General features: G+C 42.7%; 1 protein-coding gene and 1 long non-coding RNA gene across 13 annotated transcripts; one reads left to right on the top strand and one right to left on the bottom strand.

Moving 5' to 3' along the window:
- Window positions 1-3695: 3695 nt before the first annotated feature.
- Window positions 3696-42706, bottom strand: smarcc1a (SWI/SNF related, matrix associated, actin dependent regulator of chromatin, subfamily c, member 1a). 2 transcript variants are annotated; one of them, XM_049584793.1, is made up of 29 exons: window positions 42466-42706; window positions 38397-38516; window positions 38212-38297; window positions 38017-38098; window positions 37622-37714; window positions 37466-37535; window positions 37241-37310; window positions 36746-36821; window positions 35371-35496; window positions 28690-28808; window positions 25667-25797; window positions 20584-20643; window positions 20373-20410; window positions 18693-18814; window positions 17833-17904; window positions 17596-17709; window positions 17041-17194; window positions 16841-16951; window positions 16558-16617; window positions 15892-16150; window positions 15066-15227; window positions 12837-12892; window positions 11959-12112; window positions 8581-8759; window positions 8291-8425; window positions 6150-6489; window positions 5636-5761; window positions 5472-5516; window positions 3696-4452 (listed from the first exon to the last, which is right to left on the bottom strand). In XM_049584793.1, exons 1-29 carry the CDS (start codon window positions 42649-42651, stop codon window positions 4361-4363), a joined length of 3438 nt encoding a protein of 1145 aa, XP_049440750.1. In that variant the 5' UTR covers window positions 42652-42706; the 3' UTR covers window positions 3696-4360. The 2 variants fall into 2 exon arrangements, with proteins under 2 accessions (XP_049440750.1, XP_049440751.1); XM_049584794.1 differs by lacking the exon at window positions 5472-5516 and having other exon boundaries at window positions 42466-42705.
- Window positions 25804-28679, top strand: LOC125893862 (uncharacterized). Of its 11 annotated transcripts, XR_007449928.1 has the most exons (6): window positions 25804-26054; window positions 26116-26673; window positions 26767-27045; window positions 27107-27354; window positions 27417-27478; window positions 27758-28679. It is a non-coding gene; the product is annotated as an uncharacterized LOC125893862 (long non-coding RNA). The 11 variants fall into 11 exon arrangements; XR_007449922.1 differs by lacking the exon at window positions 27417-27478 and having other exon boundaries at window positions 27851-28679; XR_007449924.1 differs by having other exon boundaries at window positions 27107-27478; window positions 27913-28679.
- Window positions 42707-61898: the final 19192 nt, after the last annotated feature.

The raw sequence follows: 61898 nt of genomic DNA, 5'->3' as shown, positions 1-61898 counted from the left end.
TACAGTACCCAGCGGGGCAGCCCTCCCCCTCTCTGCTCCAACACTGACTGACAGCTGACTCCACTCATAACACTGGCGATCTGAAAAAAAGCACTTTTAATGCGGGAACTTATACGGGACGCTTTTGCCCCCGTTACCGTTTTAGCTCGTTTCACGGCTCCCGGTTGCATCCGCCTCCCTCAGTACTGAACCAATTTTAGAATGAGTTGTACCCATGAATCATACGCACACATACACATGGGGAAATAGGGCCCAGGTTGAAAAATACCGAAGTTTTCCTTTAACCTGAGAGACAGTGGAGTACAAAGGCTCTGGAGAAGAGGCCGAGTTAGTGACATGCAGTAACAGGACATGAGAGAGAGAGAAAGAGAGAGAGAGAAGGAGAGAAGGAGAGAAGGTGCCCGGTGTATTATAGGGGGGTCCTCCGGCAGACTAGGCCTAAGTCAGCCTAACTAGGGGCTGGTACAGGGCAAGCCTGAGCCAGCCCTAACTATAAGCTTTATCAAAGAGGAAAGTCTTAAGTCTAGTCTTAAATGTGGAGACGGTGTCTGCCTCCCGGACCGTAACAGGAAGATGATTCCACAGGAGAGGAGCCTGATAGCTGAAGGCTCTGGCTCCTGATCTACTTTTGGAGACTTTAGGGACCACGAGTAACCCTGCGTTCTCAGAGCGCAGTGTTCTGGTGGGATAATATGGCACTATGAGCTCTCTAAGATATGACGGAGCTTGACCATTTAGAGCTTTATAAGTTAACAGTAGGATTTTAAATTCAATTCTGGATTTTACAGGGAACCAGTGCAGAGAAGCTAAAACAGGAGAAATATGATCGCGTTTCTTAGTTCCTGTTAGTACACGTGCTGCTGCATTCTGAATTAGCTGGAGAGTTTTTAAGGACTTACTAAAGCTACCTGATAATAGAGAGTTACAGTAATCCAGCCTAGAGGTAACAAACAAACTCCTTCCAGGGTTCCATCATTCCATGACTCCTCCCCTGACAGGCAGATGGTTCTGACTCCTCCCGTGTTGTGTACAGAGGTTAAAGCAAGAAAAAATTTGTGCCTGAAATGTGGAGCACGTAAGATTTGTGTGCCTGAAATCTGAAATCTTTTCCGGAGCGGGGGGCTTGGTGTTGCGGTCACAAAATGAAGAAATAGAAATGTATGTGTTGCAAAGAAACGTGTTTAGTATTAAAACGAACAAAAAGATTATAGCTTTGGTCGTTAGTTTACAGATTAAACTTTTATAGTATAATGAGTTTATAAATAAAGATTAAACTTTCAGTGGTTACCAAACTGTTTGACTTATAGCTCCTACATCTCTTTTTTGCCTTGGTGCTATTTATTTTTAGAAGCTAAATCATTTAGGCTGTTTGCAAAATTGCATCGCGCTTGATGTGAATTAAACAGGCAGTTGCGTCAAAATTTCACCTCTGGGCAAGCATGTCATCATTGACATGGATCATATAACGTTGTGGTGGTGACTTTAAAACTTCAGCACAGAGGATTTTTAGTGCAACTTTCTCTCCAGCTCCGCCTGTGCTCTGTGTCTCAATGTGACATGATGTGAAAACATGCACAGGCGTCAGTGTTGATTGGCTATCACTTGTGCCGTGTAACCAATCAGAGGGGGCTGTAGGCGGGACATTGTTACAAAGCTCAGTGCATTGGGGACTGCAGGCAGGGAGGGAGTCGGCTGTATCAGAGCCAAAGGAGCGAGTTTTAAAACACATTTATTTGATCAGTGAGATGAAAAAATGTCCGATGCCGATTATGGTAAACAGTAGGTTGTGTTTACTCACACACTGTGTGCCTAAATCATTTTCCCGGTTCACACATATATATATTTTTAGGGGCAAATGCGAGTGAAATGCTCGCACTGCAGAGCACTTCTGCCCGTGCCGGACAGAAACTAAGCCACGCCAGGAATCAGGCGCTGTGCCGGAGAACTTTAATCCCTGTGTGTAAATTACATCATCGTCAGCGCAGCGAGAAGCTGTGGTCAAAGTCAGATTTCATAGTTTAGTAAAAAAAAAAAAAAAGCCATCACAGTGTCATAATGTTGACAGTCAACACGTGGCTGAAAGGCTCAGCAGGTGGCCCTTGACACAGAAAAAATGACGTTGATCGAGTCATTTAATTGAAGCGTCCACAGGCAGTCTCAAGTCAAATCTGCAGTTAATGATGGGTTTTCAATAAGAAACCAGAAACAGATGTTTTCTATATGAAAACTGAGTATCGGCCATTTATTTTAACCCTGAGCACGTGTCACACTGAGCATTTCGTACAGAGCGAGTCCCACACAGTTCTCCATTCAGAGCACCGTGTGGCACCGCATGTGAACTAAACGTAAATGCAGAGGAAACCAAAGAACTACTGATTCACAGTCGACCAGACTTTAAATCATCATTTTTCTCTGTGTTCAGGTAAATTAAATAAAACGCATCATGTTGTCAATAAAAACAAATCACGCCGTCAGGTTCATATAAAACATTTTATTCGACAGTGTCCAGGTCCAGGTACCAACAGACCAAATACAAAATGAAAACAGATGCTACAAACTTCCATCTACACAAAACTCGTCCTTAAAAATACATGAACACAAAACATATCATTAAAGATGGTAAATATGTGGGGGTGGGGGGACGGCGCCCATCCTGATGGGTGGAGGAATGGCGCCGTGAATGACAACAGTCAGTGATGTCGCAGTCACGTGGGCGGGAACAAAAAGAGGAAATGTTAAGGAGAGGTAGTGAAGGGGTGAGCAGAGAGGTAGCAGAGAGAAGGAGGAAGAGTTCTAGAAGAGGAGGTAGCTAACAGGTGAGCAGGTGAACAGGTGAGCAGGTGAAACAGGAAGAGGTAGCAGAGATACTAACAGTGCTAGCGAAGGAGGAAGAGGAGGAGTTTCACGTTACGACCACGTAATCATTAACCTGTGTCGACTGAACGTTGCTGCCGACATGCATCTTTAACTTAAGGGGAAATTTATAATTCATATCACATTGATGGAAACAAACTTAGATTTTAAGAATGAACTTTTAATTTGTTCAACAAAAATCTGTTTCATTATCTGAAAATCAGCTGATGAATCCTCTGACCAATCAGAATTCGGATCATTGTTACAGTGACATGTGCTTCTTACAGACTCTTGAAGGTCACCGTGACGTCTGTAAACGTCTCGTTAAGTTTCTCGTCGTATCGTAGACGACCAGCACAGTGCGTTCGCTGTCCACTTTTAGCTCCAGTTTTTTCCACTACATCACCAGACGTGGAACTCTAAGACTAAACGCTGAGTCACTACTGCTTCTCGTTGCTGAAACACAGGAATGAGGATATTGCTTAGTTTTCCCGTGGCGGTGTGTGTACGAGAGGCGGGGTTAGCGAGGTAGGCAGCACTAGGTGAGAAGAGGGAGGGGTTAGTCGCTACGGTATCAGCACCTAAAAACATCTAGAAGCCCACGGCGCCGACGAAGAGCAAAGAGCGTCACTCATGTGGTCACGTTTCAGGTGTGTGAAGGTCAGCAGGAGATTATACCTGTGTGTGTGTGTGTGTCCAGTGTTTCGTGGGGGGTCTCTGTGTGTGTGTGTGCGTGCGCAGCCTCCAGTGTGAGCCTCAGCTTAGTCTACATGTCTGAGTGTGAGAGTGTGAGAGTGTGTGTGTTGATTAAGCTGATTAATAAAAATGATCCTCGACAAACAAAGTCGACAGCTGTTGAGGAAAAATCGAACTCTGTATTTCTGACACTTTTTTTTTTTTTTAAAGATTTGAATCTTCAGCAGGAAACGACGCAGCTGACAGTCGAGAGCCAATCAGATCCTTCCATCTGTGTTAACATCGACCCACCTTCTATCACCTGTCTGCACCTGACCAAAGATGACATCAGAAGCAGACGAGTGAACGCCATCACACACACACACACACACACACACACATACACACAGACAGTACAGTGTATCATTTTAAGAGGAGCGAGAGGTAGATACTCGACAAGACAGAAGAGGGGCGGGGCTCACATCATCACCTGTGTGTGTGTGTGTGTGTGTGTGTGTCTGCGTTATGGAGAGTTGGCGTGGGGGCGGGGCTTACAGTGTCATTGGAAAGAGGAAAAAGATGAGACAGTCCAGTCGTTTTCTCCTCAGCTTCTTTGTGACCAGACAGTGTTTATTAATACATGACCTCAGTCACTGTGACGACCGTTGCCGCTGCGCCCTGAGAGGAAGTCTGCATGTGTGTACTGGGTTACCCCTGAGTGTGTGTTTGTGTGTGATGAAGATGATGATGAAGGAAACAAATGGAGCGGAGGCCATCAGAGAGACAGAATTAGTTTAGTGTGTGTGTGTGTGTGTGTGTGTGTGTGTGTGTTTCAGTTGTCGGCCCCTCGTCCACTCGCTGGCACCGGAGGACCAACAGGAACAGGAGGTACAGCGTCGGGCTGTGCAGGTGGCGGTCCGGGGTCTGAGAGATGACAGATGGAGATTTTTAGAGACAATTAAACAACTCAGACTTTTTTTATGTTGAACAATAATAATAATAATAAAAAAAAAAATCAGATCTTGTAGAAATAAAATCATTTTTATTGTAAATTGAAAATGTAAAAACTTCCTGTTTTGTTTGATCTGTCAACGATGATGTCACATTTGGTGACATGGTTCCAGTTCAAATAGTGACACAACATTAAATTCACTGGTCACATGTGAAGGTTAACGTCTCGCCATATGATTGTAAACAAAGTGATGCCATGTTGAATTAACATGTTTCTACATGACATCATGAGCTACATCAACAGCTGAGGGGGCGTGGCTTATTTTATCTTTACTTCTTCAGGATTTATAACAACTCGACTATCAAGACTAATGCAGCTTTTAATGTCCTGACGAGCTCTGATTGGTCAGCAGGGTCAGGGTTTTCTTTCACTTGATTACTGAACCCTGAAACGCAACCTGAACCCTAACCCTGCTGATACCCTGACCCTGCTGATACCCTGACCCTGCTGATACCCTGACCCTGCTGATACCCTGACCCGGCTGATACCCTGACCCTGCTGATACCCTAACCCGGCTGATACCCTGACCCTGCTGATACCCTAACCCGGCTGATACCCTGACCCTGCTGATACCCTAACCCTGCTGATACCCTGACCCTGCTGATACCCTAACCCGGCTGATACCCTGACCCGGCTGATACCCTAACCCGGCTGATACCCTGACCCTGCTGATACCCTAACCCGGCTGATACCCTGACCCGGCTGATACCCTGACCCTGCTGATACCCTAACCCGGCTGATACCCTGACCCTGCTGATACCCTGACCCTGCTGATACCCTAACCCGGCTGATACCCTGACCCGGCTGATACACTGACCCAGATAGAGGAGATGTCAGCTCTCTTTTCCTCTCGTATCTTTACAGTTTCAGAAGAACAGCGGAGGTGGAGCCACAAACACAACAAAGCATTTATGAAAAAAAAAAAAAAAACCTTTGTTGAATGGACATCTGAGCTCAGCTGCTGATTGGTTGTGGACTCAACATGGTGGAGAAACAAGCAAACCACAGACTAGTTGTGTGAATTGAACCTTTAAATCTAATATAAACAAACACAAAGTTAACATGTTAACCAAACACAATGAGATCTGTACTCACACATGCCGTTAGGAGCTCCAGGGTGGCGTGGGGGCATCATGGGTGGCATGCCGCCAGGAGGGGGGCCAGCGGAGGGCGGCCCAGCCATCATCCGTCCCGGCATCGGCTGACCCGGTCCCATCGGTCCTGTGAAGAGCAGGATGTCATCAGGAGTCAAATGGAACCAAATAAAAATAAAAACAAAGATACTTGATAAATAATAACGTTTTCTCTGCATTGTCATGGAAACCTCCGATTGTTGAACATACATCATGAGATCATGAACTGTTTCACCGCTACATTAAGGACAAGTTAAAGGTGATGTGTTTTCAGGTTAGCTGTGATTGGTTGTTCTGTCCCATCATGATCTGAAGGTTCTGCGAGGCTGCAGCAATCTGAATGTGTCTATCCACAACGTCCTGTCTGTGTTACTGAACTCTGAATGCTCCAGGAGTCTGACCGTAAACCTGCTGTGTCTGCATCGCGTTAACCAAGGATCAGGATGGACTGCCTCCACCTGCTGTCTGTGTCTCACCTGTCTGTCCTGGGTGGTGGGGGGCCATGGGGTGGTGACCCATGGGGGGGTATCCGGGATGCATGGCGGCACCGGGTGGAGGCCCTCCATGGTGGGGCAGTGGTGCTCCATGATGTGGTTGGGGCCCTCCAGGGTGCATGCCTGATGGAGGGGGCCCAGAGTGGGGTCCAGATCCAGGAGCCTGTCCCTGTCCTTGAGCCTGGGCAGCGGCTGCAGCAGCGGCGGCGGCAGCGGCGGCTTGCTGCTCCATCTGCTGCCTTGCCTTCATCTCGGCGTATTTGAGCTGCTCCATGTGGAACGCCTGGCGCTCGGTCAGCAGCTGCTGCCGCTGAAGCTCCAACTGCACAAAGGAGAAATGCCATCAAAAATGATTCCATGAAGATGTTTGATAAAATAAATGACATGAAAACCGTCAGCGTCTGGCCGACTTATATAGAATCACATCCGATTTTGTCCTTCAACAGGAGGACGGAGGAAGCCTCAGGAAGAGGACTAACGGACAGATAGACAGGAAACAGAATAACCAACACGATAATAAAGCCAGCATGGTAGGAACACGATTAGATCATGACTTTTCCTGGGCCGCGCCCATCTTTGCAAACACTGTGACTTCCTGTTGGTCGAACGCAGAGCGTTGTAGTGATGCTTTATTAAGTTGTTTAAAAATATCCAGTGAGTTTGGTGATGTCATTGATTTATATGAAAGGCAAATGCACCTGTTTGGAACAGGTGGCGCCCCCTACTGACTGCTGTCAAGATAATTTAACACACGTGGGTTAACATTATTAATGTTAAACATATCCTCAATATTTGGAGTTATGGTGGGGTCAGGGGCGGGGTTAAACATATGGAGCGTGGTTAGGGGTGGACAAACAGTTTCTGATTGACAGTCTGGTCTGTGTCAGGCCGCGCCCAGTTTATGCAGTTGTTTTAAAGGAAACTTTATGTTCTTGATACCTCTTTGACAATTTCCTTTCAGCTTTGTGACGATTGACTCAACAGTTATGGAGTTAGGTCTGTTTATGTGCTAAGCCACGCCCACTCTAAAGTTCATTGGTCGATATCGTGGTACGAATCTGACCTCTGTTTTAGGAGAAGTCAAAAATGTGATTTTCAGAGAGAAAAAAAGAACTATTTTTTCGCATCATATATTAATTTCACGCTTGTTGCAGGCGTGACGTTTGTGACTTAATCCTGGAGAAATTACAGTGGACATCTTTATTACCAAAACAGAAACATCATAATATTTTGTTTATTACGGCCTGATAAAGACATAAATCGTTAATTAACTTTATTTAAATCAAACACGTTATTTAAAACACACATAACCTGTCTTTGTATGAGACGTACTCTGGCTCCCATGTGACCACCTTAGGTCACAGCGATCGACCTCTATCTGAACCCGATCCGCCATTAACGATTATGTCAGATCCTGTCTGCACCGATAAATCAACCTCCAACAGAACAAAGTTTGACCTGCCATCATCTTCAATGATCTCAGGAACTGTCTCCATGACCAGAGTCACCTGAACCCAGAGGACACGGTGCGTTCACGGACCTACAACTGACATGTCTTTAGAAAGTTTCAGTAAACCCGTCTTTTCATGCTTTATTTACAGCTGTGAGACTGTCCCTACAGTGTCTCTGGTGTGTCCACCATGAAGACAAAGTCCTACAGTGTCTCTGGTGTGTCCAGGATTTGACCAGCAGCAGGACACAGAGCTCAGAGTGAAAGTTTCAGTATTTGGATTTTTGTAGTGAATTAAAAAGCTTCTGAAAGATAATTCATCTTGCCTTCATCAGTCAGCTGTTCCATGTCCACCGCTGCGACATAAATAAATACAAACGTTAGCTAAGAACGGGAGCGCTATGTCGCTAGCGTTTTTTTCGGACACCCCTGTTGTCTTATTAGTGCAGTTTTAGTTTTTTGTCACGACTCCTCTGGTCACCCAAAAACACAAGACCTAAATTGTTAACAAACTGCATGTGCCGCTCTGCTCTTAATCAAGAGGAAGTCCCGCCCCCACCTCCTGAAATGTGAGTGAGTGGGCGGGACTTCCTCTTGATTATTAATAAACTAATGCAGCTGTGTTGGGTCAACGCAGGACCAGAACTTTAACCACAGCTGGTTGTTGACTTACAGCCTCTTTCTCTCGGTCCATGATCGTCTCCAGCTCCTCGAAGTGTCGCAGCTTGATCTCCAACTTCTTCATCTGGGTCTCCACCAGCAGAGCCACCAACGACTTGATCTTCCTCTCCTCCACCGCCGCCAGGTGCTGAGTGGACGCAGACAACCCATAAACATGTGATCCATGTCCAACTTTTAACCCTACCCCCCCCCCCCCCAGGTGACAGTTTCTGCTGTGGTGATACCGTACAGACGGATCAGGTGAGCATTGGGCAGATGTCACAGTGTGTGTCGTACTCTCACCTTGGCCTTGGTGGCGGCAGATGCCAGCGCAGCAGCTGCTGCAGTAGCAATGTTTCCTTCTCCAATGTCATGCTCCAGTTTCTTCCTCTTGTCATCTCCCTCCTCTGTAGCTGCCTTGTCCTCTTTCTCCTTCTCCTGCTCCGAGGACGACGTCTCCATCGCTTCCTCCTTGTCTTTGTCTGATGGGAACCAAGACAGAAATTTAACAGCTCTGGACACAAACGTGGCTCTGCGCTCATGCGTGGTTTTAAACCTTTGAACTCTGCAACAGAAAAGTTTTATATCTCTAAAATCTGCACGACCTGAGCTAAAAGATTGTGAAAGTCAATAAACCAGAATAACTGACAATAGTACTGACACGTTGTTTTCATCAGGTTTTACAAAATAAAAACACAAAACATTTTATTCCCCATTATGATCATTTTTATGGGCAAACTGAGAAAGCATTCCTTGTTCCTCTGGCGCCACATCACAAGTGGTACAAGGACGTCATTAGTGTACATCATGATGGCAGTGAAATAGAAGCCTTCGGTTTCTGTTGCAGAAAGAATCAAAATTCTTCTTTTAGATCTATTTCAACAGGATCAGGAAACACTCGATCACCTGCAGCCGTTTGTTTTTAAAGGGTTAAAGGTAAAGTTTCCACCTACAGGACGAGTATGTAGCTGCTGACCTATGTCATTTCTTCTTCACCAGGGTTAAAAGGTGAAGTTTCCACAGGTGGAATTAGTGAGCTCTTCTTTATCATCAAACAATCGATCGTGTTGTTCCACGGAAGAAAATCAGTTTTACGATTTTAAAAAGTATCTTTTTTAAACACTGTCTCGTTCCAGAGGATTTCGCAGTGCAGGTGGCGGTCCGGGGTCTGAGAGACAACAGATGGAGATTTTTAGAGACGATTAAACGACGACGGGTTGTTGTTTGTTGGACGTCATAAAAGATGCCATGCACATAGGATTATTTATTTTGTAAACTTCTTTAAATGTCCCCCTGACGCTCAGAGCTCAGTAACATTCTTCTTGTGAACCTGAGCTGTTGAATGAGCTCTGAGCTTATTGTTATCATTTTTATCATTATTATTATTATGGGGGCGGCAGTAGCTCAGTCCATAGGGACTTGGGTTGGGAATCGGAGGGTCGCCTGTTCAAGTCCCTGTCCGGACCAAATATGGAGCGTGAACTGGTAGCTGGAGAGGTGCCAGTTCACCTCCTGGGCACTGTCGAAGTGCCCTTGAGCAAGGCACTGAATCCCCAACCACTCGTGGCACCTGTCCAAGGCAGCCCTTCACTCTGACATCTCTCCACTTAGTACATGTACAGGTCCTGTTAAAAATATTACTGAAGTAATAATTATTTTTCCTTGTTTTTGCCTTTTTGGGGGTTTCAACATACTCGAAAATACGCTAATTTTGGCATGTGCTTCAGTCGCCTTGTGAATTTACATGTGATATGGCGTTGGTTGGTGGGCAAGGCAAAACGGCCCCTTAAAGAGCAGCCTCTGCAGCACGTTTCACCGTCAGGCAAAGAAAACAGTACATACATGTATCATGACCAGATGCAGAAAAAAAGTCTCTTGAACCCATTGCCCAAACCCAACAGGAAGTTTCCCACGTGTTGTGTTTTAATTCAATTCAATTCTTCATTTCAATTTTATTTATAAAGCCCAATATCACAAATCACAATTTGCCTCACAGGGCTTTACAGCATACGACATCCCTCTGTCCTTAGGACCCTCACAGCTGATCAGGAAAAACTCCCCAAAAAACCCTTTAACGGGGAAAAAACAGTAGAAACCTCAGGAAGAGCAACTGAGGAGGGATCCCTCTTCCAGGACGGACAGACGTGCAATAGATGTCATAAATGGTCCGAACTCCCCCAAACTTAACATGATTCATATTAGTCCCACCCTGAACACATTTTTTAACGAATATGTGCTACAGATTCAATCTGACTGGCTTCAGACTTGGTGAGCCTACGTGAGCCTGACTACCTTGTGATCAAAACAGGGGTTAAATCTACATTAAGAAATCTGAAATCTTTTCCGGAGCAGGGGGCTTGGTGTTGCGGACACAAAATGAAGAAATAGAAATTTATGTGTTGCAAAAGAACGTGTTTAGTATTAAAACTAATAAAAAGATTATAGCTTTAGTTGTTACTTTTCAGCTTAAACTTTTATAGTATAACAAGTTTATAAATAAAGATTAAACTTTCAGTGGTTACCAGACTGTTTGACTTATAGCTCCTACATCTCTTTTTTGCCTTGGTGCTATTTATTTTTAGAAGCTAAATCATTTAGGCTGTTTGCAAAATTGCATCGCGCTTGATGTGAATTAAACAGGCAGTTGCGTCAAAATTTCACCTCTGGGCAAGCATGTCATCATTGACATGGATCATATAACGTTGTGGTGGTGACTTTAAAACTTCAGCACAGAGCATTTTTAGTGCAACTTTCTCTCCAGCTCCGCCTGTGCTCTGTGTCTCAATGTGACATGATGTGAAAACATGCACAGGCGTCAGTGTTGATTGGCTATCACTTGTGCCGTGTAACCAATCAGAGGGGGCTGTAGGCGGGACATTGTTACAAAGCTCAGTGCATTGGGGACTGCAGGCAGGGAGGGAGTCGGCTGTATCAGAGCCGAAGGAGCGAGTTTTAAAACACATTTATTTGATCAGTGAGATGAAAAAACGTCTGATGCCGATTATGGTAAACAGGTTGTGTTTACTCACACACTGTGTGCCTAAATCATTTTCCCGGTTCACACATATATATATTTTTAGGGGCAAATGCGAGTGAAATGCTCGCACTGTAGAGCACTTCTGCCCGTGCCGGACAGAAACTAAGCCACGCCGGAAATCTGGCGCTGTGCCGGAGAACTTTAATCCCTGTCAAAAGTTGTAACAAGATATGCCCAATATTGAATGGCACATTTGCTGCGGAGTGTTAATTCTGAGGTCTCGTCATTGCTTTAACTTGGAAGTAAATGGTCCGACCTCCACCAAACTTCATATGATTCATATTAGTCCCGCCCTGAACACATTTAAATGACCATATTTTCTGATAGTCATAGCGCCATCTAGTGGCAACAGGAACTAGGTGTTATCAGACACTTCGATTTACCTCAAATTTAAATGCTGTGGTCAATATTTGATAAACAAAATCATGACATATCATGAGTGTGTTCTTCAGTGCCCTCTAGTGGAAAGAGGAAATTGTATTAAATGTGAAATAGGCCATTCCAGCACCCACACTTTATGAAAGACATGCCATGCGTGCAGTGTTCTACTATCACAAAATTGAACTGTCGTGTTAGCTGGCTGTGCGAGGGCCCGTTCATCGCTGGCTGCAGCTTTAATTATTATTATTATTATTATCATTAACCTGCTGAAGACGTCTTAGACTCCCCTCCGTCTTCACTCTCCTCCTCACGTTCCGACGCCTCCGCCCCTTCCTTCTTCACCTTGTCTGTGGACTCCATCTTGTCGCTCTTCTCTGCAGACTCACTGGGCTTCTCCGCCTCGTCCTTCAACTCCGCCTGAAGGATGAAGACATGATGTGTCAATGCCAGAGGAAGTACGACGCGCGCTGCAAGTCTGATTTGGAGATCTGACTTTAAATCGAGTCAAAGACATGATGACGTGAGACCACTGAAATGTGACGAAGAAAAAAAAACAGACCTCAAAGATGATCCAGGTACAGAAACTACGACAGGTAAATAAGACAGGTAAATGTGTCTAAGGTAACTACAACAGGTAAATAACTACGACAGGTAAATAGCTACGGCAGGTAAATGTGTCTGAGGTCGTTAGCTGGTAAACGCTGTGACGTTCAGGGCCAATAGGAAATAGGTCGTATTGTGACCCTGTCCACTTTTTGGGGGACAGTCAGTCAGTGTGATGTGGACTCAGTGTCTGATGCTGGTTAATGAACGATACTGAGAACGCCATCAGCAGAGCGAGGATGGTGTGAAGGTCACATCCAGCTGCCGGAACTTTCCAAACCAGAACACAAAGTGGGACAGAGGAAGAGGGTTCAGTCTGCTGATAAGAAACTAAACTTTATACTTGGGACCAGATTTTAAAGATGTGTTTTTGATAAAAGTTTTAATATCTGACTGACGTCTCATTAGTTTCAGTCTTAACGTGTGATTTGTTGACAATAAGAAAAATAATAATTAATGTCAGTTTGATCCTTTAAGATCAGCAGAACTTTACATCCTCCCACTCAAACACACAGGTATATACGACAGGTGTTCTTACCTTATCGGCCTGCTGGGAGTCTGAGTCCGTCTCCAACTTCTCTGTCTCACTGGTTTCTGCAGGTCACAAGTGTTGGACACGATTTAGCTCCGAGTCACAGACGAGAACTGGTTTATTCACCACACGTTTTTATACTGCTGAAAACCAAGAAACAGGCTGAGACTGTGTTTGTTCATTCATACATTCATTCAGTCATTCATTCATTCATGTTGGTAAATGTAGTTTCTAACAAGAGCTGTTGGTAATTGTTACTAGTTTCTTCTATGAATCAATTCAATCAATTTTATTTATAAAGCCCAATATCACAAATCACAATTTGCCTCACAGGGCTTTACAGCATACGACATCCCTCTGTCCTTATGACCCTCACAGCTGATCAGGAAAAACTCCCCAAAAAACCCTTTAATGGGGAAAAAACGGTAGAAACCTCAGGAAGAGCAACTGAGGAGGGATCCCTCTTCCAGGACGGACAGACGTGCAATAGATGTCGTACAGAACAGATCAGCATAATAAATTAACAGTAATCTGTATGACACAATGAGACAGAGAGAGAGAGAGAGAGAGAGAGGGAGAGAGGGAGAGAGAGAGAGGCAGGACAGACGGTAATGACAGTAGCTTACAACAACATTAATGAAAGTAATGATATTATAATAAGCTTCTAACGAGAGCTGTTTGGTAAACATTGTAGTTTCTAACGAAAGCTGCTTGGTAAACGTAGTTTCTAACGAAAGCTGTTTGGTAAACGTTGTAGTTTCTAACGAGAGCTGTTTGGTAAACGTTGTAGTTTCAAACGAGAGCTGCTTGGTAAATGGAGTTTCTAAAAGAGCTGTTTGGTAAACGTTGTAGTTTCTAACACTAAGAGAGAACTCGATGCTGCAAGTGCCAAAACTCGGGTCAACGTCGGCTCCGCTTTCGAGCGATGGCGAAGACTGTTGCAGCTTCATCCTGAGCCTAAAAAGGGACGAGATGGTCACAGAGTTTCTGCTGGACAGGTATTTTTAGTTTGCCTCTCATGTAACATAGGCTATAACATTATATATGACAACACAGCATCAAGTTGCCAATGGCTAACATTAGCCTACTGTAGCCTACTGTAGCTTGAGCCTCTGTATTATGTTTTTTGCCAGTCACCAGTACTATCTAACGCTAGAGCTTATGTTATATTATAAAACTCATCAGTCATCACTGACCCTGAATAAGTTTCAAAACTTGGGGTTGCGTTCAACTGTGCAGGACAGGTAACGTTGTGTTTAGTTTGCTTCCAATATAACATATAACGTTATACGACAACACAGCATCCAGTTGCTAATGCCTAATGTTAGCCTACTGTAACGTAGCCTCTGAAAGATTAATGTTATCTTCCTTGTGCGTTTCCACTTACCAGTAACATTAAGGCTACTATCTAATGTTAGCACTGTATCCTTATTCTAAAACTCATCAGTCATCACTGACTCTGGTTGAGTTTTAAAACTCCGGGGTTACGTTATACTGTCTTGGTTGTAATGTAACACTCGCTCTCCTTGTTGCAGGAGGTGGGGGATGGGACTTTGGAGGGAGGCAGGAGTTGTGGATGTTCAAATTTTTTCTAAGTGCTGTGTGAAATGCAAGAAAGGTAAGGGTTGCTTTAATGGTCTTAATATTGACTGAGTGTGTGTGTTGTGTGTGTGTGTGTGTGTGTGTGTGTGTGTGTGCTTAAGTCCAGGCGACATATTCAACGCTTTCAGTCACAGCTGTATCTCAGAAGTGTTAATGAGGGGAAACCAACAACTCGTGTGTGATTTCAATATTTTAAGGAGCTCAGATTGGATGAAACACAAAGAGATCAGCACACTGTGATGACCCAGTTTACAGTTGCTCCTCCTCCTCCTCCCCATCTGCCACTGTTGTTTTTAATCCGCTGGTTACCACGGCAATATGATGCTCAGACGCCCCCCCCCCCCCCCCCCGGAACAAACTGAGATGTGTCTAATCTTCAAATGAAAACGACACAGACTCATCGTGTCAGTGTCATGTTAATTCAAAGATGGAGGAAAAAGAAGAGATGATGATGTCCAGTGCTCCGTCAGCACCAACATGTCGTCTCACTCAGTAGTAATCTGATACTATCTGCTGCCCTCTGGTGGCTGCAGGTGTCACTACAAGTAATGAGACTATATGCGACACGACAACACGCTCTGCTTCTTCTTCTACTGTTATAAACTATGTTCCTGCTGTGTTTCTAACACTAACCAGTCTTTTCTGGTTCGTCTGGGGCGGTGCCTGCAATGCCACTGCTCTCCAGGCCGAAGGCGGGGTCCACCTTCCCTGTGCTCCTGGCCGCCTCCTGCACTTTCTTCACGTGAGCCTCCACCAACTCAGCTGGCACCTCCTCACGTACTCGGGAGAACTCCTCTGCAGAAAGACAGAGGACAGTTGAGAAGACACTGATCTGTTAGAGACTGATTTAATCCAGCTCTGGTGTTCCCATACGGCCTCAGTTCTTTGTCTATCTTTATTAAAACTCCAGTGTGTCAGATTCAGGAGGACTACAAATTACAGATTACAACCAGATGAAACTACTCCTGGTCAGAATTCCTTCAGTGTTGATTGTTGAGGAGCTGAACTATCCACAGAGGTCTCTTCCTCTCAGAAACACACACACCAGCTCATTTACACCAGGAAACACTGTCAGTGTTTCTTTGATGCTGCTCATGTGGAGGAGCTGCTGATTATGAACACATGAACGTCTCTATCTAGAGTCAGTGTCTGGTTTGTCCGTTCTGGGCTCTTATAGAAACATGGCAGTGCAACATGGTGATCTCATGGTGACCTGCTCCCTGTGTAGATATAAACGAGTCATTCTGAGGTAATCAGAACACAACCATTAGATTAGATTTAAATCTTTAAAGCTTTAAGATTCGGGTTAGAGAAATGTAGAGTTCTTTATTATTAATTCCACATATAGTTTTTAAGCTCACAAGCTTTGACTCGTTTTAGTGTTTTCTTTTTTTTATTCTTTTATCAACTGTGAGTGCATCTGTTGATCTGGAGAGCTGCTGCGTACAACTGGCCGTACCTAGAGCTGCTCTGGCGGCAGCAGATGCCACCCTGGGGTCAACCACAGAGGCCAGGAAGGCGACAGTGCTCATGACTGGGTTTCCAGACTGGCTGAAGGGTATGGGCTGGTAGGCCAGAGGGCCCAGGGCCGCCTCAGTGCTCTCTATGTATGGGTCCTCAATGGGCAGCCGCAGGAAGTGCAGGATACACTCGTCCTGGGTGCGTGAACCGATGTGCTCAGACACTTTGTTCCAATCGTCTTTAAACATCTCCAGGGCCTGCAAGAGGCAAGGGGAGTCATATTATCTTGTCAAAGATGTGTTCAAGATCACACAGAGACTGAAGGATGGGAGGACAGACATACAGACACAAGGGTCAGATGGATGGATGGATGGAGGGAGGGAGGGAGGGAAGGAGGAGGCTTATGTACTGTGGAAAGGAGGACAATGGTAGAGAAAAAATAAGGACAGATGATCGTAGGTGGGCACAAAGGAGACATCTGACATCATAAGAGGAGTAAAGGTCACATGTACAGAAGAGACACAGGAGGTGTGGAGAATGGAAGGAGACAAACTGGAGAGGTGACAAAGGATACAGATGAACGACATGAAACAAGTGCGATAAACACATTTAGTTTCCATCAGTATTTATGGAACAACAGTTTGAGTGATCAGAAGAGATTCACCTCCAGCAGCAGCAGAGTCTCCTGCTCCGTCCAATCCCTGGTGGAGTTACCTGTTTTACCCTGCAGGGAACCAAAACCAAATGATCACATAAAGCTTGATGACAGAACTACGAGAACACGAATTAGAAAAGGTTTGAAATTATTTTGATTGACAGACTCCAATGAGTGAGAACAAGAGGCTACTTGACAGGCTTGTTTCCTGTTTACTCCTTCATCCATCATCTCAAGTTTAATTATTACACGCATAACGTATTACATGTTGTGAAGTGAGTCATGTGCCGACCTTCAGATTTTTCTTGTTGTAGAGGTCGGTGCGAAGGCCAAAGTTCTGCAGGTCGATGGCCTTGTCTTTGCCTTTGTCTGCAAAGTTGGGCATCGGCTGCTGAGGAGGAATCTAGAAGAATGAAACCCAGAATGAGCGAAGTTCTTTTTTTAGTCTGTTTTCTTCCATCACTCCCTCAGGTTTATTTTAGCTGTCCTTACCGGTGGGGGTCTGTGGTTCAGGGGCATGAGACCAGATGGTGTGTCCGCCAGCACGGTGAAGTGAGGAGTGGGTGGAGGTCCCATGGGTAATGGGCGGCTCTCAGAGTCCACCTGGTAGTTCACCAAACCCCACTGCTCCAAAAACGCGTGAACTCTGGAGACACACAGCACGGACATTTAATATACTTTGATTCAGTTCATTAAATGTTTGTAGTCTGTTTAACTATGTGTCTGTGACATCACATCACTGTGGTTATCTTCACTCTAACCCTAACCACAGCCAATGTCACATTATCAAACTAAAACAGTTGTTAGAGTAACAGAAGAAGCAGCAGCTGTGGGATTAAACTAACCCAGGACCATCATTTCATAATAATCTCTCTTTCAGTAAGACTAAACCTAACTCTGTTTTCTGTATAGCACCAGATCACAACAGAAGTCATGTAAGGTCACCTTTCCTGTAGAACAGGTCTATACCCTGTCCTTTTATTAAACTAACTAAATAGCCTTATGTTATTTATCTTGTTAATCTTGTTAATAAAAATCTTTGCTCACCTCATGATGGCGCAGACGTCCCCAGTCAAGTTCCTGCGACAGGAGGTGGAGGTGAGGTACTCCTGAGGGTTCAGGCGATATGTGTCGATCATGAAGTTACGGTAAGCCAGGTATCTGTTGGAGACCACCATGACAGATAATCTATTACAGTGAGTCTGCAGCAACACGTCATACAAAAACCACACCTCTGAAACACGTCTGTTTTGGTGTCATTTGTAAAATTGCGTATGAGCTCACATCTCTGGAGTCTTGGATTTGTTCTTTCCATTGAAAAACTCTGGCAGAGCTCTTCTTTCGATCTCATGGATGCTGACAGGAAACAGAACAAAGATTTAAAATGACTCTTTGTGACCTGCTGTAACTGTTGTTCTTCTACCTACCTACCTTCGACCTAAGAGTCAGACTGATATGACCCAGTGTTTAATCTTGAACTGTGGTTTATTCAGATGAATAAAAAGATCAGTGTTGTTACCAACCCTAAAAAACAGATGTACAGGAGTCCGAGGCCTTCTGTTCTCACAACAACTAGGGATGCACCGAAATGAAAATTTGTGGCCGAAGCCGAATAGTATTAAACGCTTGGCCGAATACCAAGTACCAAATACCTAATATCGTTGTTTAGTTTTTCATTAGTTTTTGCAGATGACCCCCCTCCAGATTAGTGTTGTCACGGTACCAAAATTGGATCCCACTGTACAATACCAATGAAAATATCATGGTTCTGAGTAGTATCATGATACCACAATGAAATTGAGGCAGATGTGCCTTTTGTCATTTATGAAAAGATCACTTTTCTATGATTTAAGCCTATTTTGCTCGCTCAAAACTATTTTAGTCGCAAATGCGAGTGCAGTGAGGGACGGATCGCCACACTGCTGATATTCTACTCTGCGCATCATGGCACGCTGTTTGATTGCGTTATCAAAACATGCCGCTATTATTCGGCCTTGCTTTTAACTTATTCCACCGAATACCGAATGTGTGTTTTTTTGCAATATTCGGCTGAATATATTCGGTTACCGAATATTCGGTGCATCCCTAACTTCAACACAAGAGACATCTGAAAAGTAAACCCATGGTCATTCCTCAGCACTTACCAGTTGTAGTCAAACCAGGCGCTGTAGCTGGGGATTATGATGTGGTGAGTCTGCTCAGTCACATTGTCCTCGCCAGCGTCCATCAGTCGGTTGATTTCAGCTTTGCCCTGTTCCTCCTCGTCCTGCACAAAGAGTCAGCCACCAAACGATGCAAATAAAAACCAACATCCTCCATCTACACCAACACAAGATGATCTTCCAGAAATATTCCATGCTGGAAAAAAATATTTTCACAGAACTCCACCTTCCTCCTAGCCTGGCGTTGCCAGACCCAATTTGCAAAACGCGAATGGGTCTGGGCATGGAGTGTACATTTCATCTATCCCCGAGGGGCGGTATCAACGGCTGTCACTCAAAGTGCCCCTTCACGCAATTGGAAAGACGGAAAACCAATCAGAGTAAACGAAACATGTGATGTAGGCTGGCACAACGCCACTGTAAACAGACCAGCAAGCTGCAGTGGAGATGAGCTGTGATGATGTCTGGCAAAGAGTGTTGCCGTCTTTGCAGATTTCCTCCTCATTGTGGAGTTGCATGGCTGTGACTCCCAGTTTGGTCGCTTCCCTGACATACTCCTCCATGAGAGCAACTAGCAGAGAAACAATAGCCACTGGGTTTTCACTGAGTCCCATCTTTTTCCCGATTAATGGAGCCAGTTGGTAAATTAAACTTTTACCAAACCCTGTAGGAAGGATGGCAAACACATCCTTTTTTTCAATAAAAGCTTTCAGTGCAGCCGTTAGTTCTGCTTTTAAAGAAAATGTACATTCCAGTTCGTTCAACACATTTACCATCGCAGTTTCAAAATTAGAAGCCATGTTGGCTGTTTATGAAATGCATTCACTCTGCTCCTTGTCCCTCCTATTCTGATGATGTGCCCGCCCCAAAGTAATAAACAGTTGTGATGGTAAGCTTTAACCGATGCCAGAATGCGCCTCTATGACTGCACGGCCAGACCGATCTGTGGAGCGAAATCGAATATGAGCTCGCGAGATTAGGATGGTTTCCCCAGGCTACCTTCCTCCACCAGTGTAGTTGGAAATAAAGACCAGAGGAGCTCTGGAGCTAAAGGTAGGTGTGTGGATATGCTAATGACACGTGAGATGAGCAGGGCTGTAAAGTTCTGGCCGACCGTTTGGTTGTTATGCTTTTATCTGGTCGGACTATCATCAGGATGTGTGAGGGCCCGGTGTTGTTGAGCACTTGTGTTCATCCTCTGTGATAGCTGCTCTTTGCTGTGTTTGTTCCGCCACTTCTCCACTGCGATTGGATGAGTAGTGATGACAGTGACGAGTGCAGACGAGTCGGCGTTTCACTAACGTCACATTTAGTGATTCAGGTTTTAAGGTTCATATGACAGAAAACTAAACTGTTAAGAGAGACTTGGAACTGATGTGACGTCACTCTGACCACATCTGGCGATACACTCTCACTCCATCTACCTCCATCTACAGACATCAGCCATCTTACTGTCTCCACCTACCTCCATCTACAGACATCAGCCATCTTACTGTCTCCACCTACCTCCATCTACAGACATCAGCCATCTTACTCTGTCTCCACCTACCTCCACCTACAGACATCAGCCATCTTACCTGTCTCCACCTACCTCCATCTACAGACATCAGCCATCTTACTCTGTCTCCACCTACCTCCACCTACAGACATCAGCCATCTTACCTTTCCACCGGACACCACAGAGTCATCCTCCATGTCATCTGGAAAAAACAGAAGAACTAATTTTAGTTTAGAAACATGACAGAGATACTGACACTGAAAAAATGTAGAAATTGATCAATATAAATGATGTAGGAATCGATCAATATAAATGATGTAGGAATTGATCAGTGTCATTGATCCGTCAATGAATAGATGAGTTACTGATACATACCCAGGTCAGCCACATTCCCTCCCTTCACTGGAGTGTTCTCACTGTCTTTCTTTGAAGTTGCTGTCGACAGAACAAAGATTTAAAAAGTCGGCTGCTGAAAAAAATAAGATACTAAATATAATTTTAACAGAGACAGCGCACCGGGGTACCGATGGCTGCCGCGGGTGGAGGTATTAACTGTCACTGTGGTTTGTTAGTAGGACTGTGAAACACAGACTGATGGGGGAGGACGTTTCTGTATAAGGGGAACAAACCAGATGGGACCTGGTCTACAGAGATCCTCTTCAGTCAGGACTGTGTGTGTGTTTTAATGATAATCTTTAAAGAGAACCTCTGATTGTTAATAAAATCAAACACAGGCCGCTTTCTGATGGTCAGTGTCGGTGGGACAATCTGAGGATCTTCTTCTGAACTGTGTGGACGTTCAGTGTGCAGGAACCACCCAGACAATACCAGACAGAGAGCACACCACAGATTAATTTTATAATAAATACATGAAATGAACGCATGAATGAATAGGGTTCATCACTCAGATAAAAACAAGAAGAGTAAAAACAACAAGAGTCAAAAGAAAAAAAATCTGCACACCCTTAAAAATCAGATGAAACAGAATGTTGTTGTTCAGACGGAGACGGCCTCCAATCAGGTTCACTAATAATTACCATGTAAATGTATGAATTTAATATGTTGGCTGATATATTTAAGAAATGTATGATAAATATATAATGAATATATTAGGGGTGCACGATAACAGGAAATTATTACATAATTCCGATAAGTCCAATATCATGACGAATAGCCCCAATAATATATATAATTTTGTCGGCACGGCAGTGCCCACTCCCACTATGACACCTGAATGGCCTGCAGTGTATGCTGCGTTCAAGTGACGTTGGCATAATCAGAAAAACTCTTTCTGACTGGGAAATTTCAAGAATACCCCCATATGTCGGAAAAACAACTCGTTAACTCGGTCATAATTTTGGTAGTTGCTGACTTGAATTGATATCCACAATATTTTTCCACATGTTACACATAAACAATAGAAACATGAACTTAAAAAGGCAGAAAGAACGACAAGCAAACGTAGGAACAGGGAATTTCCATCACACTGCAGCACAACGAGCATGCAGCACAGCGTCAGCATGTTTACGTTTGAAAACAGAGAAGATGGCGTCGATTGTGTGAGACTTCTCAAAGTTTCCGAACAAGACAGTTTGCTGGTTATTTGTAACAAATGTTCCAAGCGAGTTCCACGAGGAAGGGAAAGTAGCACAAGCTTCAATACTTCAAACATGATCAGTCACCTGAAACATAACCATCGCTTTGAAGGAGTATTGAAAGCATATGAGGACGCCGGGGCTGCTAAAGACGCTAGCAACTTAAAGCCAGCCGCAAAGAAGCCACCGGGACTTACACACATTGGCGAGGCTTTCGAAAAAGTAAAAGAAATTTGCCAGAAATGACCCACGGACTAAGGCTATTGAAGATTTAATCATGGAAATGATGGCGCTTGACGACCAGCCCTTCACCCTCGTTGAGGACAGAGGCTTTTCTCGTTTGATTAACCACTTAAAGACACAGTTTACAATGCAGAGTTGCCGCTACTTTTCTGATGTGCGCCTTCCAGCTAAGTATGATGCGATCTCCAAATGTATTCACACTTTGATTGATAACAACGTGAAAGACATAAACTTCACCATGGATATATGGACTTTTGATGTCAGCCCTGTAAGCATGATGAGTCTGACCGTGCAGTGGTTAAATACAGACTTTCAACTATACAGAGCGGTGTTGCAGTCCCAGGAGCTGCCCGGCTCACAGGTACAATGATTCACCGGACTTTTGAAACTATGCTACAGCAGTGGAATATTAAGGAGATGGTGCATGTTGTCTTACGAAATAATGCGCGTAATCTGGAAAAGGCAATGAATGAGTGCGGTGTTGCAAGCCTCGGCTGCATGGCCCACTCTTTACAACTTGCTGTGAACGAACAAGCGCTTGTTTTCTGCTGCTAGACACGTGATGACCGAGGAAAGAAAGACTTGCATGCGAAAAGGCAGAGACGCTGCTTTTCATTAAAAACAAAATCTTGCCCTGATCCATCAAGAGGTACAAGGGTAGATAAATAGTTCCCCTGTAAGTCATTAAGGAACCAAAAGTTTGAGTGTTGAGAATACAGTGTGATATCAGGTCAGAACCCTCTCTCTTTTTGTCTCTCTCTCTCACACACACACAGACAGACACACTCTCTCTGACACACACACACACAGACGTGCACACTCACTCACTCACTCACTCACTCACTCACTCTTGCTGTCTCTCTTCTAATATGAGATAAAAGAACTGAACCTCATTTACCTTAGTGAAAAGGTATTCATTTGAATGGAAAAATAAGCCAAAATCCTTTAAACTTATTTTTTTTGTTACTATGGAATGCAGTTTTTCCAGTTTGTTTACACAGTCGAGTCTAACTTGTCAGTATTTTTTTTTACTGTTATTGAGGAATGCACTTTATTAATTTGTTTACATAGACATATCTAACTTGTGTCAGTGCATTATTATTTTTGTTTAAGAATGCACTTTTTCAGACTGTGTTTACATAGAAATTTTTGAATCTAACTTGTTCAGTGCAATCATTTTCTATATGTAGTTATTTTTTTTTTGAACTTCTGGAATGAACTTTTTCAGTTTGTAATCCCGATGCATGTATTTGCATCAGTTTAAGGGGCCTTTATTATTATATCAGTAAGTAATGCACCTTATTTAAATTGATGTTCATTTGAGATATCAAATGTTTTTTTTGTTTGATATCTTTTCGAAAATGTTTGAGATGCTTGCCAATATTTTTTCATTGGATAAAATAAATATCTCTTCATTTAAAGGGTCAAAACTGTTTTGGTTTTGTTTATAGTATTGATATCATGATATATATATATATATACACACACATACAGTACAGGCCAAAAGTTTGGACACACCTTCTCATTCAATGCGTTCTCTTTATTTTCATGACTATTTACATTGTAGATTCTCACTGAAGGCATCAAAACTATGAATGAACACATGTGGAGTTATGTACTTAACAAAAAAAGGTGAAATAACTGAAAACATGTTTTATATTCTAGTTTCTTCAAAATAGCCACCCTTTGCTCTGATTACTGCTTTGCACACTCTTGGCATTCTCTCCATGAGCTTCAAGAGGTAGTCACCTGAAATGGTTTTCCAACAGTCTTGAAGGAGTTCCCAGAGGTGTTTAGCACTTGTTGGCCCCTTTGCCTTCACTCTGCGGTCCAGCTCACCCCAAACCATCTCCATTGGGTTCAGGTCCGGTGACTGTGGAGGCCAGGTCATCTGCCGCAGCACTCCATCACTCTCCTTCTTGGTCAAATAGCCCTTACACAGCCTGGAGGTGTGTTTGGGGTCATTGTCCTGTTGAAAATAAATGATCGTCAACTAAACGCAAACCGGATGGGATGGCATGTCGCTGCAGGATGCTGTGGTAGCCATGCTGGTTCAGTGTGCCTTCAATTTTGAATAAATCCCCAACAGTGTCACCAGCAAAACACCCCCACACCATCACACCTCCTCCTCCATGCTTCACAGTGGGAACCAGGCATGTGGAATCCATCCGTTCACCTTTTCTGCGTCTCACAAAGACACGGCAGTTGGAACCAAAGATCTCAAATTTGGACTCATCAGACCAAAGCACAGATTTCCACTGGTCTAATGTCCATTCCTTGTGTTTCTTGGCCCAAACAAATCTCTTCTGCTTGTTGCCTCCTTAGCAGTGGTTTCCTAGCAGCTATTTGACCATGAAGGCCTGATTCGCGCAGTCTCCTCTTAACAGTTGTTCTAGAGATGGGTCTGCTGCTAGAACTCTGTGTGGCATTCATCTGGTCTCTGATCTGAGCTGCTGTTAACTTCCGATTTCTGAGGCTGGTGACTCGGATGAACTTATCCTCAGAAGCAGAGGTGACTCTTGGTCTTCCTTTCCTGGGTCGGTCCTCATGTGTGCCAGTTTCGTTGTAGCGCTTGATGGTTTTTGCGACTCCACTTGGGGACACTTTTAAAGTTTTTGCAATTTTCCGGACTGACTGACCTTCATTTCTTAAAGTAATGATGGCCACTCGTTTTTCTTTAGTTAGCTGATTGGTTCTTGGCATAATATGAATTTTAACAGTTGTCCAATAGGGCTGTCGGCTGTGTATTAACCTGACTTCTGCACAACACAACTGATGGTCCCAACCCCATTGATAAAGCAAGAAATTCCACTAATTAACCCTGATAAGGCACACCTGTGAAGTGGAAACCATTTCAGGTGACTACCTCTTGGAGCTCATGGAGAGAATGCCAAGAGTGTGCAAAGCAGTAATCAGAGCAAAGGGTGGCTATTTTGAAGAAACTAGAATATAAAACATGTTTTCAGTTATTTCACCTTTTTTTGTTAAGTACATAACTCCACATGTGTTCATTCATAGTTTTGATGCCTTCAGTGAGAATCTACAATGTAAATAGTCATGAAAATAAAGAAAATGCATTGAATGAGAAGGTGTGTCCAAACTTTTGGCCTGTACTGTATGTGTGTGTGTGTTATCAGTATCGGTTTAAAAGAAAAGTTATCATGCAGCCCTAGAATATATGATTAATATATAATAAATATATGATAATATATTCACGATACATATATAATAAATATATGACAAATATATGTTGGCTGCAGCTCGATGTCACATTAACAACTTATCATGGTTACTGTTACAAAGGTTCTTCCTCATGTCTCCTCCTCTTTCTCATGTCTCCTCCTCTCCGTCAACTTAATTATATTTAAATCAATCTGAGTTTTGGACTGTTTGTCAGAATGATGTAAAGATGGGATGATGTCACCCTGGGAACACCAGATCTTTTTCTAGATAAACAATTGATCAAATTGATGATTAATAAAAAGGTTAGTAATAATTATTCCTACTTTGGCGTTGGATGGCAAGTTGCCACGGTACATGATGACATCATTGTAAAAAACGTTCACTGAGCATGATCAGGCTGAGGAAGAGTCCATCTTAGCCCCTCCCCCGGCACGTACCATTCTTAGACATGCTGCCTTCTTCAATGCTGGCACCAGCTGAAGAGTCATCCATGTCCTTGGTCATGTCCTCCTCCGTGTCCTCCTCTTCGCCTCTGTGGCCCCGACGCTTCCAGTGAGGCCCCGGGTTCCTGACACCAAACAAAGAGTCACAGTCAGTGAGACGACATAGGAAGTGGACGTGTCTCAGACATTCAGCTGTACAGACTATAATAAGTCAGTGTTATTAGTAGGGGCTACATTAGTGACAGGACAGGAGACCAGGGGCCACGTTAGTGACAGGACAGGAGACCAGGGGCCACATAAGAGACAGGACACAAGACCAGGTGCCACGTTAGTGACAGGACAGGAGATCAGGGGCCACATTAGTGACGGGACAGGAGACCAGGTGCCACGTTAGTGACAGGACAGGAGACCAGGCCCACATAAGAGACAGGACACAAGACCAGGTGCCACGTTAGTGACAGGACAGGAGATCAGGGGCCACGTTAGTGACAGGACAGGAGACCAAGTGCCACGTTAGTGACAGGACAGGAGATCAGGGGCCACGTTAGTGACAGGACAGGAGATCAGGGGCCACATTAGTGACAGGACAGGAGACCAGGTGCCACGTTAGTGACAGGACAGGAGATCAGGGGCCACATTAGTGACAGGACAGGAGACCAGGTGCCACGTTAGTGACAGGACAGGAGATCAGGAGCCACGTTAGTGACAGGACAGGAGACCAGGTGCCACGTTAGTGACAGGACAGGAGATCAGGGGCCACGTTAGTGACAGGACAGGAGACCAGGTGCCACGTTAGTGACAGGACAGGAGATCAGGGGCCACGTTAGTGACAGGACAGGAGACCAGGTGCCACGTTAGTGACAGGACAGGAGATCAGGAGCCACGTTAGTGACAGGACAGGAGAACAGAGGCCACATAAGAGACAGGACACAAGACCAGGTGCCACGTTAGTGACAGGACAGGAGATCAGGGGCCACATTAGTGACGGGACAGGAGACCAGGTGCCACGTTAGTGACAGGACAGGAGACCAGGTGCCACGTTAGTGACAGGACAGGAGACCAGGTGCCACGTTAGTGACAGGACAGGAGACCAGGTGCCACGTTAGTGACAGGACAGGAGATCAGGAGCCACGTTAGTGACAGGACAGGAGACCAGAGGCCACATAAGAGACAGGACACAAGACCAGGTGCCACGTTAGTGACAGGACAGGAGATCAGGGGCCACATTAGTGACGGGACAGGAGACCAGGTGCCACGTTAGTGACAGGACAGGAGACCAGGGGCCACATAAGAGACAGGACACAAGACCAGGTGCCACGTTAGTGACAGGACAGGAGATCAGGGGCCACATTAGTGACGGGACAGGAGACCAGGTGCCACGTTAGTGACAGGACAGGAGACCAGGCCCACATAAGAGACAGGACACAAGACCAGGTGCCACGTTAGTGACAGGACAGGAGACCAGGGGCCACATAAGAGACAGGACACAAGACCAGGTGCCACGTTAGTGACAGGACAGGAGATCAGGGGCCACATTAGTGACAGGACAGGAGATCAGGAGCCACGTTAGTGACAGGACAGGAGATCAGGGGCCACATAAGAGACAGGACACAAGACCAGGTGCCACGTTAGTGACAGGACAGGAGATCAGGGGCCACATTAGTGACGGGACAGGAGACCAGGTGCCACGTTAGTGACAGGACAGGAGATCAGGAGCCACGTTAGTGACAGGACAGGAGACCAGGTGCCACGTTAGTGACAGGACAGGAGATCAGGGGCCACGTTAGTGACAGGACAGGAGACCAGGTGCCACGTTAGTGACAGGACAGGAGATCAGGAGCCACGTTAGTGACAGGACAGGAGACCAGGGGCCACATAAGAGACAGGACACAAGACCAGGTGCCACGTTAGTGACAGGACAGGAGATCAGGGGCCACATTAGTGACGGGACACAAGACCAGGTGCCACGTTAGTGACAGGACAGGAGACCAGGGACCACATAAGAGACAGGACACAAGACCAGGTGCCACGTTAGTGACAGGACAGGAGATCAGGTGCCACATTAGTGACAGGACAGGAGATCAGGAGCCACGTTAGTGACAGGACAGGAGATCAGGAGCCACGTTAGTAACAGGACAGGAGACCAGGGGCCACATAAGAGACAGGACACAAGACCAGGTGCCACGTTAGTGACAGGACAGGAGACCAGGGGCCACATAAGAGACAGGACACAAGACCAGGTGCCACGTTAGTGACAGGACAGGAGATCAGGGGCCACATTAGTGACAGGACAGGAGACCAGGTGCCACGTTAGTGACAGGACAGGAGATCAGGAGCCACGTTAGTGACAGGACAGGAGATCAGGGGCCACATTAGTGACAGAACAGGAGACCAGGGGCCACATAAGAGACAGGACACAAGACCAGGTGCCATGTTAGTGAAAGGACAGGAGATCAGGGGCCACATTAGTGACAGAACAGGAGACCAGGGGCCACATAAGAGACAGGACACAAGACCAGGTGCCATGTTAGTGAAAGGACAGGAGATCAGGGGCCAGTTGCAGCAGTCTTGCACAGGTAAGGTGTATGCAGGGGTGCTTGTAGTATTTTAAATTATTTGGGGCCCCTTGATCGGCCCCTGTTTGATAAACCAGCTGTATTTTGATATCGTAATATTTATCACCATATTTACATGAGAAAAAGTTTCAGTTGAATCAGTTTATGTTGAGTGAGTTAGAATGTGCTGGGAGACCTGGCCCCCTGTCATGAGCCAGATTTGGCCCACGAACCATAAGTTGAGCATCAGAGCTGCTTACACACTGGTGACCTTTTTCTCTATCAGGTACAATCTGAGGAGGAAACGGTGTGTTCAGGACAGGAAGTAACACAGGATCTGTTTGAGTTTGGGTTTTATCCTTCATCATTCACAGACCAAGTTGTAAAAGACAAATATTCAGCCTTTAAATCTTGGCTCTACATCTGGATATAAAAGGGAAGATGAGAAAGTGGCATCCTTACCCCTTCTTTCCTCCCTTCTTGCGGGACTCAGCAGGAGTGCTGGGCGGTGAGGGTGAGCGCCTCCTCTTCTTCCCCGCAGAGTTGGCCTTGCGCTCCTTGCGATCGGGTGTACGGGAAGACTGATCAGACAAACGCCGTGCAGCGCAGGGAGCGAGGGATGGAGGATGAGAGAAAGAGCGGCAGAATGAGAGGATGGATCGGTTTCACACAGAAGGAGGGGGAGTGGTGGGAGAACGACGGCGGCAGGGGGTGGGGGGTGGGGGGGTGGAAGGGGTGGGGTGGGGGGTGCTGTGGTGGTGGAGGAGACAAGCAGGGTTCCTGTTTCCTGTCGTTTAATTCAAAATACAGAGCTACAGGGACGATGTTTGTCTGTTAACGTCGTCCTGACTCCCTCATCTGCCAAGATCCAATTCTTCCACTGGATTATAATGAAAACAAGTATTGATTAGGAATGGGCAGCACAAGCAAAAACACTATTCGAAAATCATGGCAACTATTCAACGATTTTTTTGAATAATCCCCCCCCCCCCCCCCTCGGAGCCACGCACAGAGATTCATTCATCATTACGGCCGGGCTCCACTGGCTGCAAAGTGTCACGGCGTATTCATTTGGGCTCCACTGACTGCGTACGGAAGCGACACATAGAGAAGCCAGCGGGGTTGTTTACCGTTTGCTGAGCCGAGAGGCTGCCTGTAGGCTGCATGAAATGTTAAAGCATTTTCCACCTAAGTTATTACATATATTTGAGTTACCTACAAGTTAGAAAAAATAATAGAAGAGCCGCATAAAATAAAAAGTTGTCACGCGACAGATGGGGGGTGTCACGCTGCTCCCGTTGCTAGTGCAGCCGCTGTAATTGATTAACAGGGGGGCGAGCTGCTACGGGACTCGCGCTGCAGACGTGTCGTGCCGCTGACAGGCCCGGTGGACCCCGGCCGTACGGTTCCTCGTCGCTTCCTGCGTGCCTCGCTCTCAACTGACTGTGCATACTTGTTGTAGACGTGTGATACGCAAGCTTTGCCTCACAGAGTTTGCACTGCACCTCATTTTCGTTTATTTTGTCGAAGTTGTTCCACACGGAACTTTTTGATGACTGTAGTAGTCTCTGCATGTTTCTCCTGTTTGTAAAAGAGCATCAAACTAGCTGGTAGCCCATCTCACACCGCTGTAGCAATCCTAGACTGCCCTCATGCGGTTAGGAGCTGAATTGCATGTCAAATAAAGGGGGGAAATAAGACGGCGAATAGTAATAGTCGCATTAAAAAAAAATCGATTTTTCAAAATAAAATGACTATTCGAAAATTGTGACCTATCCCTAGTATTTATGATCAGTCAGATGATCTTCACTAATGAACACCACAAACTAGACCAAGGTCACATAACCCAATGTCATCGCCGCAACCAGGCCGTAAACAAACTACACCACGGTCACAAGACTCAACGTTACCGCCACAACCAGGCCGTAAACAAACTACACCATGGTCACATGACTCAACGTTACCGCCACAACCAGGCCGTAAACAAACTACACCAGGATCACATGAATTAGCGTCACAGCCACAACCAGGCTGTAAACAAACTACACCACGGTCAGATGACTCAACGTCACCGCCACAACCAAGCCGTAAACAAACACCACGGTCATATGACTTAGTGTCTCCACCACAACCGGGCGGTAAGCAAACTACACCACGGTCACATGGCTTAACGTCACCGCCACAACCAGGCCGTAAACAAACTACACCACGGTCACATGATTCAACGTTACCGCCACAACCAGGCCGTAAACAAACTACACCATGGTCACATGACTTAACGTCATCGCTACAACCAGGCTGTAAACAAACTACACCACGGTCACAAGACTCAACGTTACCGCCACAACCAGGCCGTAAACAAACTACACCACGGTCACATAACTCAACGTCATCGCCACAACCAGGCCGTAAACAAACACCACGGTCACGGTCACATGAATTAGCGTCACAGCCACAACCAGGAGGTAAGCAAGCTACACCACGGTCACATGACTCAGTGTCACCGCCACAACCAAGCTGTAAACAAACACCACGGTCACATGAGCGTCATAAGCGTCACAGCCACAACCAGGCTGTAAACAAACTACACCACGGTCACATGACTTAACGTCACCGCCCCAACCAGGCTGTAAACAAACTACACTGACCTGGAAAACCTCGCAGCCATTTTTATTTGTTATAGTGCAAAATCCAACTTATAAAGCTCTAAATGGTCAAGCTCCGTCATATCTTAGAGAGCTCATAGTGCCTTATTATCCCACCAGAACACTGCGCTCTGAGAACACAGGGTTACTCGTGGTCCCTAAAGTCTCCAAAAGTAGATCAGGAGCCAGAGCCTTCAGCTATCAGGCTCCTCTCCTGTGGAATCATCTTCCTGTTACGGTCCGGGAGGCAGACACCGTCTCCACATTTAAGACTAGACTTAAGACTTTCCTCTTTGATAAAGCTTATAGTTAGGGCTGGCTCAGGCTTGTCCTGTACCAGCCCCTAGTTAGGCTGACTTAGGCCTAGTCTGCCGGAGGACCCCCCTATAATACACCGGGCACCTTCTCTCCTCTCTCTCCCTCTCTCTCTCCTCCTTTGCTAATACTCATGTCCTGTTACTGCATGTCACTAACTCGGCCGTACTGCATGTCACTAACTCAGCTGTATTGCATGTCACTAACTCGGCTTCTTCTCTGGAGCCTTTGTGCTCCACTGTCTCTCAGATTAACTCATATCACAGCGGTGCCTGGACTGCGTGACGTGTGTGGTTGTGCTGCTGCCGTGGTCCTGCCAGATGCCTCCTGCTGCTGCTGCTGCTGTTATCATTAGTCACACTTGTACTGTTATTATACACATGATTATTGGCACATATGTGTACTATCAGATATTAATATATACTATCAACATATTGTACCACAATAGCCGTAATTATAATTATAATATCATTACTTTCATTAATGTTGTTGTAAGCTACTGTCATTACCGTCTGTCCTGCATCTCTCTCTCTCTCTCTGTCTGTCTCATTGTGTCATACAGATTACTGTTAATTTATTATGCTGATCTGTTCTGTACGACATCTATTGCACGTCTGTCCATCCTGGAAGAGGGATCCCTCCTCAGTTGCTCTTCCTGAGGTTTCTACTGTTTTTTCCCCGTTAAAGGGTTTTTTGGGGAGTTTTTCCTGATCAGCTGTGAGGGTCATAAGGACAGAGGGATGTCGTATGCTGTAAAGCCCTGTGAGGCAAATTGTGATTTGTGATATTGGGCTTTATAAATAAAATTGATTGATTGATTGACACAGGTCTGGGCGATATGGTCCAAATTAAAAAAAAAAAAATCTCAGATTTTTTCCACAACAAATCCGATTCACGATTTAAATCGCAACCAGTATGTAAAAACGTTAGACACTTGCTAGCAACCGTCTGTTTAGGAAAGAAAAGCGTATAAATTCACAGTTGGGTTAGTTGTGACGTAGTAGTTGTAGATGTAGTAGTTGCAGTAGTCGTAGATGTAGTAGTTGCAGTAGTCGTAGACATAGTAGCTGTAATAGTCGTAGACATAGTAGCTGCAGTAGTTGTAGTAGTTGCAGTTGTCGTAGTCATAGTAGTTGCAGTAATTGTAGTAGTTGCAGTAAGACGTAAACGTAGTAGTTGTAGTAAGACGTAGACGTGGTAGCTGTAGTAACTACTTGCAGTAAAGAGGAATTTAATTTAAATTTAAATTTAATTTTATATACTTCATTAATCCCTGAGAGGAAATTCAATTTTTTCACTCCGTTGCCATTAACACACAGGTCTGAAAGACACACACATGCACAAACAGGACCTATACATGCACAAAGTGGAGAGATGTCAGAGTGAGGGGGCTGCCTTGGTCAGGCGCCCCGAGCAGTTGGGGGGGGGGGCAGTGCCTTGCTCAAGGGCACCCCGGCAGTGCCCAGGAGGTGAACTGGCACCTCTCCAGCCACCACGCTCCGTATTTGGACTGGACGGGGACTTGAACCGGCGACCCTCCGGTTCCCAACCCAAGTCCCTATGGACTCAGCTACTGCTAGGGTTGGGTCGGTATGAGGGAAAAAAAATTTGGTCCGGTTTTTGTGAAAAACCGCCTCAAGTCGGTAATACTGTATTTTCGCCACTTGGGGACGCAATTGACTCATTTAAAATAAAAAACGACAATAAGACAACAGAGTGACAGTAACACATTATTTCTTTTATTCCTTACAAATAAATTTTGCAGCTTACTCAATCAGTGCAAACAAGGGTTGCCTCCTTTGTCTGGCTCAAAGCCAAAGTGTTGCCATAGTGGTGCATTCTTTGATTTCTTCGAGACTAAATTGTCCGCCATTATCGACTCCCCGTCACTATTAAACAAACTCCAGGCTGCAGTAGAGGCCTCGGCGCACTCGCACCTCCTAGCTCAGTCCCCGCCCCACCCCCACCCCCCTCTCTCTCTCCTGCTCACTGTGCGCTTGGCGAAGAGGTAGAGACAGGTGCTCACAGACTCGGGCGTACTATAAGCGGAGTCGAGCGCACCTCCACGTTGTAGTTTCCTGTAAAAATGTCTGTGAAAAATCCCCATGATGTGAAAAATACATGCTGAGCAGTCTTGTGTGATACTGGTGCGCGGAGCGGAGTCCGCACGGTCGTGCTTTGCGTGCACAGAGCTTGCGGATGTCTGCTTTTACCGGGCAGACCTCCGTGGAGTCCGCTCCGCCTATGTTCTGCTCAAGTAAGCGGCCTGGTCAGTAACAAAAAAAAAAAAAACCCGGTCCAAGACGGAGTACCGAACCGAACTGGTATTACCGAGAACCGACCCAACCCTAGCTACTGCCGCCCCTAACCCCTAACCCACCCTAACCCGCCCCTTTATGGTTGTGCGTAGACCCTACGCACGTAGCCTAAGCACGTCGCCTATGCCGTTGTGAGCATTTTTACTTCTGTGGTGGTGTGTCTGTGTCACTCTGCAGTTACATCTCCAAAACGGTTGGTGGCGGAGGTTTCTGTGAAGTGCTATAAAGTTCAGTTGATTCAAAACACACCCAAAACACACATTAAACATGGCTTAATAGAGACAATTTCAAACACAAGTACAGAAATTGGCTTCACTATAACTCGCAGCATTGACAAATCTGTGTTAATCCGGACACATTTTCCCCACAAATATAACTTGCTTACGTTATTAGCACAAGCCTATGGCATTTTACATTGTATAAATTAGCCTAGCAGCTAGCAATCTTTTCATCTTATCATAAAACCAGGGACAACGGCAATATCTAACAAAGGTAACGGCACACAGTTTGGCTCCATTACAACTCACAAGGTTCACTGACAAAACAACTGTCTTACACTAAACATGTTTTTTACACAAATACAAAATGCTAATGTTATTAGCGCCAGTCTAGGGCATTCTGCATTGTTTAAATTAGCTTAGCGACGAGTGGAGATTTCCTCTTCTCATGAGAGACCTGGATAAATCCCTAAGTGTAAATCCCTGAAGGATAAATCACACACAAGACTTAAAATGCTATTTTAGTGGAGGTTTTACTGTCTTCACAATTTATTGTTTATCTGTGAAATACAAGTAAATACAAGCTTCGTTTCCACTGAGGGAAATGGTGTCACTATACAGCGACAGACAGGAGGTCTGCGTCACCGTGACACATAGTTACAATTCTGGGGAGGTGCATGTCAGGCTACGGCGTAGGCTCCACGTCGACATAGAGCCTATGCTGTAACCTACGCGCCGATTCAACACAGAAATATAAAATGCGTGGTGGTTGTAGATATAGTAGTTGCAGTAGTCGTAGTAGTTGTCGTAGTAGTTGGAGTAGTCGTAGACATAATAGATGAAGTAGTCGTAGTAGTTGAAGTAGTCCCAGACGTAGTAGTTGTAGTGAAAACAAAACAAACAAAACAAAAGGTGAACGTCTCTTCAGCTTGTGTTGGGGGGGAAGACGACAGTAAGTGCTAACATGCTAACTCATCCCTGCAGCCCTTGGTGTGTTACGGTGAAAGATTAATCTGCCGTATGTTATCTTTAGCTGACTGATCCTCACCTAGCATCTGCTTTGTTTCGATCACTGCTGTTTCCTCTGAATCAAAGCAGCTTTTGATTGGTTGGGATTATGTGGAAACGTGATTGGCCAGTCGACTTCATGTTAGCAGAAACTGTGAGGGTCATCACGAGGAGTCAGTGACCAAAACAGAGTGTTTTCATCTCTAAAGTCTTCCACATGACATTCATGTGTAGTTACTAATCCCTCTGTATTCACCAGCTCTAGTTTGATTTTAAATCCTGGAAATTAATAATTTTCCAAAATTGGACAGAAACCCTGAGAAACAGCCGAAGGAGACAGAGAGTGAGAAAAGGTTGGAAAGGATGGGCCAGACAGAGGAGGACGACACGCCATCCACAGACACATGCAACAACACACACAATTACAGAGAAAACACACACACACACACACACACACACACACACACACGTCTACACAAACCAGCACTCAGTTTGATGTCGATGGATTGATGAAGTGTGAGCAGTCTATTCATGTATCTGAAGAAGAGTGTGTGAGCAGTCTGTTCATGTATCTGATGAAGAGTGTGAGCAGTTTCTGTCTTCTGTGCTACGTTCGAACATCAGGAAACAAATATCTACCTCCTCTTCTTTGGGAAAAATCCTCTGGCGGACGCTGACGGGCTTCTTATTCTCGTCCACCTCGTAGTCTTCTTCGTTCATCCACTCATTGAAAGCGTCAGTGTCTAAAACCCACCTGGCGTGAACCTGAGTGGGAAATGATTTGTTAATCTTTGAATCCTCCCTTCACACCGCCGCCCCAATCTCTTCTCATCGTTTAACACTGACAGGGATGAGGTTTAGATCTCACAGCAGCCGTCACAGTTAGAAATACAAAACGATTTCAATCTCTACAAAATGTCCTTATTTTACAGACGCAGTGTTAACCTTAACATGTTGAATAAGTCCTTATTTTACAGACGCAGTGTTAACCTTAACATGTTGAATAAGTCCTTATTTTACAGATGCAGCGTTAACCTTAACGGCTTGAATAAGTCCTTATTTTACAGGCACAGTGTTAACCTTAACCGGTTGAATAAGTCCTTATTTTAAAAGCGCAACGTTAACCTTAACATGTTGAATAAGTCCTTATTTTACAGGCGCAGCGTTAACCTTAACGTGTTGAATAAGTCCTTATTTTACAGGCGCAGCACTGACCATAACGGGTTGAATAAGTCCTTATTTTACAGGCGCAGCACTGACCATAACGGGTTGAAGAAGTCCTTATTTTACAGGCGCAGCGTTAACCTTAACATGTTGAGTATGTCCTTATTTTACAGGCACAGTGCTGACCATAACGGGTTGAATAAGTCCTTATTTTACAGACACAGCGTTAACCTTAACGGGTTGAAGAAGTCCTTATTTTACAGACATAGCGTTAACCTTAACGGGTTGAATAAGTCCTTATTTTACAGGCGCAGCATTGACCATAACGGGTTGAGTAAGTCCTTATTTTACAGACACAGCGTTAACCTTAACGGGTTGAATAAGTCCTTATTTTACAGATGCAGTGTTAACCTTAACATATTGAAGAAGTCCTTAGTTTACAGACGCAGAGTTTTTCTTAACGTGTTGAATAAGTCCTTATATTACAGACGCAGTGTTAATGTTAACGTGTTGAATAAGTCCTTATTTTACAGGCGCAGCGTTAACCTTAACAGCTTGAATAAGTCCTTATTTTACAAACGCAGTGTTAACCTTAACATGTTGAATAAATCCTTATTCTACAGGCGCAGCGTTTTTCTTAACGTGTTGAATAGTCCTTATTTTACAGACGCAGTGTTAACGTTAACGTATTGAGTAAGTCCTTATATTACGGAAGCATCAGCAGCAGCCACAGGCAGTGAGGCTAAAGATCATAATTCATACCAACTCAATCAAACTGACAGCTTATTCACTCCAAACATTTTTTCTTTAAGAAAACCAAATTATGTTAGAGGTTGAAGATGTCGCTCACCTTCCATGGTCTGTCAGTGCTTGGTGGCTCCTCCACATCACCATCCACCTCACTGGCTGACACCCAGGTATCATAGCTGACAGAACAAAAACAAAAGTGGGTCAGAACAACAACTTAAACATTTTATTAGGTATGAAAATAATTATCATATCAGGTTATTACTAAAATACGAATCAAAATTTATTAAACAGGTTCATATGAAACCTTTTAAACAAGAAAAAACATGACTGTAAAAATCTGGATGATTTAAAAAAAAAAATTTAATATGGAACAAAATGTTAGATTTGATTTAATGTTTTCACTGCCAAAATCAAACTGAGACTGAAATTTTTTTTTTTTTTTTTTTAAATTGTATACGACACTGTCTGGCCTCCCCCTCTTGCTCCTTGTAGTTGTTGTAGTTGTAATCATTTTAAAATGTCTTCCATGTAGGATGTTATAAATGTGACCAGATGTTCAGAGCTGGTTGGTCATAGATCAGGTTTATGAGCTTACCTGTCTGGAGACAAACCCCAGTGCACCAACACCTGTTTGTCTTTCCTCATGACTGGACGAAGCCACTCGTCTGCAGCACAAACACAAAAACCAAATATGATTAGATGAGATCTAAATCTGACATCACGTGTATCATCACATCTGATGTCACTTCCTTCTTTCTTCTCACTGGATTTATAGTTTGCGTTTTTTAAATGAATCAAAGTTTGGGTTTAGAGACAGAACCTTCTTCCTGTTGGGGTGGAGACGGATAAATGTGGTGGGTGGCTTTGGACTTGTCATCAGTGATGGAACCCTGGACGAGACAGAGAGGACAACAACAGTAAGACCGAGACAGGTGCTATGAGACAGAACCTTTTATTGGACAGAGTCAGGACTCACCTGGTGCCTCTTGATGATGTCTTTGAGCTTACTGGTTTGTTTCTGCTCCATTTCAGGCGACAGAAACACTGTGGGTCGAGTCAGACAGTTGTTCTACAAGTTACAGAAAAAAATGACGTTAGAACCACAGACAGTGTTTCATTATCAGTGTGTCATCATGTGTGTTTCATGTGTGGCATGTGTGAGTCAGCTCAGTTATAGCTGAAAACATCAGGAACATTAAAACATAAAGATTAAATCAAGTATAAATTTATGTTCGTAAGATAAAACAGTGAGTTTCTGTCTAATAAACTAAAGCTGTAGTTTTAAAAACTTTGTGTTTGTCTTTGAGCACGTGCACAATAAAGTTTATTTCACTAATCAACACGTGTGAACTGAGGCAGTCTGAGTCGTACCTGGACCAAGTTCTTCTCCACGTTCAAGAACATTTCCACGTTCCTGTCCATGCGGGATGGATTCTGCAGGTCAAATCTTCGCCTGTGTGTTGCATAAACAATAATAAGACATACAGTGAGATGAGGCTGCAGCAGCTCAGATAGTACATTTCATGTTTACATCTCAGGACCACCGAGGGCTAAAGGTCAACTCACCAGCCCTGCTCGCTCTTAAACTTATAGACTGACCCCAGGATGTGACAAAGAGCTCCACCCGCTTTAAAGTCCAGGAAACACTTTGCCTGAGAACACAAGACAGTGATGACATAACCTTTACTATAAAGACACAATAATATTTAATAATGTTAATATTTATTTATTAAAGCCAATCATGTGCTCACAGGAAGTTTGGTCAGAGCTGGATTATTGACTCTACGTCCAAACGCGTCCTCCTGGAACTGCAGCAGCTGGACCACCAGACCCGCCAGAGACTTACTGGAGGGGGAGTCGTTCTGGACGTACTGGGACCAGTAAGAGACAACACCATCAGTAACACACACATGCACACACACACAGCTGCAAGAACACTCATTCTCACACAGAGTTGAAAGCTGATCAGAAATAACAACTAACACCTCTGAGGGATCACAGACCATCAATAAATCAGTAAATATACTGTGATCAGTCAGACTGTCTGAGGGTCGATCAATTTATCACTTTCATTCGGTCTGAGTCTAATCTGCTGCTGCACAAGAGGTCAAAGGTCAGAGTCAATAACACCATCAGGAGGTTGCAGCAGACATCCTCCACCTAATGTTCACGTTCTCCACCCTTCAGGTCACGACCCACTCCTGATGTTATACATAAATACATACATACATATACGTATATGTATGTATATATATATATATATATATATATATACAATACAGGCCAAAAGTTTGGACACACCCTCTCATTCAATGCGTTTTCTTTATTTTCATGACTATTTACATTGTAGATTCTCACTGAAGGCATCAAAACTATGAATGAACACATGTGGAGTTATGTACTTAACAAAAAAAGGTGAAATAACTGAAAACATGTTTTATATTCTAGTTTCTTCAAAATAGCCACCCTTTGCTCTGATTACTGCTTTGCACACTCTTGGCATTCTCTCCATGAGCTTCAAGAGGTAGTCACCTGAAATGGTTTTCCAACAGTCTTGAAGGAGTTCCCAGAGGTGTTTAGCACTTGTTGGCCCCTTTGCCTTCACTCTGCGGTCCAGCTCACCCCAAACCATCTCCATTGGGTTCAGGTCCGGTGACTGTGGAGGCCAGGTCATCTGCCGCAGCACTCCATCACTCTCCTTCTTGGTCAAATAGCCCTTACACAGCCTGGAGGTGTGTTTGGGGTCATTGTCCTGTTGAAAAATAAATGATCGTCCAACCAACTAAACGCAAACCGGATGGGATGGCATGTCGCTGCAGGATGCTGTGGTAGCCATGCTGGTTCAGTGTGCCTTCAATTTTGAATAAATCCCCAACAGTGTCACCAGCAAAACACCCCACATCCATCACACCTCCTCCTCCATGCTTCACAGTGGGAACCAGGCATGTGGAATCCATCCGTCACCTTTTCTGCGTCTCACAAAGACACGGCAGTTGGAACCAAAGATCTCAAATTTGGACTCATCAGACCAAAGCACAGATTTCCACTGGTCTAATGTCCATTCCTTGTGTTTCTTGGCCCAAACAAATCTCTTCTGCTTGTTGCCTCTCCTTAGCAGTGGTTTCCTAGCAGCTATCTGACCATGAAGGCCTGATTCGCGCAGTCTCCTCTTAACAGTTGTTCTAGAGATGGGTCTGCTGCTAGAACTCTGTGTGGCATTCATCTGGTCTCTGATCTGAGCTGCTGTTAACTTGCGATTTCTGAGGCTGGTGACTCGGATGAACTTATCCTCAGAAGCAGAGGTGACTCTTGGTCTTCCTTTCCTGGGTCGGTCCTCATGTGTGCCAGTTGCGTTGTAGCGCTTGATGGTTTTTGCGACTCCACTTGGGGACACATTTAAAGTTTTTGCAATTTTCCGGACTGACTGACCTTCATTTCTTAAAGTAATGATGGCCACTGGTTTTTCTTTAGTTAGCTGATTGGTTCTTGGCATAATATGAATTTTAACAGTTGTCCAATAGGGCTGTCGGCTGTGTATTAACCTGACTTCTGCACAACACAACTGATGGTCCCAACCCCATTGATAAAGCAAGAAATTCCACTAATTAACCCTGATAAGGCACACCTGTGAAGTGGAAACCATTTCAGGTGACTACCTCTTGAAGCTCATGGAGAGAATGCCAAGAGTGTGCAAAGCAGTAATCAGAGCAAAGGGTGGCTATTTTGAAGAAACTAGAATATAAAACATGTTTTCAGTTATTTCACCTTTTTTGTTAAGTACATAACTCCACATGTGTTCATTCATAGTTTTGATGCCTTCAGTGAGAATCTACAATGTAAATAGTCATGAAAATAAAGAAAACGCATTGAATGAGAAGGTGTGTCCAAACTTTTGGCCTGTACTGTATATATATATATATATATATATATATATATATATATACATATATATGTGTGTGTGTGTGTGTGTGTGTATGTGTGCATATATGCTTATATATATATATAGAGAGAGAGAGAGAGAGAGAGTTCAAATGACGTTTTTCCAAACAACTTTTTATGTCGGGGCTTCGGGACACTTGGATCAGTACGGATGAGCAGTATGGAGATATTTTGTGGTTTTAATTCTGTGTTCCTGGACATTTTAATCTGGGGCGCCGTCAGCCATTAGGTGTGCAGTTTGCTGCTAGCCACTTCTCCCTCGGATTTCCGTAAGTGTTGTGAGGACTCTAAAACTTCACCAGAGCCTCCCTTGGTATATGGGTGAGTAGATAATAGCTGAATTTTCATTTTTGGGTGCACTATCCCTTTAAACAAACTAAATAGCCTTATGTTATTTACACAATGGCATGTCGTTCCTGTCTGTACATGGTCGCACATTTACAATCCTCCTCTGCTCTGTGTCACGCATGGCAGAGTTCAACAGCGATGCGCACACCCACACATGTGCGCGTGCACAGACAGACAGACAGACAGACAGACAGACAGACACACACACACACGTGAGCACAGAAGAGCGCAACCCGGGTCGCATTTTCCTGACCGACAATTATAACCGAGCCCGGCCAGGACCCGCAGCACGGCACTGAACATACAGTCTATGGAGTGGATCCTGTGTTGCGTTCAGATATTGTCACGTAACAAATTCCAGCACTTGAATAGGCTGTAGCACAACACAGCAACATGTCAAGTGCAAAGTCAAGTAAAATAAAGAGATAATTTTGGGGAAAAGAAATTGTTCTCTTCATGCACAAAACACGTACCGAAACCGAACCAAAACCATGGCTCAAAAATCGAGGTACGGACCGTACCGTGGGCTACCTGTATCGTTGCATCCGTGATGTATTCACAGCTGTAAAAATAACACATCTGCAGGAAATAGGGCGAGTCGAAGTATAAAAGACACAGGCTAATATCAGGTCTGTTCTATTTTTTAACAAGGACGACAGCTATGTCTGCTCTTGAAACACCTTCACCTTAGTTACAGATGCAAAGTTGGTGTTGGTGCACCAACCGGCGGAAATCTGTCTGTGGGTCTGACAGAAAGGAGACAGGAGGAGACGGACAGGAGGTGCTGGACAGGAGTCAGACAGACAGGAGGAGACAGAGAGGAGGACACAGGGGTGTTTGTGTGTCCAAGTCTGACCTGCTGTGATGACGTCATCACCTGAGACTCCTCAGCAGTAAACATTATGTGGAGACTGTCTATTAAACTGCGACTGTAATTAAAATGTGCCTGTCCATGCGGTGACGACATGTTTATCAAATGAGTACCGTGTAATTTCCGGTTGATTAAAATCATGTTTGGTTTTATTTGATCAGTTAAATCAGGTAAAGTGTTTGATTTTAGGTTGTCCCGTGACGAACACCGTAGTTAGCGCGTCGGGCCTTTGGCACATTACTGAGTTTCACTGAAACTTTGTATGAAAGTAAAAAACATGAATAAAACTTAATCAGTACCAGATAATGAATGAAACTTCCGTTTGTTTGTAAACATTTCCAATCCGGTAACGTGATTAATAACTGCAGTGAATGAGCAGTTAGCCTGCTAACGGTGAGCTAGCGTTAACAGTTTGGCTAAAGAAAAGTTAGAGTTTGATTAATACTATGCTAACACGAACACGAGCGTCATCCGTGACTCTAATAAAACGTAACGTTGGTATAAACCTCTTAAGGTTTGTCTGTAGCCGTTAACATTTACGTTTTGTGTGCTAACATTAGCATTTAGCTGTGATAACTGTTAGCTCTATTGTGCCAGCGGGACGCGGCGGGCCGAAGCACTGCAGCTAACTGCCGTTAGCTCGCTAACTCCCGTTAGCTCACCTTCTTGTAGTGCTTTCCGATCCACTGCCGCACCGTCTCCAGCTGAGATATCGTTTCTGAACTTTCCCAGAACTTCGTGGACGGACCGCCGTCTTTCTTCCGTCCCACTGCGGTCCCGCTGCTTACCGGGCCGGTGGCCGGTCCGCCCGATCCCGTTCCGCCTGCCGTTGTCGCCGCCGTCGCCATTGTGTGTTTTGTTCGTTGTCTTTCTTTCACCGTGCAAGTTTTCCAATGATATTGCGCATGCGCAGACGTGTTGCAATTTAAATCTCGCGAGTCTCGAGCACTTTAGGACTTATGGGAAATGTAGCCAATCGTCTCTATAATGTGGGTACGTCCCAAGTCCCTTAAATTTACTGCTAACCACCTAACCTAGCCACCTTACCTAACTGTTTAGTCCCTCCCACTTAGGAAAACATTTAAGGAGTCAGGAGTGAGGATTGCTGATAAGAGACATGAGATGGCCTTACTCTGAAGCGTCACGTAAAGCGACATCCTTTTCTGATGATGGCGGCACAGCTGGATCTGCTGCATAACGGAGCCAGCGTTTGGCGTACATCCCAAGTCCCATTATATTCGCTGATCAAAGCTGTACACCCCCCCCCCCATGCGGTCATGACTTTGGTCACACACTTTTGCATGTATTACCATTGTTACTGAGTCATTTGCCGAAGTTTGTCGCAATTAAAGAATGGTCTGTAGCCCTGCCACTGTGATGAGCATCATTATCATTCTTATTATCATCATTATTACTGTCACTATTATTAAATCCACTCGCCATCATTCAACAAGTCAGCTGCTGAGTGAGTAAGACATGTCAGACCTGTCAGTCTGCCTCAATCAATCAGTTTTATTTATAAAGCCCAATATCATACACGTACGTCATATACGTACAGAACAGATCAGCATAACAAATTAACAGTAATCCACATGACACAATGAGACAGAGAGAGAGAGAGAGAGAGATGCAGGACAGACGGTAATGACAGTAGCTTACAACAACATTAATGAAAGTAATAATATTAAGTAATATTAATATTAATAATTAATATTACATACAAGCTATTAAACATTATTCCACTCACATGACATGCAGGATAATTAATAATGGGCAAATGTGTGTGTGTTCGTGTGTGCGTGTGTGTATGTGCGTGGTGTTATATCAACACGTGTGCTGCACATTTAACAGCCACACATCACAGACAGTCTGCTGAACAACGCAACGGGTTGTGAATTACAACATGACAGTCTTGCAGGAAATATCATCAACGTTACTCTTTGTAGTCACGTAGGCATGTGAATTACAGCGTTTCGTTGCAAAGAATGCATGTAACGGGTACACTTGCGCTGTTTCTCCGCCATCTCGTTCAAATGAGCCAGATGTGTGTGTGGGGGTATTTATACGTCATGGCCTCAAGCTGAAAAAGACTTCCTGTTAGGAAGCTCTCGTGTTACCTTACTCATCGCACCTAACAGATCCCTCCTAACGCCTAACGCTAACTCCTTACTGGCAGGAATAAGAGACATGGGACAGCCTTAAAGATGGCGGACCTCGAACGTCTTCCGGTTTAAGTAAGGAGTTAGGAGTTAGCAGTATAAAATAAGAGACTTGGGACGTACTCTGTATGACAGCGACTGAAGAGTCAGAGCTTTTATGTAAGTCGGCGGCAGTAACTCAGTCCATAGGCAGCCCTCCCACTCTCCACTTAGTGCATGTATAGGTCCTGTTTGTGCATGTGTGTGCTTGAACCTGTGTGCAATTGACAACAAGAGTGAAAGAATTGAATTTCCGCTGGGGGATTAATTAATTATATAAAAAAATAAAAATATATATTACAGTGTGGAAATATTCTGTTAAACGTAACCCTAACCCCACATCACCCCACATTACCCTGAATCACCCCACATCACCCCACATCACCCCAAAATACCCTGAATCACCCCACAGCACCCCACATCACTCCACATCACCCTGAATCACCCCACATCACCCCACTTCACCCCACATCACCCCACATTACCCTGAATCACCCCACATCACCCCACTTCACCCCACATTACCCTGAATCACCCCACAGCACCCCACATCACCCCACATCACCCTGAATCACCCCACATCACCCCACATCAACCCACATCACCCCACATTACCCTGAATCACCCTACATCACCCCGCATCACCCCACATCATCCTGAACCACCCCACTTCACCCCACATCACCCCGCAGGACCCTGAATCACCCCACTTCACCCCACTTCACCCCACATTACCCTGAATCATCCCACATTACCCCACATCACCCCACATCACCCTACATCATCGTACATCACCCCACATCACTCCGCATCATCCCACATTACCCTGAATCACCCCTCTTCATCCTACATTACCTTACATCCCCCCACATCACCCTGAATCACCCCACATCACCCCGCATCAACCCAAATCATCCCACATTACCCTGAATCACCCCACATCATCCCACATCACCCCACGTCATCCCACATTACCCTGAATCACCCCACATCACCCCACATTACCCTACATCACCCCGCATCACCCCACATTACCCCGCATCACCCCGCAGGACCCTGAATCACCCCACATCACCCCACATTACCCTGAATCACCCCCCCATCATCCCACGTCACCCCACATTACCCTGAATCACCCCACATCACCCCACGTCACCCCACAGGACCCTGAATCACCCCACATCACCCCACATCACCCCACATTACCCTGAATCACCCCACATCACCCCACGTCACCCCACAGGACCCTGAATCACCCCACATCACCCCACATCACCCCACATTACCCTGAATCACCCCACATCACCCCACATCACCCCGCATCACCCCACATCACCATGAATCACCCCACGTCACCCCGCATAACCCCACATCACCCTGAACCACCCCACATCACCCTGAATCAACCCACATCAACCCACATTACTCTACATCACCCCACATCACCCTACATCACCCCACATTACCCTGAATCACCCCACATCAACCCACATTACCCTACATCACCCCACATCACTCTGAACCACCCCACATCACTCTGCATCACCCCACATTACCCTGAATCACCCCACTTCACCCTGCATCACCTTACATCCCCCCACATCAACCTACATCACCCCACAGGACCCTGAATCACCCCACTTCACCCCGCAGGACCCTGAATCACCCCACTTCACCCCACATCACCCCACATTACCCTGAATCATCCCACATTACCCCACATCACCCCACATCAACCTACATCTCGTCCCCCCTCACACAGTTCCCGGAGGATTGGTTGTGATACTCTTGAATTATGAGGTTGGTGGCTGATTTCCATCAGCTGTACCCTGTGGGGTCCGTCCCCGTCTGTTGCTGTGTCGTACCACCATCCAGTCTCCTTCATAATTGGAAGCCATGATGGAAAGGGATTTTTTTGTTATTCTATTGCCATAATTGAGGGTTTATTTATGGATGTGAGTGTTTATAGATTTGGGTATGTGAAGGTGAGTATTTTTATCGGTTGTGTTTTTTAGAGTGTAGGTTTATGACTGAATGGTAGTTATTGATTTGTAGGTATGAAGGTAAGTGTTGTCCCAGGTAAGTGTGTTTGTGTAATTGTTGTTGATGTATTTATATGTGTGTTGTAGAGAATAAGTATTTCATTCATTCATCTTCTAACTGCTTCATCCTCTTGAGGGTCGCGGGGGGGCTGGAGCCTATCCCAGCTGACACTGGGTGAGAGGCAGGGTTCACCCTGGACAGGTTGCCAGACTATCGCAGGGCTGACACATAGAGACAGACAGCCATTCACACTCACAGTCACACCTATGGACAATTTAGAGTTACCAATTAACCTAGTCCCCCAATCTGCATGTCTTTGGACTGTGGGAGGAAGCCGGAGTGCCCGGAGAGAACCCACGCTGACACGGGAAGAACATGCAAACTCCGCACGGAAGGGCTCCCACGCCCGGGATCGAACCGGCAACCCTCTTGCTGTGAGGCGAGAGTGCTAACCACCACACCACCGTGCCGCCCCAGAATAAGTATTTATGGTAAGTATTTGTTTGTTGATTTTTTTTTTGTATTTATATGTGTATTGATTGTAGTGTGTAGGTGGAAATGCTTGAGCTTTTAACAGAAAGTGATTATGCATTTTGTTGTTGTTGTGTGAGTTTGTAAATGTTTTTAACTCAGATTTAAGGGGAAATTAAATGATGGGGAATTAAAAAATAAATTATTGTTGTAAGTTGAAAAAAAATATAAAATGAACTGAAATTGGTGCTTAAACAAAAAATAATATTTGTAACAGTGGCGGCTGCTGGTCTTTCAAACAGGGGAAGCTCACTTTAAGTTTACATCATAAAAGTTGTCATATTGTAGCGAGGCAGTAACTTATAAAAGGAGCATTTAATTGAAGCTGTTTTTCAACCACACTCATGCCCAACAAGTCCTCCAAATCAATACGACCAGCGCAGGTTGTATGTACCCACCCTGGAATACGACCCAGAAGAGAGTTTCCTAAATTAGCGCCCCTACCGGCCGCGGGAGGGATCGGTTACACAAATCATTTTCGCCCCTTGGCATTATGGGTTTTTATGTTTTTGTTGACATCCTTTTTTGCAATGGCGGACAGGCTAATGAAGGTAAGTAGTTAGTTAATATATTTATAAAACGATTTGAAAATGATGTAATATGTAATTAGTTCTTTTTTGTGTAATAACGCTGTCTCTAGTAACAAAGATTACGAGTAGCAAGGTAACGCAAGCCTGTATTCAACCATTTGGACGTTAAATGACGTTATTGTTGTCCAAGCTAACGTAAATTTAGCTTAAAGTTATCTGAGGAAAAGCTAACTACCGCTATGATAACAAACTATGTAGAATATAACATGAAGTCGCATTTTTGCGTTGATTCAATGTGTACCGTAGTAACTGCGATTCTCTTTACTACTTGTAACGTCAGTTAAGTATGACGGAATCACGGAATAACGGAGACGCAAATGAGACACCCAATACAAAATATTGTGATGTGTAAAACTGGGCAGGCCTGTTAACAAACAAAGTATGTTTCATTTTGGAGACCGGAAATAAGCGGCACAGATGTTGATGTTATTTAAGATGAGGTGATGAAGTAATGGAAGAAGAAATGGAAATTAAATGTTAGAGGAATGATGCTTAATATTCCTCAGCACGTTAGATGTTGTACAGATAAAGTCAGAGAGGCCAGACTGAGATGGTTCAGACATGTGCAGAGGAGGGAGACTGAATATGTTGGCGGGAGGATGCTGAGGTTGGAACTGCCAGTCAGGAGGCCTAGAGGATGACCAAAGAGGAGATTTATAGATGTAGTGACAGAGGACATGAAGTTAGTTGGTGTGAGAGAAGAGGAAGCAGAGGATTGGGTTAGATGGAGACAGATGATTCGCTGTGGCCACCCCTGAAGGGAACAGCTTCCTCAAGATTTCTCTGTATGACATTTTATCATAAACACAGTGTGAAACTGTCTGATTGCTGTAAGTATAAATATACTTCAGTGACAGCCAAGCATGAGGCTACATGATGTATGGATAGGTGGATGAATGGTGATGCCTAGCACTAAACATTTTTGAGTAAAAATGGACTTGTATAGGGCTGGACATGAGGCAGGTGTTCACATAGACATAACCAGGTTTTTTATGCCTCCCACCTGCCTTTCTTTGTGCATATACACTCCAAGTATGGATCCTACACACAGTTTTATAAGTGTAAGTATAATATAATGCACAAGCTAGCAGGAGCCTGGCTGTGACATCAGAAGCACACATCTCTGCACTGGTCTTCTGCTCTGATATTTATAATTACCTCACATATCCTTTTATGCTTTCCTGGATGAGTGAACAATCACTTTTCTGCACTAAGTTTAAAGAACACTTGCCTTTCGTAATAATTGGTGGAAACGGAAATTTATGTCGTCTATGTGTCTGCTCATCTATCTATTCTCTGTTCTGACACCAATAATAAATAGAACTATGTAAGTTATGTGTACTAAAAGTAACAAAAGGCTGCAGCTTCTGAGCCTTGGTGGCTTTCATGCCCCCTGTGCATCCTTGGCATTACATTGTAGCTTGATATATTGGATTTACAATCCAGTATTTCAGGTGAATGTGTTGACACAATTTCTCACCTACAGTATGGATGAAAAAATACCACCTATCCTCTGCTTACAAAGCATTCTGTTCTAATCATTATGATGTTTTTTGCTACAGATGCCTACTCTAAAAGACTGCCATCATTGCAAGGCAAAAATCGGAGTGGCCTGCAAAAAATGTCAGCACTGTGAGGCGAAGCAGCCCTATAAAACAAAATTAGAGGACCAAAAAAAAAAAGTTTTCCCACGATTGGAAGGAGCGGCAGCAGAAAAACTGCAGCATCAATAAAGTATATGATGCCACAAATCTACTGGTAAGTGATTTTTTCACGCAAACATTTTTTTAAAGTAAGTAAATTGCCGCATATATTCACATCAACATGCACATTGCTTTATTTCTGCCCAGGATTTCAACATTCATCCCTGTTTGATTGTAAAAGACAATCTCAAATTCTCAGTTGTAGATGATGTGCAAAGTACAGATCAATGGCTGATACGCGTTAGCATGAAATTTTTTTGCTAACTAAATGGACATGACATAACGTAGCTTTGCGCAACCAGTATCAGTAAAACATTTATTTTGATTTTTATGTTTTGTTTTTTTTTCAGTTTGCCTAGCAGGATTGCAGAAAAAACACCAGCTTGATTGTGTTGAGACTTGATAGATGTTGCATGGACCAAGAAAGAACCCATTAAATTTAGTCGATCAAATTTATAGTGCAGATACAAAAGTTGTGTGTTGTTGGTTGTTTTGTTTTCTCTTTAATTTGGCAAATATTTCAAGATAGGGCATTTGCCCCTTATTGCATAGAAAAAATCCAGCAGATAAGAATGATAAGATTAACACCTTTCAAGAGCATGAAGTAGAACTGCACTCAAAACAGTTCTTGTCTCCACCGAGTACCAACAGTCCCCTTTATATTCACTCATAGATTCCACCCTCCTAAATACACCTGTTTTTTTTTTTTTTTTAATTACGATCCATGCATTATTGCCTGATAATTTAATTAAAATATTTTAAAAAATTCCGCAACAAAAGCTCATAGTTAATACTCTGGGCCCAGACCAATTGCTTATGTATGTTTTATAGAAATTTGTCCATTAGTTTCTGTGTCATTCAGCACACTGATCAAACAAAGATGAAGGGGTAAAAACATAACCTCTGTGGTGTGTGTAGTAAAAATAGTACAGTAGTATCCTCAGTAACGGCAAACCTATGCAGTTGACCAGAAACATAGTAGCTATCTTTTGTTCTACATTTGATTAGTTCCATGTGGTGTAATAGTTCATTTGTCATTTCTACTCAGAAACTATTTGTTGTTACTTAAGTTCTTTGACTTTCACTTCTCTGCCTGTGAAGCAAAGCATCAAATGCTAACATTATTAGTACTCTGAACTTAGTTTATTTTTAAGCTGTATGGTTTTGCGTCAATTTTATTGCAGCTCCACAAGTGGGAACTACTGGAGCGACACCCAATCCTCCTTCTTGCCAGGAGAACAGCAAGGGGCTTTTTGGCAGAGTGCTTCTGTCCATGGCAAATGGACACAGATGATGCCAACGATGCCCTTCACACAATAAAGAGGATTTATGAAAGTCTCTTGAATGGTAATGTAAACAAATGCGCATGGAAAATTTTAAACTATTTATACCATTTATGTGTCGAATACCTACTCATGAGTGAGTATGAACAGTTTTGTTTAGGAAGAACATGGAGGTAGTTATTAACCAGTCTGTGTGTCCTCACAGTATAATATTTATTCTTGATTTTTTTCTGTAGTGGTAATATCACTTTCACTGGTGCAGTCAGAAAACAACAAATTGATATTTTTATTCAAAAGTTCATTAACAGCATCTCTTTTAAGAAACAATGTCTCCATCTCTCCAAGTATTTTTTTAAGAATTAAAGTTAGAGTGTATGCTTACAAATTAAAGTCTTTTATATTTAAGCCATTGCCAAACAAATGCACACTTTGCAGATTAAGCCTAGACCTTCCAGGTAAATATCTGTTTTTTTTTACAGTATACTTTATAAATTAGGTATGTGTCTGGAGACACCCTGCACTGACACACCTGTACCTTTATTTTTTCATCCAAATTTTAGAGAATTAAAAGGGAAATTGCCATGGTAACTGTGTAGAGAGACAACAGAGAAACCTAACTGCCACAAAGGGGAAACAAATGGTCTGTACTGTAGGATTTATGTGAAGAGGTTTTCTTTCTGTGGAGCTAGAAGTTTTTGTAGAAAGTAGTAGCAGTGGAAACAATTTAGGCTAACATCACTATATCAAACCAATCAAATATGAAATAAATTTGATCGATAATTTCTTTAATCCAGCCGCAGAGGCATCTTCCACCATAATTGATACTTTTGTGGTGGCTAGCTATACCACTAGTAACAGATTGCTGCACTGGATATTGTTAGACTTCACATTTAAAGTTTCCCAAAAAAATTACCAGTTTGCGATTGTCAGAATGCATCTGCAAGTTGCCTACTAAGAATCAGGTCTTGTTGTGACAGTGATAACGATTATAACTAGTCATACTTTAAGCATCACGGGTGTACTTAAATTTTAACATTTTGATTTCTCTAAACAAATTATCAGATATGCGGTTTACCATTATCAAGTTGTTTATGTGCAAATACAATGTGCAAACTGAACCTTCAAGCATGGTGACAGTCTACGTTATTTCTAAATAAGTCAGGAAACCAGTCGTACAGTAGGACTGTACGTCAGTGAACCAGACATGTTTCTATAGTCACTCTTGTGAGAATATTCGGGATTATCTTGACTTGTCACCATAATGACATTTCAACACAACTGACTTATTATTATTATTTATTTATTTAATTGTTTTATGATCAACAATAAAATTAATGGCCCATCCTCGGACAGTTCTAAATTGTCATGCTATTCTGATCTAACCTAGTTAAGACTAATTTTACAGGATCTTGGCATTGTGTAATACAGTGCACAAAAGTCCTACTTGAGTCAAAGTAAAGTTACAATATTAATTGGTTAAAAGTTAAAGTGACCTAAATAAAAAATACTTCAGTAAAAGTCTTAAGGTTTCTGATATTAACTGTACTTAAATATTAAAAGTAATTTTCTAGCAATAAATGTACTAATATGTCATAATTTCAAGAAATAGGTAAATTATACATATATTTACATAAATGCATACACTCTAAAATATTGTTAAACCGATTATCAACTTGGCTTCTCGCTCAAGTAAATGTAGTCGAGTTTAAGTACAACATTTGCCTCCACAATGTAGTAGAGTGGATGTGTAAAGTCGCAGAAAATGGAAATACTTGTACTGGAAGTACATGTACCTTAAATGGTTCTCAAGAACAGTACTTAAGTAAATGTATTTAGCTACACTGTTTCTTGGATACATGGCAGTTTCTTGCCTTTAAGTAATGTGCTGGGTCTGCATAAACAGCAAACCTGCGGTCACATCCATTGCTCGATTAATCAATCAAACAAACAAGGCAGGCTCTACTTGTTTTTTTTATTAAAAAATATATTCTTCTCCACAAAATCAGCCCAATTATTCTAAAATGATGAATAAATGTCCAAGTATAGCTATTTATTCTATTTTTGAAAATCCCTGTAATTGCAATATACATTTCATAAATAAATCAACAAAGCAATCCAATGACATTTTTAATGTAAATTGTTGAGTATACTTATGTCATAGTGTCAGGTATTTTGTTGAACAGCTTATACAGATTTTAATATGTGTATTTCTCCTCATATTTTTTTTCATCATTAAAGTGACTGTGGCAGCTGAACCAGCAACCAGGATGGGGGGGACTCCGGCACCACATACCGAGGATTTCTCAGCCCCCGAGACAGACACTCCAGCGACACCATTAAACCATGGTGTCCTCCCTGCTGATGTTGCAGCTGACCCAACATCACATTTCATGTCCACACCACAAGACAACCCAGACTCTGATACTTTAATCACACTCACACTGACTCCTATTCCCCCCTCCATTACACCTCCTGTGTCCTCCACCCTGCCTCCTCCTGTGTCCTCCAGCCTGCCTCCTCCTGTATCCTCCACCCTGCCTCCTCCTGTGTCCTCCACCCTGCCTCCTCCTGTGTCCTCCACCCTGCCTCCCCCTGTATCCTCCACCCTGCCTCCTCCTGTGTCCTCCAGCCTGCCTCCTCCTGTGTCCTCCAGCCTGCCTCCTCCTGTATCCTCCACCCTGCCTCCTCCTGTGTCCTCCACCCTGCCTCCCCCTGTGTCCTCCACCCTGCCTCCTCCTGTGTCCTCCACCCTGCCTCCCCCTGTGTCCTCCTGCCTGACTGTGTCTTCTATCCTGCCTCCTCCTGTGTCCTCATACCTGACTTCTTCTGTGTTCTCCCGTCTGACTGCTCCTGTATCCTCCACCCCGACCTTATCTGTGTCCTCCTCTTCCTGTTCTCTGTCCTCACCCCTGACCCATCCCGTTTTCACCTCATCCTCTCTAACCCACTCTATTTCCTCCTCCCTGGACTGTCCAGTGCCATCAGTCCTTTCCCTTGCTGTTCCCTCGAAAACCACTCTGGTGTCTTCCTCAACAAAAAGAAGACAGAGAAAGAGGAAACCTGATCCCAGTGGTATGTTTGGACTTATCAGTCATTCTGTTCTTACCAAAAGAATAGAACCTTTTATATGCAAGCTGATTTGCTTGCATGTGCAACTTTTTGCACAGTCGAAAGCTGTGGGTCACTGACAATGACGTAAAATCGAGGCTGCTTTTAGCTGAATAAATAAAGCCTGCCACCTTAGCGTTAAAAAAAATATGGTTACAATTTCTCCTTCTCAAAAGTGACATGTCTCTGTATCACTTTTTTGTGTAGTTATATAGTGGTATGATGAGTTTATTAGTTGATTATATAAAGTGTCACTGTCATCTTTATATGATGACACTCATGTTATTGTTTTGAAGATATTTGTTCAACCAACAAATCATTATTATCTTGTCATTCTTTTCAGAATGTCCTATTCATCATGGGGCAACCACTTTCTCCTACAAAAAAGTACTGAGGGAAAGAATCAGGGAGGTTGGTGCTAGAATTTTAAAAATTGGTGATTTAAATATCATAAACCTTTCTCTGTTGAAGAGAAAGGTTGTCTTTTGTTAATAAGGAGGCTTTCAGGTAATTTATCAGACTGCACAAACAAGAATGACATTGCACCACTTACAAGCTTACTATTATAGTGTGTTGTAAATATGCCTGTAAACACATGACTCAATTTACAGAATAATTTTTAGATATTTAGAATTTAAGGTTAAGGTCATTATGGGTTGCTTCATGTTGGAATTTCCAGCCTCTCGTGTCAATTTTTTTGGTGCCTCAAAATTAGGTTTTGATTGCAAAGTTGAATTAATGACCATATAAGTAAAAGTACTCTGCCAAAAATATTACCAAAAGGTCCTCCTTATGGCATTGACATTAATGGAATGATAGCATGAGAGTTAATACACTTTTTATGGTAACATTAATGCAGTAACTTCATTGTAGTTAAGGACATTTAATTTAGGAATGTACTTAAGTAATTTTTTAGGTACTTGGACTTAAATTGAGAATTTCCATTTTCTGTTAATACCTCCATTCCACCACATTTTGCAGGCAAATATTGTACTTTTTTTTTACTTTTGTACTTGTACCCCTATAACTTTACAACTTTAGTCACTAGTTCCTTTACAGATTATAGGCTGCATCACAACCAAGGTTGTGTATTTTACAAATATTTTATTTCATTAGTTACTGGATGAAAAAGCCACTGAATTCCGATAATCAGAAAAATACTGAATAATGGCTCTAATAATCAGCCAGGTTGAGAATTTATCAACCCACATTATACAGAGTATACATACATGCAAATATATACACAATTTACTTACACTGCTGCTTTTGTCACTTAAGTACAGTTAAGTTTGGATAATTTATGACTCAAGTACTATTTAATTTATTAATAATACTTTCTCTTAGAACAAAATATCTTTACCTTTACTCAAGTATGACTTGTAAGTACTTTATACTACACTGCATAATTGTTTGATTTCACTTTAATTGATGGATTCACTGCCAGCTAAGCAATACATTAATCTACCCGTTTTGCAATGTGTGAGTTTTTTACCTTATGTCTTTCTGTCTTTACAAAGGGCCATGTGGAGGTTTTGGTGGAGTGGCTTCCCTGCTCAGGATGGTAAGTATGTTTTTTGATGCTTACTGTTAATGGTTGGGCTTGGGTAGCTGAATTTACAAAAATAAACATTTGTTTTCATCTCAAACACCTCACATAAATGAAAGCATGGACTGATGTCAAGCATGTTACATAGTGGTAAAAATGTTTGGGAAGCATAATGTTATGGATTATAAATGATTCAACAACCAAAAAATAAATAAATAGTACACCCCTGTTCAATATGACTGAAATGTAAAATGAGTTAAAGTTGAATCATCTTACACTGCTGTTGGTATCATTAGGATGAAGTGTAGGATCATAAAATTGTTCATAAATGTAATTAAAAACCTGAGACTTTCCTGTGTTGGGATCACACTATTTTTATGTATGGTGCAATGTAATACATGTCATGTATTACATTCCCAACACCATTTCATTGTCCCTCCTGTCTGTCCCCTCATGTACAACTTTGTGCTACTGACAGATACTTTGGTTCATCGCTAAATAGGACTGTTTTCTGTCATCTTCTTTGATATTCTGTTATTACTAAGGCACATCAAGCTTTTTGCCTTGATTTTGCTAGTAAGTAAGAAACTCTTACTTGTTCTCTGAGACACTGCAGTACAGACTGATTTTGACAGGACAACTGCTAATTGGAACTCCTGTTTGTTTTTGTTGTTGTAACTTATGTTGTTGTTGTTTTGCAAAGCTTGATGAATTGAGATCAGGTTTAGGATTCAAGTGATTTAATTTCTAAGTGTTTTATTGTACCAGTACTGACCCCATAGAAACCCCTGGTCCAGATATGATCTCACAGTATCAGGGTTTTATACTGCAGTAACAAAAATGAGCACACCTCAAAGCTGAGCGAACTAAGTAAGACCAAACGACTCCTGCTATTATTTACTTTCCTCTACATTCACCTAAGCTCAAATCCATTGAACATTGATCGGTCCACTCAAAGCAAACAGTCTCTGATATGACAAGAACCTTTATGGATCACTGTCAAATCAAGCTCAGATACCACGAGTGATCAGGTGTTACAGAAACTTAAGGAGACCCTGCCAGATTGCATGCATGCTGTTATTAAAGCAAAAGGGGGACATATCAAATACTGTGTTTATTATTGTAATTACCAAAATAGTTTTACATCAGAAACAAATGAAAAATAGAGGTATTTTGTCTAGTGTTCTCAGACTTTATGAACCTTTAGTGTGTATGAGTTTGGATATGTTTTGTAATGTAATCTAGGGAAAGTACAAGATTGATTATGGGACAGTTCACCTGATTTGCTCCTTTTTTCATATCATTTTTTCCACTGCACTTTACAACTACTGTTGTTGGGACTGATGTGCTGATTTGCTCAGTTGTTTATAATGTTGGTGATGACATGTATCTGCTCACATGTAATGTGTGTGTGTGCGTGAGTTCTATTTCTTTGGAAAAGTGTTAGTCCATATTGTGTGCTGTTGTGAGTCTGCTGTAAAGAACTTAGAATGAGGTTATCTGTGATGTTATATGCAGGCCTTTTAGTTGCGTAATTTGTACAAACATCTGCAAAGTGAACTAATTGAGTGATTAGTGACACTTAAAGCAAACTAGCATTGCATCGATTTTGCCATATGTGTGGCATATTGGCACTTGTGTGTTGTTGCTGGTTTTTCTTTATATGTGTGGCATATGTTCCTAATTAAAGGCCACAAAGTAGTAGTGCAACTTCAGTGCAACAAAAGACAGTTCCCTGTGCTACACACATAAAATGGGAATATGTACAATGAGTTGCACAGAGTCACAGATCACAAAAGAACAGGAAAGAAGCTCTTTTGTAATACCATGGTGTACTAGTGTATACTTTTGTTTTGACTTCCAGATAGCAGCAGGGTGAGCAGACTTAGCTGGGTGGGTGTTGTCTTTTAGTATCCTTTGGGCTCTGCAGATATGTTACTTTAATGATGTCACTGATGCTCAATAGATGGTGTCAATGGAACACTCTCCTGGGTCATGCAAGAGCCATGCCAGTTTGTGATGTTAACAGTCAGGATGATTTCTATTGCCCTGTAAAAAAATGAGAAGAATTTAGCTGTGGAACTTAGCCTTCTGAGGTTTCCATAGCAATTAGAGCATTTTCTGCACCTTTTACATGCTTACAAAATACAGAACTATTATCTCTATCTGATAATAGCAGTCCTAAATTTTGGTGGATTTCTGTTAGCAGAAAAATGTGGTGTCTTTGTAATGCAAAACATTGTTGATTTCCGTATTCTACTCAAATGTTGTGATGCAGAAGTGGTTGAAGTTTGGCAAAGTTCCTTTTTAACTGCATAAAGTTAATGCGGCAGTGATTAAAATGAACACATTCTAAAAGAGGTTTACAAGACCGGATAAAACAATTGCCTGATAAAAGATATTTTCATAATTATGAAAAACCTCTGCACAGAGACTTTTTTCACTTTCTGCCATGTATCAGTTAGTCTAGCCATAACGGTCACCTCAATAAACTGTTAATTTCAAGTTGAAGATTTAAGTGGATGTGAATAGTTGTATCAAATTTCCAATTTAATTTAGAAATGTGGTGTCAATTTTCAAATTTAATGATAATTCTTACAGTTATTTGTGCAACTAGAACCAGGAACCTGAAGCTGTTGACCTGCTCCACCTCTGAGATCAAAGAGAATGTGTGTCTTTGCCTCCATCCTAAAATGAACAATTGGCTTCTTGGTTTTGCTGATGTTTGGCAGTGTATTGCTCTCTATGCACCATTCTGCAAGATTTCTAAATTTCCTCCTAGTTTGAACTGTCATTGTTGTTTATACTACATCCAGTGATGGTAGTGGCATCTGCATACTTCACAGGAGAGTTCCTTGGTTGTCTTGGAGTGCAGTGCGAATAGATGGGACTGATCACACAGCACTGGGGGTTTCCAATGTTGAGCACTTATATAGATGAGGTGTGACTGCCAGTCTGAAATGTTTTGGGTCTGTTTGTACGGACATCTAGTATCCGGTTGATGAGTGTAGTACTCAAGCCCAGATTGTTAAATTTCAGTCAGTTTCATGGGACAGATTGTTTCAAGTAGACAGCTGAAGTCAGCAAACAGCATTCTTTTGCATCTTTTCTTACAGGGATGTAGCATTAAATATACAGCGTAACAGATTAATTGGCGGCTGTGCTACATTGACCGATGATGTTTAAATTAAAATTTCCGGCTAAAATCTAAGTAAATGGTACATCCTTTTTTATACAAATCTGATCAGGTATAATTTACAATGATCACTTGATAATGCAATTTTGATTAGACCATGAACTTAATAGACTTAAATGATATCATTTCAAATCTTGTCTGGTTTTCATTTCAGGGTTATTTTTATTGCCGTTAATTGTCTTAAGTGCTATTTTTAAAGCTGAATATGAATACAAAATCAGATCAATGAAAGTTAAAAACATGTTGTAAACACATGTTATAAATAAGTGAGTCAATTGAAACTGACAGCCTTATTATATGTGCATATTATGAGGAGGAAAAAAGATGCAAATGCAGGCATACTTGAGTCCATGTCTTTTTACAAATACAGTGTCAACATAGTACTCTATATATATTAAACTGTTCAGTATAATATGATAGTAACACATTTTGCTGTGTTTCTTACAGTGGAGCAAGGTGGAAGAACTCCTGGGAGCCGAAAGAAAACATAGAAATCTAAAAGAAGCCGACAAATTGTCTGTTGCGCATGTTTTGTTTGTTGCTCATTGATTTTGTTATTGTATTATGATTTTAATGTTTGTTTATAACCTGAGTTCTACATAATTGTTTAAATTGTTTCATTTTTAAGTACTATGTTTATATTAAATGAATGACTAAACCACTGTTTTTGTTTAGAGTTTTGCAAAGAAGTGATTTGTTATGAGAAAACCGTGCACACTTTTGTACAAAGTTCCTTTTTTGTTGTTGTTGTTGTTGTTGTTGGTTTGTTTTTTGGGAATGGGGTAGGGTTTACTTGTTTATACAGTTATATATATTATATATATAAAAAGTTTGTAAAGTTAATTATCTGAGTGGTCAGATATTAAAGTGGAAGGTCTGAAAATCAAATACACCTGTTGTTGGCTGTGTTCCTTCATTAAGACTTATGATTGTTTGCAGGTAGTCAATTATAAGCCTGAATGTGTGTCTCCTTTAACTGAAAGTGCATTGGTAACATTTTACCTTCAAGCAAATGCGAATGAAGCCACAGATAATCGTTATCATTTTCACTGCAGGAAATTGTAGTGACTGCAATGTACAATTTTGCTTCATGTTGAAAAATATGAGAGATCCAATGATTTGCTGATGTAATTGGGATAGAAAATTATCCTTTTGTGACTGATATCCACATCTTGTTTTTTTTTTTTAACAAAAAAATCTCTCTACCACTAGGATTACCCTGCACTATGTCGAGATGTGTATTTATTCATATAAAACCGGACAGGTTGATCATCTTCATTTTCCTTTTTATTAAATCAAACATGGCCAATTCTCCCTTAGATATGGTAGTATATAATGGCTTCTTGACCGCTCCTGACACATTCTTTTTCACTCTCTATGAGTGCTCAATTATCTAAATGTTTAATATTGATATGTATACATATCTGCATTAACAGGCATATTATAAATTAATCTAAAATGTTTGGTATTTGGAATTTCACCCAGTAGGACAAGGTTAGAGCATACCAAAGAGTGGAACCAACTTGTTAAAACTGTAGAGTCAACTTATGTTTTACATTTCTGATATATACGTGGGAGACTGGTATTTAATATTGTGGGTCACTTAGTTCAAACAAGTATTTGCACTGGAATATGCCTTTATTGCATAACTTAAGTTTAAATTGGCAGATCTTTCAGAGAGATAAGGCTATGGTGGTACAACAATTTTTAAAGTAGACATAGGAGTTAAATGCAATTTGTTTCCTTTGGTTTTGTTTGTTTTTTTGCTTTGCTTTTTAGTTTAGAGCAAGTTGTTTCAGCATTGAGATACTATGACATACTGAAGAGGTTTGAGTAGTGGTGTGACATCTGTTACCACATCTTTATTTTTCATCTGAACCATGTACCTGGCAGCATCATGACAGTATCTTTTACAACGGTGATCCCATTATCATTACACACACATACATTTTAACACCTGGCCAAATTACTCATATATGCTTCTGTGTTATTTCCTGCTAAAATTTGTGCCTTCAGTGTGCCATAAAGCCAGAAAAACACACACACACTGAAAACACTGCCAGCTGATGCTGCAGTGACTGGAAACAAGTCACATTTATATAGTGCAGGTACATTGACTGGATATTGGATAACCCAGAACAGAAATATATAGCATTTCATTATGAAGATAAGTGTCCAGAATTATTATAATGGTTATTGTAATGGAGTAAGAATAAAAAAACAATCAACAAAACCTCAAGATTGTTCATTTCATCTGTTGAGCCACCAAAGGGCTGTTTGAATATACGCCTGGACCAAGGATGTGTCTGTGGATGTGAAAATTAAAACTTTGCTGTAGGACTAAACTGAATACATCGTTGGAAAGGTCTCGACCTGCTGAGTAAAAATATAGTGGTTTGAAGGTTATGGGTGGTTCCTGTCAGAAAATATTGACCTTTGACCTGTGAAATTTATGGATTTTGAGCAGGTCGCCATTCCTTAATGGAAGGTGATATAGACATGGGGCCAACTTTTATAGATAGCTTTTGACTTAAGCTGTATGATTGTACCTATACTGGTAATGCCACCTAATAGCTGCACTAAAGAATATGGCAAAAATATATTTTAACCCATTTTTCAATATGATATTTAAAATCTAATCACACTAACGTGTTCCCCATCCCTTAAAACCCCCCAGTGTACTGTCCTAGAATTTCAAATTTGCAATAATAGAAAAAAAAGTCAATTTTTAAAATAAAACTACAATTCCCTGGAGCTGCACCATTGACATGCCACAAATGACCGCCATATTTGTAGTTTTCCGGCAAAAATAAAAGATTGGAAATTAGGGTTAGGATTAGATCTAATCAATGAATAAATCAAATGTGTAGTATAGCCGAACTGCTAACTATACTGAAGTTAGATAAGGCATGAAAAAAAAAATAGTGAAGATGTTCGTGTTTTTAAGAGATTTTTGGATCGGCAGTAGTTATAAGCAGGGCCGCATATGGAGTTCTTCCTGTTGGCAATCAGGGTTGCAAAATAGGGTTACGTTTCGATAATCCAATGAATAAATAAAAAATCTACTAAAGCCGAATTTTCCATTACATTGAATACGTATAAACTATGCCAACCAAAAGAGAAATGAGGCTGAATTTCTTGTGTTTTTTAATAGTTTTCTTACGATGCATGACAAAAAATGGCGGCAATGTCTGTTTCCGGTTTCCAGACTAGGCTGATAAATAGTGTCATAGAGACTTATCTGTGCGATATTTCTAAAATATAGTATAGCCGAAATGTTGATTTGACTTAATTAACGTGATCAGTATGAATTTAAGTCAATAAAGTTGGTAAATTTCTGATACTTTTGAAGCTGTATCATGCGGCTTTATTTTATGCAAATCCCAGACATACGTCTGGTTATCAAAGTAGGGTCGCAAAAAAATGTTTCTGCCCAATAAATCCAATAATAATTGCAGCCGAAAGATGCATTACAAGCATGTATAATAATTGTTTTGATTGTTGTACATTTACCTTTATACATCGTGTGCTTACATGAGTTTGATTTCACGTTACTGCAAAAAGGCGTGCATGAAATGGAACGCAGCCTATCCACAGACAACCCATAGAATGTGAACGAGTCCCCACCTTTCTCTTATTCCTGAACGCCTGTCTTGTCTATCTCAATACAAAAATAAAAATCATGTTTACCTTGTTGAATTAACCCCCACCCTCCCTTACAAAAGACAAAACAAATACATTTGCTGAAAACCCCATAAACCTGGTGGAATACCTTAATGAAGTGAAATAATAATTAATGAATCAATTGTAATTAAATACTGACAGCATTATATCAGTGGCAGCATTATAATAATACGATAATGCACATGACACAGCACCCCTGAGTTGGAAATCTTT

Source organism: Epinephelus fuscoguttatus, linkage group LG8 (assembly GCF_011397635.1).
Source record: "Epinephelus fuscoguttatus linkage group LG8, E.fuscoguttatus.final_Chr_v1".
Taxonomy (NCBI): domain Eukaryota; kingdom Metazoa; phylum Chordata; class Actinopteri; order Perciformes; family Serranidae; genus Epinephelus; species Epinephelus fuscoguttatus.
Note: the sequence above shows the minus strand (reverse complement) of the source record. Positions and strands in the feature narration are given on the sequence as shown.

Coding starts and splice junctions, on each gene's coding strand:
- smarcc1a (XM_049584793.1), bottom strand. CDS start 42,651: ATGGCGACGGCGGCGACAACGGCAGGCGGAACGGGATCGGGCGGACCG. Junction 17,905..18,692: donor GCCTGGTTTGACTACAACTG/GTAAGTGCTGAG, acceptor GTTTCCTGTCAG/CATCCATGAGATCGAAAGAA. Junction 12,893..15,065: donor AGACGAACCAGAAAAGACTG/GTTAGTGTTAGA, acceptor TGTGACCTGCAG/AAACCAGTGAGACAGAGAAG.